Source organism: Centruroides sculpturatus, unplaced genomic scaffold, assembly GCF_000671375.1.
Source record: "Centruroides sculpturatus isolate CEXI.00-Female unplaced genomic scaffold, Cexi_2.0 scaffold152, whole genome shotgun sequence".
Taxonomy (NCBI): domain Eukaryota; kingdom Metazoa; phylum Arthropoda; class Arachnida; order Scorpiones; family Buthidae; genus Centruroides; species Centruroides sculpturatus.
The window spans coordinates 742,743-814,831 of NW_019384348.1; the positions used below are offsets into that span (position 1 = coordinate 742,743).

Consider the following 72,089-nt stretch of genomic DNA (forward strand, 5'->3'; position numbering starts at 1 on the left):
ATGACACACCATCCCTTTTATCTCCCCACCCCGTCGACCTTTAATCACCAAAATTTAATAGCATCAAACACCTAATAAACAACCTCCCTGCAAAATTTCAGGAGTGTTATCTGGGAGGATTTTCTATGAAAAACTACTCCTTATTTAAATGTTAGGCACTCGAAGAATTCCACGTGGCCAACCGTTGGTAAGACGTAAACACGCCACCAACTGTCACTTGTTTTGTGTTTTTATCCATTCGCCTATCGGTGGATCTAAGTGCCGTGAAATTTAGTGCTGAGCAGCGCCGTAACATTTCTTGTGTATATTGTATCAATATTACTGAAAATACTAAAGACGCAACAGCTCTGCATTGATAAAGATGTAGGGGCGCCGCGGGAAAAATGATCAAACTGGTATACCACTATAAGAAAAAGGCTGAAAATACTGACTATAGCATACCAAAAATTATTATTGTTTATTCATTTTTTCCTGTCGGTGTTAGTAATTTTCCGTGTGAGCATATTTATGACGGTGGTGCCCAATTTTCGTGTGGACTTTTTCGGGTAATTTATGAGTCAGGGAAATTTAAATACGGAATGTTTTCTTCTTATAAAAACGCGGTCTTGTAAAATCGAATACAATTCTAAATTGTATTTGATTTTCTTTTTGTTATTATCGAATTGTTCATTTAAAAATTGAATTCGAAATTGTAGACCGATATTTTATTCTATTCTATAGAAATTTTGTACTGCTTTCGGTTGAAAATGTCAATTCCTGGAAAAGTATCGATTGCTAATTTATTAAAAAATGCAGTTGCGATGAGAAGAATTGAAGGATTGAAGGTATAAAAGCATTTCCTATCGAAATTTAAGACTAATTCTTATATTTTAAATTCGGAGATAATTAGAGATGACGAATTTGAAAGAATATAGATCTATATTATGTTAAATAATAAATATTTAATTTCTTGTAGGAAGAAATATTAAGAGATGACGAAAAATATTTCGAAGATCATCCTGAAATTAAATCTATTATTCGAAAATACTTAAGGTATTTTTTTTTAATTTCACTCATCTATTTTTAATATTTCAAACTCTCTTGCTATTTAATATTTTCCAGAAGAAAAATTAACATTTATATATATAATAAATTCTTATATCCTCAAAAATGTCATAGTCTAGAAGTAATAAATTCATTTACCATTTTGAATGCCCAGTGTCCTACATTCAAGATAATTATTATACATTTAATAAAAAGTTACAAATTTAATTACATGGGTTCATACACAGTATAATTTGAAAATTCAATAATGTATATATAAAATAAATAACTTAAGACAATAATGGGTTAATTTTATATCCTACCTATGGTATCCTTATTTTCTCTTAATACTTTATGTATTTTTGTTATTTAACGAGAATAACTCTACTTCAGAAGACAAAATTTTATTATTTCTTAAAATATTGCAGCACAGATTGCTGGAATCTGTAAATAAAAAAAAAACAAAAACTACATTTTATAGACAAAGTTTTGATTTCATAAACGAAAACAAGGTAAAATAATTATAAATAACGAGCAATTATTTATTGTGACATGGTCACAATGCTGGGCTGCAATTTTTAATCATATTTTAAATTAAATTAAAAATATAGGTTCTCCACTTCAAATTAGTGGCTTGCCCCTGTACATCATACTTTTCCTTAGAGTCGTGCCGGTCTTCTGTTAACTGCTTTCAGGGGAAGTTTTGAATTGAAATATCGTGACTTCCCGTTTGTGTCAAAAGTTCGTATGTAGTTAATTGGGGCCTCTTTCCCATAAGGTTCCCATTTCTGGTCTCGTTTTTCATCCATCTAACTCCGTTCTCGTTATTAAGGAAAGACAAACAGACGATAGGGAATTTATAGGTCAAGAATTTTTCAAATTGCAGCCCAATAAAAGATTTTTATTCTTATACATTATAGATTATAAAAAGCTACTTGAAGCAAGAGAGGCAAAAATCTTGGTCATTTAAACTGGCAAAAAACATTATTATTAGGCAGTCTGAAAAGATATTTTTGCATGGAGGCATCCATCTTCTCAGCATAGTGGAGAGATGCTGCCAATGCCCTGACAATAGACTTAGATTGAATGCATGTGCTAAAAGTGCTGCAAGCATACTGAATAAAGGAATGTGCGGAATATAAATCTCCTGAACGATAATTGACCTATGCGTTGGAATATGAAGTTGGCGCTAGATATAGTTTCTGCTTTCACATGTACAAATTTGTGTTTAAGTTAAAGATGGTTTTATTTTCTTAAATTTATATTAGACATACCTGTTTTCAGTGGTTCACGAACACTTATTGGCGTATTAATGCTGCAATGAATACCTTTGTATTGATATATCATCTTTATTTTCTTTCATGGGTGCAGCCATCATTGATCAGTTGCAGCTAATGAAAGGTAGATTAAATGAAATACACTACAAAATCTGACGTCAAAACACCAAATTATTATAATTATCTTTTTAATCTTTAATGCATAAGTAAAATTAGATTATAAAAGTAAGTATACTCTGTCAGAAAATTATTTACTTTGTTATACTGTTATATCTAGAGACTTATTGGAAGTGCAACCTGATGATATTACACAGTGGACTTCAGGTAAAATTACTGAATTAATTAATTATTTTGAAAAATATCCCAATAAAGATAATATTACACAAGTTTAAATGTTAAAATAAAAATGGGTACACAATTTTTTATGTTGTTATAGTTATGTATTGATAGTTTACAATAGTTATTTTACATGTATAGGCTGATTTATAATTTACAATATTTTTCAAATTAAAATAATTATATTACGACATAGTGAAATTAACTGATTAGGTTGCAACATGCAATTTAATTAACTACTAATATAATCACAACAGCACAATTGACTGCATTCTAAACACCCCCTTATATTCTATTACTATAGGTGATAGATATGTTTAATTTACGAGATTAAAAAGTAAACAATAGTGCACAGGATTTTTTCAAATAATTTAAAGGCTAGATAAAATGTGAAATAAGCACAAAGTTGTCTTACAAGTTAGCTGTTTCTCAACATAAGAATAGTGTTCCTCAAGACATTTCTCCCATCTTGTCACCAGTTTATTATACCTTGTTCAAAAACTCTAATTTCTGGGCATGCCCAAGAATTTTTTTCATGGGACCAAACAGATGAAAATCTGAAGGAGCCAAGATCAGACTGTAGGGTAAATTCTGGGTCATCTCCCAGCCAAACTGCACAATTTTTATATTATTAATAATTATAAAATGGCAGAAACTTTGCAAAATTTCATAAATTTTCAATAAAAAGCACAGGAGTTATTAAGCTTCAAAGTGGGAGAACAAAATCATGCCCCCACACAGACTAAAAACATTCACACACAGAAAACCCCCCAATTTTTTAAATTTCTCGACATTTTAAGGTCCCGAGCCCAAAAAATGTAAGTCTTAGGAGGATAAGGGCCCACCAGTGGCCAAGCAGTTTTCGTATTCTGAACACCGGGAGTTAGGGTCACAGGTTAGCACTTCTCTCGGACGGGCTGGCCATGTGGAGTTTTCTGGGTTTTCTCTACATCTATAATGCCTAAATAGGGTCCAGTTTCCCTTAAAAAACCTATCAGAAGGTATCCCCCTAGACAGATTGCCCAAATGTTGCATTGCCTTAACAAACAAACTTAGGAGGATAAGTATGACAATCGGTCATTTTTCGACTGATTGTCATACTTACCTTGTTATATATTATACTTAATATATTAATCTACAACACATCTGTAGGTGACAATGGATGTAATCTAATGTCAAACACAGGAACTTTTTATCCACTAAATAATTGTTCAAAGTGCTTTATCTGTATCCTAATCTGCAAAAAAATATTCATATGTATCTGTTGTTTTGAAATATGCTTGATATAAATTGTAAATGTGTAATATTATCTTTCATTTTTCTTAATACTTTGAAGTCAATTTCATTGAAATTCTTATTTTCAGAATTCTTTTGTCAAAAAGACTTAAGATTTATAATTAAAAGACAAATGACTTTAGATAAAGATGCAAAAATCAGTTCTTTGGCTTCTGACTTAAGAAAAATTCCCGAAATTGGCCCCAAACTCACTCAGGAAGCCAATTTAGCAGGAACAACGATTGATTCGGAGAGTCCCGTATTAGATGAATCTACAAAAACTTCTATTGGATTAGAAAATCAAAGCAGAGAAACAAATTTAGGCAAGTGATATTGTATTTATTAACTCGGTAACATAATTTTACCCGTATGATACATAGGTCGTAATTTATTTTACGAAAAAATTATCTTACAGCCAATATTGATTTCGATTATTAATAAAAGGTGGTTTATTTTGTTATTGCTGTAGAGTCTGGCTTACCTGTTTTCACTAACAATTTAATCAATATCTCATTTTTTTTTCTTGGTACGAAAATCTTTAAGATTCAGACACAGAAGAAGGAATTTGTTTTTTTAATCTTGTACACATCCAAATTCTATTTGGAGTATCACAACATTATGGAAATATGGTTAAATCGGTTGGAATACGTCACAATTCTTAATACTATACATTGTAAATAAGTAGGAATAATGTCAATTGTTTTTATTATTGTGATGTTGCGCCGCATGCTTTAAGTCTGTTTAGATTTCACTGGACTAGCCAGCTGTCTGAGGAAACTTTCTACTCGATAAAAATTCTGAAACGAAAAGAATTTCATAAATAAAGTAATTGTCAATTGATAAAAAATGACAATTTATTAACATAATATATTATTAATTATTTAACATATCATTCCGCACACACACAAACACAAACAACTCCTTGTCCAAATAACAGGACCCACTTTTCAAGTGTTTCCAAAAACTCAATCTGAAAATTGAGTGTTTACCTTATACGTCTTTGAAATTTTCACATCTCTTCAAACAGCGGTAGATGAATGGATAAGCCACTAGGCTCTGGAACTACAGGATATAGGTTCAAACTTTTGCAATTTAGTTCAATTTAGTAATGATTCTATTCACAACATCACTAGAAACCATCTTCAGACAATGGATTCATCATCATCTAAATATTAATTTGTTGGAGCATCTTACATAATGTAGGCTGGAAGGAGACAAGTTTTTGCCACAAATTATGGCTGGTGATGAAACATATGCTATCATTTTGAATGCAAGCACCAGTCTCTAATGGAAACATCCAATATCCTCTCTCCAGAAATCCAAGGTCATTCAAAGCAGCAAGAGAAATATAATGTTGACTGTGTTCTTTGATCAAAATGGGCATTAATATTTAGATATTTTTGCCCATGTACTATGTAACCATAGCAAAAAAAGCTCCAGATGTTACTATGCATGGACAAAAAAGACTAGTCTGATATGAAAATAGTATAGCCATAGTTGCAGTATTTTTTTAATTGTTAATGTTATGAACAATTTCCTCATGTGCTCATATTTGTTACACTTTAAATATAACAATACCACCATATCTGAAAATAAACATTAAAAAAAAAACCAAAAATTTTTATTTAATGATATAAAAGAGTTTAATCTATGGAGACTTCTTTGCTAAACAGGAAATGACTTAATTTTAAAATTGTGTTTTATAGGCTTTAAACGTGAGGAATAACAGTAATAATAATAATGCTAATGATACCGTAAAATAATAAAATAATTGTTACACATTAAAAATAACTTAAAATTGCAAAAGTTCAAACCTATATCCTGTAGTTCCAGTGCCTAGTGGCTTATCCACTCATCTATCACTGTTTTGAAGAGATGGGAAACTTCCAAAGACTTACTCAATTTTCAGAGGTCTGTTTTTCAGAAACATTTGAGAAGTGGTCCTATCATTTGGATAAGGAGCTATTTGTATTTAGGGTTACATCCTCATCAAATTCTGTCCAAATTGGAGACCCAAACATCTGACCCTCTCCTTGTTAGATTCATTCTCTTGTATTTGTATTGTTGGCCATTAGACTATGCTAGTGGATGCGATCTCTTAATTTCTTGCATTATTTTAATATGTATTGTGACTGTCAGTGTATTGTTCTGTGAAGCGATTTTTGTTTAGTTTTCTTTTATCCTTACAAATTAACAATGCTATCTAAACAAAAAACTAGTAACAAAAAGGATTTAAAAAAAAAACTGATTAAAATATCAAAATAAACTTTTTTTTTACAGATATGAAAAATGAAAATTTCTTGAATGAATAATCTATCAGAATTCGTTGATAATCAAAATTTAAATTAACAAATTATAGGTAATATTATATATTGTTTACATATCTAAAATGTATATATATATAAATTTGAATATTCTCTTATTTTCATTGTAGATGATTTTCATAAATAAAGACATTATATTTATTTATTAATTTTGAGATGATATTTAAATTAGTTTTTAATTATGAGGGTCAAAAAATCCATTAATGCAATAAAGTTCAATAATCATGTGAGATCTGACAACACTATGCAAAAGCGAATCATCTACAAAGAATGTTCTCAAACATTCTCAAACATCACACTTATTGATGTGAATAAGAGACCATGAACATTGGATGCGTAACATTTCTGTCCAAGCATAGCAATGAATTTGACAAAGGAAAAATGTAGAGATGCTGTGCATTTTTTGACTGCAGAAGGAGCAGGACCATCTGAAACTCATCTACAAATAATAGCAGTATATGATGGGAATAGCATATCACTGACAATCATTTATTGGAGTAGGTCATTTCAAAAAGGGCATCCTTTGTTGGCAAGCAACATTACTCAGATGGATCATCTGAAAATATCTTTTGGATGAATGATAGACAAACTCATTCACAATAACATGCATCACAGAGGGCAAACTTGCCAATTAATGAATGTTAGTTATGGTTCCATTCACAATATCACTAGAAACCATCTTCAGACAATGGATTCCTCATCACCTGAATATCAATTTGTTGGAGCATCTCACATAATGTAGGCTGGAAGGAGACAAGTTTCTGCCACAAATTATGTTAATGAAACATATGCTATCATTTTGAATGCAAACACAAGTCTCTAATGGAAACATCCAGTATCTTCTCTCCAGAAATCCAAGGTCATTCAAAGCAGTGAGAGAAATATAATGTTGGATGTGTTCTTTGATCAAAATGGGCATTAAAAATATTTAATAATATAATTAAAATGTCGAATATAACTTTATTTATACAATTTTGAATTTATGATAATAATGTAACCCATTATTACTACTTTCTTTATAACAAGTTTTACATCTTTCACTTAATATTATTTCATTACTATTATAAAATTTTAAGTAATTTACAATTGTAATTTACCATTATGATGAAATAAACAATGGATAAATATATTGCAATTGCAACTGCAAGGAAAAGATCAAAAACAGCTGGTTTCACTCTGTAAAGAAAAAGTAGAAAAATTTATATGTAAACTATATTAATTAACAGAAAATATCTGCAAAGAATTATACAGATTATTATGAACAAGATGTGTTCAAGAAGTTCCAGGAATGGATAAAAAAATCAAAATATATTAAATTTATTTATATCTTAGTACTTTTCAAAATAATCACCCTGAGCTTTATCACATTTTCTCTAGCAACTCCTCGTAATTGAGGAAGCATTTAGAAAAATCAGCTTCTTCTGAAATTGCAAAATTTTCTTTGATTTGTCTTGTATGAGTTTTATTGGCTCAATTGTTTACCCCTTAAAGTTTTTCAACTTTCAATAAACAGGTATTAAACCAGAGAACAGTGATTGTGGAAAATTAACAATTCCATGTTTTACTAAATAAGCAATGATTGTAACAGCTGTACGCAGCCTGGCATCATTGTCATTAAATAGCCAATTTTCCAATTTTTCTTTCACAATTTTTTGGGTCATTTCAGGAAAATTATTTTGTGTAATTGTAATTAAAAGGTATCATAAATGTACTGACTGACTGGCCTTCAGAAATAAATTGATTTATTTGTTCTTCTATATTTTCCATGACAAATTTTAAAATAGTTTTGCTACTGAAATCTTTTAAAATAAAAATAAGAAAAATTACATAAACATGAGATATTTCTATGATTACTATCACAAACATATTAAACTGGTCTTGTATAAATTACAAAAAACTGTATTCATATATTTTTTATTTATATGTCCCTTCTTGGAACTTTTGAACACTCCTCTTACAAATTATTAGCATATTTTCATAATTCCTTAAAAATCATAAAATTGAGGCCAATAAATAACTGATGTAATGATGTTTTTCGTATTAAAAAAGTTAGCAATTTTCACTGATTTTATTGCAAACTTCTTTGGATTGAAAAATGTTTATATTTCCTTTCTCTAAACAACATATAAACTATATAAGCTTATTTAAACTTGATGTATTGTTTTTGGTTTGAATAGTATGAATAAGAATCAAAATAAATTTAAATGTTATGTTAAAAAAATGCATTAGATATGAAGTCTGTTTCTAATATTAAATGTTTTAATTAGTTGGGTTTTTATGAATGGGATAAAGTGTGCTATGGGTGACCCCATATAAAACTGATCAAACCCCAATTGGCTCACCAATTGAGTAAATTATTGTAATCTTCATATTAGAAAATTAGAACAAATGAGAGAAAATAAAACTAGCCAAGAAACTCTTTGAAACTTAATAATTCACAAAACATTATAGAAACTAACATAATCAACACTTTATTGTTTAGGGAGGTGCAGTTTTATGTGGGATGTCGTGTTTATATAGCCTGAATATAAAAAAGATAAATTGCAGTTTTTTAAAAAGAATCAATATGTAACAATCTGAAGATAATTAAGAGGCATGATTCTTAAATAGTACTTTTAAATAATGTTGGAATAGCTTGGATAAAATACTGAGAATTTAATAATACTTGATAATAAAGTATTTTGTATTTTATAATTTATAGCTATCATAGAAAAATTCATAAACATTTAAAAAATTGATGACACTAAATTACATAAATGCACAAAGTATTATACAGAATTACAAGATTATTTTATTGCATTAACTTGCAAATCTAGTTATTTATCAATCTTGATAAATATTTAATCATAAACTTTTGATTTAAGATTGTATTTTAGATAAAATATGACAGAGTTAAAAATTATTTAAATTTAAATAAATCTTTTTGAATTTTGTAATGACCATTATCCAAGAACAAAATGAAAAGATCTCATACTTTAAAAATATTTATAATTGTAACAAACAAATGACTACAAATATCAATATCTTAATAATAATGATGCTTAATACATTTGCTGTGCATGCTGATAAAGCACTATCAAGTTATAGGAAAATAGAGTATCAAAATTTCATGAGATTAACCTAAAAGCAAAAATTCATAAATTTATTAAGTATCAATGATTTTGACAATATTAAAAACATGTCATTAGGTATTACATGACTGTAGTCAGATAAGAAATTTAAATTAGGAAATTCAAAGTTACATAAGACAAATATACAACAAGAACTTCATGTAAAAAAGGTGTTATATATTTTTCTGTCGTGATCTCAACATCAAATAAAACAATACATGAAGATGGAAGATTAGAAACAGAATTAGCATGAAATGTGTGATCAGAAAACTAAACATTGTAAGGCTTCAACTCAAATTTTCTGAGATTTCCAAATTTTTCCAAGCAAAGAGAAATCCCAAGAATCACAAACTTTCCAGGCAAATAGACACCCATATATTCATACTTTATTTATAATCATTAGTTATTCATCTTAAATTATAGGTAGACCTTGACTTTTAATTAAACATATAGAAACCCACCAACCGAATGCCGAAAATCAATCGGGCTATTTTTATGCTAATTACTAAATAAATTACGTAATCAATTTGGCACTAGAGGTAAGCGTTAAGCGCCATCTCTTATTAATATTAATAATTATAAATAAATTAATTAATTTAAATAATTTAGAACCGCTGGGAGAAAAAATCGGCCCGGAGCGGGACTCGAACCCACAACTCCTGCTTACCGTGCAGATGCGTTGCCAGTTATGCTATCCGAACCTTCAGTTTGATCTCCTCTTCCAGCGTATAGAAGCTAACATTATAACCATCGATGGTTATTAATCAGACGGAACCTGACTGAGCTTGAAGATGTGAACGGAAGGGTGCATGCTTCCAGGAAACCCTGGCTTGCGACCTGCAGACGAGGTATCGTAAAAATTTGAATTGGATCTTAACAAAACAAAGTCCGCACAAAAAAAAAAGCTTCAATGGCGGCACCATTGATNATAATTATTAATATTAATAAGAGATGGCACTTAACGCTTACCTCTAGTGCCAAATTGATTACGTAATTTATTTAGTAATTAGCATAAAAATAGCCCGATTGATTTTCGGCATTCGGTTGGTGTGTTACTATATTGGATATCAGGTTTGGAGAAGTTTATTTTAATCAAACATTCAGCTTTCAGACAACTAACTCTTTCAAACATAATACTTTGATACTCTAAATTTCCTTTGCATGACAAATTCTGACTCTTGTACATTTTTGGTTAGTAAATAAAAATTTTCAACAATCATGTGGTGATGCTTTCTGCCAGTCTTCATTTTGGTAACAGCAAAATAATTTGTAAAAATTAATTTCTAATTGTCTGTTTTATGCACTATAGCATAATCACTGTAAAAATTAAAACATTTCTACATTAATATTAATTTTTATGTAAGACTTTTAAAACAAAACTCAATTTATAATTTAATTCTATTGTTTGACTTTTTGGCATTCAATTTTCATGCAGTTTTTAAGAAATGTGTTATGTCCAAAAAATCAGGATTCCATATACATATCAATGTTTAATTTTTTAATTTAGTTTTTAAATATACCTGTANACTTTTATTAATATTTACCTTTAATTTAGCAATAATTTTAGAACATAATTTTGTATTATTTTAAATAAGGCTATATATCTAATAAAGAGAAGCAAAAATTCTTTTTCTTTTCTGGTAAATTATTCATTTCAGGTATTAATGGAATCTCAAAAATATTTTTGATTATTCAACTTTGGTAATTATCAGTATTTTCAATTCCAAATCTATTAATGATCTCACTATCTTACAAAATGGATAAATAATTATTAAAAATATTAATAAAATTACGGAAATTAAATTAATAAACTACAAGATCATTTAAAAATCAAATGATAACTCAAATAAATGATTTATTATAAATATATATATTTAAACATATCATTTTTATCATCATTACTAAAACATCAATAATACTTTTACTTATTGGGCAAGACACTACTAATTTGAAGATGGAGAGCATATATTTTAAATTAAATAAATTAAAAATTATGATTAAAAATTGCAGCCCGGCATTTTGACAATGTTTTTCGTTAATTTATTTAATAACTGTCTTCAAATTACAAAAAAACATCAATAATTTTAATCTTACTAGTCTTAAATAATGTAATGAATATGAAAACATCTATAACAAAATTTGATTTACCTCCTGTCTGGTTTAAAAATGGAAGTTCGTACTTCTTTAAGATACCGTGCCATTGTTTGTTCCAGAGTTGTGACTAACGGATGTCTAGGTGATATGGAAGCTAAAAGTTGGGCACTACGTGAATTGGAACTGAGATAGTCAATCCAAGCTGTTAAAAACTGTTTCTGTACAGCCTGTAAAGATAAAAATTCTTAATTTTCAGTTTTTTATTTTTATTTTTATATAGACTACAGATGAATAAACATACAGTTAAGCAAAGCTGCTGCTGCTATTTTGCAAAATGGTAATGACAATCAAATTCATTAGGTGAGAACAAATGATTTTTTGCATTCTGCTTTTACTTCCACTAGTGAATGTCTAACTAAACTAAGCTTTAGAGTTCTTCACAGAAAATAAGAACCAAATAAGTAACTCTTGGAATTGTGTCATAGGATATTAAGTTATTGAGATTTAGGAGGTACCATCCCAATGTTATATTTTTTTAGTTTTGCTTATCTTATAATTTACAGCTACAATGAATTGTAATAGTAAAACATTTTTATGTTTCAGATGGCATCTTCTAAATTAAATATCAGTAAGTGTCATGTTTTCAACAACTGATGCAGAAATGAAGGATATATGAAGTAGATTATGTGAGGGTTTTTATTTCCATTCTATTAATAGCAGTTTTCTGTGGAGTATATACTATTGTAGATTATCCACACAGACTTACAGTAATACAAATAACAACATTGAAAAATAATAATTATTAGTTTTTTATAATAACTATTTATTTTTTGTGTAAAATAACTACATCTCTATTGTTAAGGATATAGATACAAAAATGATTATTAACTATAAAGGAATAAAATTATTTAAAAACTGTAATTTTTCCTAATACTTGGATACATATTCAATATAGTCACTTGTTACACCAATAATAAGAAATAAATTCACAATTAAATGTCTAATCTGAGAAGTTATTTTCAAGAAGTGAAAGAGAACGATGCCAATCGAATTGTTAATTTCTTCCTATCTTGGCCATTCAATTACTCTCCAATATTGGAATATTTTACTTAAATGCAGACAAAACACCTAAACAGTATATATTATTTAATATTAGCACTTTTACAAATGTTTTCATCTGTTTATAACAGATGTCTTCTATATAATGCAGAACTAAACAAACAAATTAAAATTGAATATTCTTTTATGAACAAATTATGCTGATATGACTTGACCAATATCAGATTTTTTTTATCTTATTTTCTAAGTGCATGTTTTTCAAAGTATGGAATAAGCTCCTGGAGGATATGATGCAATAGTAAAAATTAGCAATTTAAAACTTTCAACCAGAAGATAAATCAGAATAAATCAGTGGATATTTTGCTACCATTTATAATATCTTATCATATTTGTGCAAAATGGTTTTTCAACTTTATAACAATTAAAGATGAAATATCAATGTTGACTAAAGTTGAAAAAGAACACTTTTTGGAACTACATTATAATTTTATTCACTCTTATCACTATCATCATTATGTTCATTCATAAGCATGCTATAAAAATTATAACAAATTCTTAAATTTAACTGAAGAAAAAGCCATTATACCAAACACTAATTTAGATTATTTTATGAAAAGATGATTATAAAAAGTTCTGTCAGGAAAGACAAATGCTACCAAAAATAGTTTGAATCACTGGTCTAGTAGGTATTACATTTTTTAAATTATTATTATTTTCACAAAATTTAATCTCTTGTAATACACATGTTTAGTAGTCAGTTTAAATAAACTTTATTTTAATATCTAAATTTTTTAATCTAGTTGATAACTGATTTACAATATAAATTCTTTGTAAAGGGTCTGGGCAGGAAAATAGGAAATTATAAATGGACAATTATTAACTTTTAAATATTTATTAATAAATTTTCATATACAAGATTTCAAACAACACAGTTTATCATTTATGTTTTGAAGATGACATCAAACAAGCAATACTCTTTGTATCTTCAAAGTATGTCATGCATATAGTCTATTGCAAAATTATAATCACACACACATTTTTGTAAATACAATCTATTATCTTATGGTCTTAATAGTATATTTATTAACTTTTATAAAAATCAAATAATTAAAAATAATAATGAATGAGCAATTATTTATTGTGACATCATCACAATGCCAGGCTGCAATTTTTAATTCATTTAATTTAAAATATATACTCTCCACCTCAAAATTTTAATAAAAAATTTTATGTTCTTTTCATGGAACATTTACATTCCATTTTCGTTTTCGACCTGAAGATGGCCTATTAATTGGGCTGAAAACATTTGTTTTTTACAATTATATTTATTTCTCAGCAAAAAAGGTGTTTTGTTTCTCTTTGTTTAATTGCTGAGCGCTTTTGATATTGATAATTTTTAAGTTGAAATAACATGACTTCAGGCTTGCATCGGAAGTTTGTATATAGTTAATCAGGGCCTCCTGCCCCTAAAGTTTCCAGACCCGGTCTCATCTTTCATCTATCTAACTCCATTCTCAAGACTAAGGATAGACAGACAAACAGACAAAAGTAGGAATTTATAGGTCTACAAATTTTTCAAATTGCAGCCCAATTAAAATAAAATCAATTTCTGACAAAAATATAAGTTTAAACTTGGCACGCCATGCCGTCAGTACGCCTATGCTTCACACGTTTGTCTCCTACTTGTGCCAATTCAATGGTGGTAGAAGTATCCTGGCAGAGAGCAAGATTGAAGTGGGCAAAAAATAATATGATGTTATAGACTGATGAATGGAAATAAATTATATTTTCTGGCCAAAAAAAGTGGAATTTAGATGGACCAGGTGAATTTTCCTACTATTTGCATGATTTGAGAAAAAGTGAGAATGAGTGGACACAAGGAAGAAAATCTGTAATGATATGGGCAGGTTTCTGATTGGATGATGCAATGAATTTAGTTTTCATTGATAACAAAATATTCAGAAAAATATCAAGAAATATTACATCAAAATTTAATTACTCTAAACTTGCTGTGGCTTTTCTTAATGACATGTTATTAACAGTTAAAAGTTGAAAAACCTCACTTCATCTGTGGGAGTTAAACTTTTTGTTCTTCCTAGTCTTATGTTTTTGGCATAATTCTCTCTTTGAGCTGAAACATTTCTTACAGCATGTACAGAGCAATTAATAGAAATTGAAATTTGCCTCAAAGATTTATTAGAACCACGCAAAAAGTAATTTCATGAATCTCTGTCTCTGACAATGTTGTTCCACAAGACATTGTTGAAAACTTTATTAAGATTGTTAAAATAGAAATAAGTAAAATAAGTAGGGTGTGTTTATATTTTTGCAACAAAACAAAAATTAAATTTATTATTTTTTTTAATTATTTGATTTTTGTAAAAATTAATAAATATACTATTAAGACCATAAGACAATATCAAATTTTTATATCAAATTTTTTAATTTTAATTTAAGTTTACAAAAATGTGAGTGTGTTTATAATTTTGCAACAGACTATAGAGAAGTGCACAACATATTCTTAGATGTGTTATTAATTGTATGATGAATTTGTCTCAAGAATTTCAATATTTTATGAACAAAAAAATGTGGTATATGAAGTTCATCCAAAAAATATTGAAACTCTTCAAGCAAAAATTCATCACACAATTAATAACACACCTGAAAATATGTTGTGCTCTGCTCCATGCATATTTTGAAGACACAGTGTGTCTGTGTATGAATGAAGGTCACTTCTTGATGTCATCTTCAAAATATATATGGCAAATATGTTGTTTGAAATCTTGTATGTAAAAATTTGTTAATAAATATTTAGAAGTCTAATTATAAACCCTGTTTTCCTTGCTGGACCCTGTATAAATAAATTTTATACAAAAAAAATTAATTTCAATTTCAAAATATGATAAGTAAAGCTAGAACATCTAGGACCTCAAAAACCATATAAGTTACAATTTTTATAAGTATTTATATGATTTTTAGTGCCTAGCTGTCATAACTCTAATGAAAGCATTAATTCTCTTACTAATCCATCTGAGAATATTTCTGCTTTAAATGTTCCAGACAAATTGTACATGTGACGAGCTAAAGCTTCTGCTATGATTTTCACATTCCTTGCAAGTTTATCAACATCAACTTTATCCCTGTAAATAAAAATTTTTTAATTAATGGGGAAATTACTATTATAATTATCATCTAATATTTTTATTGAAATATATCTAAATATCATTAACATTAATTTCAAGTTATCATCATCATAATCAGAAATCATATAATTCTTTCAAATACAATCAGAAATAAAAAGTTTTTCATAAAATTGAATACAAAAAATTTTTTATATATGATTAATTTGATATAATTATCTAATTTCTAATGTTCTCATTTTTACCAGAATTAACAAATGTTATTTGGCGTTAATAACTGATCGTTATTTTTGTTATAAAATTGTAAATAAAAAAATTAAGAACTAATTATTTTGGCTAATTTAAATATTTTGTTCATCAAAATAATTTGGCTTCATTTCTTTATGCAGTGCTGATTGATTACAACACAGCAAAGCATTTCTACATGAAGCACTATAATGTAGTAAATTGTTCTTAAACATTTGTTGAAATGGTGATACTGCAAAAAAAAATACAGCAGCTTTTTTTGTCTGCTACATATACAAAGAAAAATGGATGCTTGTATGTATAATGTGGTATTATGCTGTGGAAATAAAAATGTTGAAGTAACTGTTGATAAAAACATTATAGAAATATTAAAATCAGGTAAATTCACTTTTAAATCAATTGCTTTTGTGTGATTCAATTATATAAATTACATGAAAATGTATATAATATTCTAGCAAACCAGAGATGTCACCACTACTACTATCTCACTGTACATAAATCATAAATATAAACAAGTTTTAAGATAATAAATTTTAAGACAAATATTTATATACTTCATAATTAAGGAAAAATTCATATTTAATTAAATTTATATTTACTTTTAAACTGAAATTTTTTAGTTGAAATTACACTCATTATAAAAAAGGTTAAAGCATCAAGAAAGAAAGCATTAGAATGAAATAAAACAGAGAGTGTGTGTGTGTGTGTGTGTGTATTAATCATAAGTGATCATTAAGTGATGACAAAATGAATACAAATGGTCCATAGAATTTGGAGTAACATCATTCTTTATTGGCATCTTTAGTATGGTGTTGAATTTTCTCTGGCACAGATACAAGTCAATGTTCAGCTTAGAATTGAATCATACAGACACCTAATACTATCTTGTGCCAGATTTGTCCACAATTGTTGTAACTGGTCCTTTAAAGTTTTGCACATTTTGCAATGGTCATAAATGTCTTCAAAGCTGGTTCCATACATGCCGTATTATTAACAAGTCTGGAAATCTGGAAGACCAAGGAAGAACATCAAAACCTCACAAGGACTGCAGTGACACTTTTGCTATATATCTTATTTAAAAATTGTTGCTGTTTGAAGAAGGATAACACATGAAGTCTCAGGAAGACCACTGTGTTGTCAATGTTCTTCAAATCAAGACTAATTGTGATCGAGTATATGAAATAGCCCCCACACTATAATATAAGAAGTAATGTCTGTGTGCCACTCAACAGTAATGTTAAGTGACACACAAATGCAATAAATGAAAGATTAGTCTGATTACGAAATGGACTAATCATCCACCACACTTGCACAATGTGATCATCTGAGCTCAAACAAAAGCACTAAAGATAATTGGACTGTTTATTTTGGAAGTGGTGTAAATCCATTTTTGAAAAAATTGAGAAATTGCATAATTTACATATAATTTAGTGTAAAATTTTTATTTATAAACAATTCACACTTAGTATTTTATAATAACCATATGCTTTGATCAATTAAAAATTTGTCAGTAAATGACATTGTATAACCATTGATTATAAAAGTGGTTTAAGTCCATTTTCTGCAGTCTAATTAAGCACTTATGGGCTGTCCATAAATTACATTTGCATCTTACCAACAAAAGCACAATTTGATAGAATGGAAATAGATGAAAAGAAAAAAAACCATGTAATGAGCCTAAATGAAAAGCAGTGCCTAATGATAAGCTCATAATAATGATAAACTTATCATAAAATACTTTAACAAGTAAATATCTTTATTGTTGAAAATAAACAACACCATTTTATTTCTTGTTATTATTTATAAACAAAATTGGATTAATACAAAATATATTTTAAGTGATATTTAATTTTTCATAATTGAAATTAAATGATTTTTACAATTGACTAATTATGAAAATTGTGTAAGTCCATTTACAACCCATAAATATATATTATTTTAGTTAAATTTGCCTGAAAGAAATTTATATAATCAAATTACATAATGATAAATTAGTAGAAACATTGCCAGACTTGACATAATTAATTTATATTTTTGAATTGACTAATATGCTAACCTATAATTTTCTCGAAACAACAATAAATTGACTTGCACCACTTTTAAAATAAATAGTCCAATTCACTGTCATTGCACATCTGTCCTTGCTTTCCAGTCCTGACACACTGCATTGATTGTACTGGTGTTAGTGGCAGAGAATGTAGGGGACAGTGAGAATGCAGCTCTGCTTATGTCAGTTGCCTTGCAGTTGTTCAGTATGATATAGGTTGCCATATAGAATCCTATACATAATGCTGTATCATGGACAGTGATGTTTTTGATTCTCTCCATATGCAATGGTTTCCCTTGTGGTTGTTTGCTGTAGCAACAAGTGCCTTCCCAATGGTTCAACTGAACACACCATATGTCTGCCAAAGCATGAAATGATCAGTCTGCTTTGTTAACTTTCAAAATCCTCTTTAATAGTCTGTCAGTTGTTGATAGTGATGTTTTACGTGTAAAACATTAATATCAATCTTCCAGGCATCCTTCAACTTTCAGAACTCTTCTTAAAGTGAACACTCACTGTAGTACACAAGAAGTGCATTATGTTGGGCTGTAATCTGTTTTATGAGATAACTGCACCTAAGCCTTCTGGTAAAAATTTTGATGTTCCATTTAACACCAAACTGGCATAATTTGCATACCTGCCTAAGACATATTTACCAACTTTCATTTATTAATAAATTGGATAAGTCTTTCTGGATGCTTAACTTTTTTGACAATGAATATATATATAAATTTTATCATAAATTAAATTTGTACCTTGTGTCCAATATTGACATTCGACTAAGAAGTTTTGGTACATGCAACCGAGAAAGAGTGAAAGCTGGTAGACGTCTAATACTAAATCGTTCATGCTCCCATGCCAAGACTTCTTCAGCTAAATTAATTTTCTTATGAACCATACTAACATTCATTTCGGGATAAAGCCAATTTGCAACATTCTGTAACTCCTAAGTTAAAAAAAGAAAGTTTGAAATCATAAATTCAAGAATTCATTTAAAATTTGTTTCATAAATATTATAAGATTTTAATTTTAGAAATAAAATTAGAACTATACTATTACCTATTGTGAATTTCATTAGCGTGAATTTTAATGAACTCACATGTTTGTGTATTGATATTATCTTGGACATAACATATTAATTCTATAAAATCTTTTATTGTAAATTTAGCAATCTAAACATTAATAGAAAAGCATATATATTAAGCTTAATTTAACACTAATTATGTAAATATCTACAATTAATAGATTACTATGTACTTGAATAAAATGAAGTATATTAATAATAAAAATATACATAAAATTATTTTATATATATTTGTTATATAAATTCTCCATTATACTACATAATCATAAATAATTAGGAAACTAAAATTTATTATCTCATTATTATGTTTATCATAATATTGATAAATATCAGAATAAATCAATCACTCAAGCTTTATTATTTGATATAATGTATGTTATTACAAAGGGGGTTAAATAACATTGTTACATTAAGGTTGATATATGAACAAAAAGTTTATATAATTTATATAATGTTAACATGGCAAAACTGTCACCAAATAAAATTTGATAAATATCAAAATAAAATAATATTTGATTTACATTATATAACTTAATTATATTAACATTATATAACTGATGCAATGATATTATATTTTAAACAGATATTTGTTTTGTTTAAAATATAATATCATTGCATCAGAAAACTATCTAGAGTTTATCACAGAAGCAATTTGATAGCATCATTAGTGATAAATACATAGTATAAACAATAGTTGAGACAGAGCAATATAATGCTATATTCTATTTACAAATTGTCCTATATACTGGAAAAATATAAAATACAAGCTTTCTGAACCAAATTATATATATGCTTAGTATAAAGTTATTTCTTTAATCTGCTTTGGTTCTTAATAGCTAAACATATTATGAATATCTTATGTGGAAAAAAAAAAAAATATAAATCTGACAGTGAATTTCTTTCTTTAAATGAGACTTAAAATTTTATACTTAATTGAGACTTAAGTAATAGTAAGAAATTTAAATAACAACTTGTTTAGATATTTTTTGTATTATCATTGATTACTTATAATTTGAAAAAATTATTTGCAATAACTATATAAATTTTTCTTTTATTTTAAAGTATAAGATATAAAATTTGATTAATAGAACTCCTACCTGAACAAACTATGAAAATGTTAAAGCTTTGACATTTAATCTACTTAAGATAAATATGTGAAAAAATATAAAGTTAAAAAAAGTAATTTTTTAAAAAGTGAATCAATTCAATCACATTGCATATGTAAATGAAATATTAGTTAAGTCTTTTTCTAAGGAAAACCCAGTTTTATTGTATAATGATTTTGGACTAGAAGAAAAGTAATTTCAATGGCCAAACATGGTTTTTGAATCATCGTAGTTGGTGCTACAATCAGTGAAAGTTGTGGGCTTCATTTTTTTCATGGGAAACCCCCCAGTTTTACAGCATAATGTTTCTACATTGAAGGAATGTGTCCCCTTGCCTCTCATTTTCAAAGCGGCAACTGCAGCACTATCTATGATGATTCAAAAACCATCTTTGTCCATCAGAGTTACTTTTCTTTCAGTCTAGAATCATTATGCAATAAAACAGGTTTTTTTAAAAAAAGAACTAATTTTCAGAGATTACGATGCCATCTACTATAATTTGAAAAATTGTCCCAGATAAACCATACATAATTTTTAACATAGAATCCAAATCTGCTATGAAAAATAGGAGTTCCCATTTGAATTTAAAGTTGTCCCCTGCACCACCACCAGGGGTGGCAGGGAGGCTAAATTTTGTGGGGTTGAACTGTCCCCCCACCCAAAATACTGAGAGTTTATTTTAAATATTTTTTTGTACAATGCATATTTCTCAAGATATTTTACAGTATCAAATTAAATAAAACACCCTGTATATATTAAAATGGACTTTTTCTATCATGGCCATCAACCAATCAAGTAAAGCCTGAAAATATATTCAAATAGTGAATGCACTACTCATGACAATTAAATTTTAGAATTCTCCTGCATTGGACTGTTTAAGCTAGTGATCATATTTCTTATTCTTAGTGATAATTTGTTTTATTTGTCAGCTTCTTTTCAGTGTATGCTGTAAATAAAGTCACCTTTCTGTAATATTTCAATTTTCTAATAATGACTTATTTTAATATAAATATCATATTAAATCTTTTAAGTGTTTCCAATAATTTTCTTCAGTACATCCATCTAAACACAACATAATTATTTATTTTATTTTTTGCTATGTTTTAATTTCATATTACAAATTTACAAATAAAAATTTCTAATCTCTCTAATTTTCAAGAATATGATAATACCTCAGATAAAAAAATTAATAAAATAAAAGTTGCAATTTGCAATAAGGAAAATAAGCACACTGCTGTTTTTAATTCATTATCAAATCTTGCTTTTAAATTATTCTTATTGTTATTAAATACAGATTGTGTAATTAATCTATACTTTGTTAAAAGAACAAAACCGCTGATAAAATGTGAATTAGTTTCATCACAGTGTTAAATATTTCTAATATACCTTGTATAAAAATGATCCTGGGCTTCCATCCTTAGGTGGCTTTGATACATGTAAATACAATGAATCATCCGTTCCTATTGTATCTAAACATAATGTATACAGAGAATCTGGTAATAAACTGCCTTCTGCAATAAAAGAACATAAGCATATTTTGAAATAATTGTAATTTTTCCCAAAAACATTAATTTAATAATGAATAAATAGCATTCTAGCAATGTGATTCCAAACAGGTATACAAAATACATTACTTAAGAAATACATTAATGTCTATATTTCTCTACTGATCTAAAGCTATAATTCATCTAAATGATTGCAATAATTTTATAATTATCTAAAATCTATGTAATGGTAATTGTCAGGATCATTAACTAATCAAACAAACAATGTGTAATTTTTAAATATATAATGTTTTGGACCAAACTGCATAAATTTCATGTGGACTTTGGAATGTGCTCTTATAGAGTAGTATGATGAGAAGATTTAAATTGAAGTTCATTTTGAATATTGTAGAAGTTCTAAACTTGGAGGGGAATAATGAAGGATTTGTTATTCAAACTTGTTTTGTGACTCAGGAAAGTCAAATCTGCACTAAAAATAAGAACTATTTATAAGATGTACTCTAGAAATAAAAAGCTAGATTTTTGGAGAAGTTGAAGTTAGTCAACTTCAGATGAAACAAAGAAGTTCAACTAGGCTTAGGATGTAGTGGCTAAATGAAAGTCACAAGTTAGCTGTAACAGTAAAATAGTCAACTTATGTTACCAAGAAAAAATGATTTGAAGGAAATGTGCAACATGAACATAAGAATGTCATATATCCGCACCCTCCAGGAATTGCTACTTCTTCAGTTCTGTATGAGAACAGCATTAATTGTTTGTGACAGCTATATTGTACAGTACATACATTGTGAAACAGATTCTTGTTTTATTGCTTTTATATGCTAACTTGTATGCAATTAAAAAACACTAGGAATGTTTGTAACCAAAAATGAATGAAAATAAAGAATATTAATTATAATGATTTTATGTTTTATATTATTTCTTAAATCATTCTGAAATCACTTTTAATTAAGTATTCTAAACATAATCAATCAAAAATAAAACTATAGAAAATAAAAATATGATACACTAGCTGTGCCTGCATGGAATTCAGTTTGTGACTATAACAGTATCAGTTAGATGATATCTTTTAATTTATATGAATGTTTTAGGAACGCATACGGGACAAAAGATATTCATTATTTTAAGCAACAACAAATAAGCAGATGTTCAGCACAAGTTCGTACACGTGCACTGCGTATCTTGCTGATCACACGACTGCGCCACACAGTTACCTATCTCGTATACGTACGCGTCTTGCCCCTCACCACCTGCTGACACCAAAAATATAACACTTACCTAGATGATATCATTTAATTTATATGAATGTTTAACGGAATAATATACAGCCTATGTCCACCCTGAAAGTCCATTCTAAATATTGGTGAAAGAATTTTTGAAATTGGATGAGTAGTTTCGGAGATTACCTCCTACATCTAAACTTACAAACTTTACCACTTTATAATATTAGTATAGATAATAGAAAAAAACACAACAGTAAAAAACAATCTATCAAATTATAATAAACATAAAATTTTACTGCTATATTTAATATAATTTATTTTATACAATTCAATATTACTTTTCAGTGAGGAATTATATTTCTAAGAATATACTATAATCTTGGCCAATGTATGAATGAGACAAAATACACCAATTAAGTTTACTAATAATGAGATAGAGCAACGGTTCCCAACCTTTTTTCATTAGCGTACCCCATGGCATTTCCAACTTCCCAACAAGCAATGCATGCACAAATCTCGCACTGCCTGTTTGTAGAGTGTGTCGCCATTTTGAATTTTATTTTGACTTGGTTCTCGGTCCCCTTAGTACCTACAAGTCTGGTTTTTTTATGCGTGCATGATTTGGGTACCTAATACTTTGTGCCAAATTGCAACTTTTGACATGTCTCTAAGCCAGTAACACAGCAGGCAGTATGATTTTATAAACAAGACATAGTCTTGTCAATAAAAAATTAATAAAAATACTGAATAAATAACGAAAAAAATTACAGCTTGTAGAGAAAATCTGGAACTAGCTAAGTCTTTTTTCTTGCTAACAATAAAAAATACTTTTTATAAACAAAAGAATACTTTTCAAACAACACGTGGGGATATTGTTGAGAAATAATAATAATAACAGTAACACACCCCACCATCAAAAGTCCATAGCATAATCACACATAATGGTATTGACTACTACCCACTACTATTGACCGAAACATTTATTAATCTGTTGCATTGTACAATTGGCAGCATAAGTTTTTATTTCTATTTTTGCATTTTGAAATGTATAATAAAGTTTGTGATTGTTGCAAGGAACAATTTTTACCTAATAATTTTTTAATACTATTAATTTGTGATACATAATATATTATTTTTTTCTGCCATAATAACTAACTTTTTTCTGTACTCCTAAACAACCTATCGCTTACACAGGGTTGGGAATTGCTGGGATAGAGTATGGTACCTCTAAGTAATATGCATAGTCTGCTGTTCTTTAGCATATTGAAACTTTTTATAATAAAGTTATGTATATATTTATGGTAGTAAATGATAAAATAGATTAATAATACATATATTTTATACATTTCTGACTTACTAAACTTTTTATTATTTTTCTTTACATTTACTAGTTATATGGTTACCGTAATTTTTTGCTGTGTACTGCAAAACTCACAAATAATCAAATCTGCAAAAGTTGAAGTTCAAAACATAAATATCAGCTGAAAAACATTGAATCAACATGTGTGTATGTTTTATGAAGTTTGAGTATTAAAAACCAGAAAACATTATAAAGGAAAATGCTTGTAATAATTATCATGCATGAGTAGCTAATCTTTATTATAAAAATCTGTAAAATGAATAAATCACAAAAAAATTTACCAGAACTATCTATATTATCTTCTATCCATTTCTTACTTCCTTGGTAATTAAATTTTCCACCACCAGACAGAAGAAACAATAAATTAAATCTGAAATAAAATTTACTTAATTTTTAAAAAGTACATAAATACAAATAATTATTTTTTAAATGAAAAATTATTTTATTGTAATAGGAAAAAATATGATTTTTTTTGTCTGTAGATAGTTTTAATTTAAAAATGATCATTTGTTTTCAAACAATTCATCATATAAAATTAGTCTGAATATAAATTAAATTCAGACTAATTTTATATAATAAATTTGTTTGAAAACAAATGATTATATTTTTTAAATTAAAACTATCCACAGACAAAAAATTAATGAAAAGATAAATTAAAAAAATGTTTAAAACAAAATGAAGATAAATCTTCAAAAATCACTAATACTAGCATTTGAACACATTTAAATATATTTGTAGCACAGACCATATATTTTAATTAATGAACTATCTCAATATGTAAAAGTAAAGACGTTCTGTAATTGATAAAAGTTGCAATAATTTTAAAAATTAATTAATTAAAAATAAAATTACAAATATTAGAATTCTTTAAATACAGCAAATTTCTAACATATTATAAATCATTCATTTTTTAAATAAATAATCTTTATAAAATATTTTTACCTTGGATGAGTACGAGAACTAGTATACAAATGTGACAAAAGCCGAGCCAATTCCAACAATGCTGCCACTCCACTACCATTAGAATCAGCACCAAATGATAATGCCTATTTAAAAATAGTTTAATAGTTTATATTATTAACTTTATAAACTGACAAAACAGAAATTATGTACCATATTATTATTATTAACTTAATTAGTTCATAGCATAAATGTAGTATAATTTCCAACTGTTTTGTTTCTATAAAGTTAAGTTTTAAATTTGATCAGCAGAGCCAACTAGAGTTATTTGCCATAGTAAAACCAATGAATTGAATGACTTGTAAAAGGAGTTTGACATACAGTATATTACACTTGTGTGGAAAGGTGATATGACACAAATTTTTATATACTGTTTACTAGTCTTTTTAAACTACATGAATATTTAAAAAAGTGAAGAATGATAGAATAATCCACAAATAAAAGTCAACACTATTAGTTTTAAGTGGTCCTTGTTATAAATATACAGCTGAACCTGTCTATCTCAAATCTCACAGGAATGAGAAGCATTCTAGATATAGATGTTCCTGTAAAGTAAATAGTAATAGGTTTGACTGGAGGTACAGTATTTTGTGAACACAATAGCATGTACAGTACATACCTGTAAAATACTTTTGACATCCCTTAGCACAAATAGTTTGTCAATAGTTTCTGATGCCTGACTTCTTTGAGTGGGCAATTTTTGAAGCTTAACAACAGACATAAATGAATCCTGACTTGGATGCATTTATGGCTGGGACAAAGAACAAGTAAAACTTGTTCTTTGTCCCAGCATTAATTGCAACTACATACAGTATGGCACGAAATATTTTTCAATTGATATTATCAAAATGTAGTTGCTGAGCTTTGAATTTGTAATTGACACTTCAGTCCATAATTTGAGATAAAAGTTTTGGGAGAAAATTATTTCAGATAAACATGTTTGAGATTGATGGGTTCAACTGTGTTTTTAAAAAGAGTCATCTTTACAATTTTTTTTTTTAATTTTAAAAATAGACTAAAATATAAAAGTCATTAGTTTTTATATCAAGAACACACAGTTCAACATTAGATGCATTCTATAAATAAAAAATTCTTAGAAACTACAAATAACAAAACATCAGGACAGAGGAGGGGATCAAAATTTTCAAAATATTGGACTACGTGGTTGATAAATGTTCCCTGTAAGAAATACAAACCATAGTTATAAATTGTACATGTTAAATTATGGTTTGACTTATATAAAATTCAGGTTTTGCTCAGTCTTTATACAGTAATAACAATCATGGCTTACATATCAATATTTTAACTCTTAAAAGTCTAAAATATTAAAATCCGATTTTAAAGCAAAAATGAGCTTTGGAATAATTTTGAAAAAATTAAATTGGGCAAATATTATCAAATTTATTAGGTTGTAATTCAATAATTTTTTTATTCATTATGGAAACTTGGACAAACTGGGAAAAATGGGAAGAGGGAGAGTAAAAATTTCAATAAAAATACAAATGTAATTTGTAGACAGTCCCTTATTGTAATTTGAAACTATTATACTAGAAGTAAACAGCACCATACTACTTCCAAATGACACTAATAAACAGTATACTGTATAAATAAATTAGAAACCAATAAGTCCAGTAGCATTTGGCTTACTATTAATTCTTCAAATTAATAAAATTAATTAAAAGTGCAATCTTATTAATTAAAACATAATCTAAAATAAGTAAAATAGCAATAATTTAAATATTTAGTCTATTTTCTGTTTATTATACATTAAATTATTTTTTGTTACCATTGAACCAACTAAAGAATTAAATACATTGTCCTTACTGGGGCAATTCCAAATGCATCATAATGTGCAACCAATGCTACTGTTGGTAATTGTTCTTCTACGCCAAAACCTGGTAATTTACCCTAATATGAAATATAAAGTGATAATATAATTTTTTCTGAAATTAAGTGACAACATGTAAAAATTAAAATATTAATATAATTATTTTTTACCTGAATACTAGCAATTTGCACATCTGTTTGTGGTTTAGGAGAACTTCCAGTTATAACCATTTGGAAGCCACTTGTTGTAACAGAACCTATAAGTTCTGAATAATAAACTTTCAATTAATAAAATTTTAAAAATTAATATTTTACTTCTTATTACTTAAAATCTATTTAAAATACAACCCTTTATGAAACCATATGTAGATAAATATAAGAAAATATATACAGAAAATCCTTATTAATAGTTTGAAATCCCACTAGTTTGTAACTATACTTTTGTCCCTGCCATGGATATAGACATTTACGTGTTAATGAATTCGATTAGTTTGAAATATGGCTACTTCATAATTCAAAATGAAAATTCTGTCTAATCTGTGATTGATATGTTAAATTGTTCATTTAGATTGAAGTGCCTCCATACTATAAAATAACAATAGACCAAGAGCAACTCTAATCTGGTCAATATGGTTTTGCTTTTACAACAACATATTTTGTCACCTTACATATGGACTATCACTTTTTTCTCTTATTTCATAAAATGTAGATGGGTTTCGGGATTGCAAAATTGGGCTACAAGTATCAGATTGAGATATCTGTAGGGCTCTAGGCTACTACTACTTTTTGGGCCACTTTACTACCCGTGAACCTACCTGTGAGGTTCTCATCAGACATGTGCTGTTTATTTATATTATTATCATTATTATTATACATTATTAATTGGCAAAAATAGCATTCTGTGTAAGTAGCCATATTCCGTTTGCTTAATAAATTACATCAGTTACATGGCATTTGGGATATTGTACAGAAATATGTAAATCTCGGATAATTCTAAATTCAATAATTCGAAGTCACGAATATTTTGTCACCTGAATTTTGAACTAACAAGCATTTCCTGTATATCTTTATTTTATATTCTTTTCAGAAAAAGATAAATATACCCATATGATAACATTACAGTAGTACCTTGTAATTCAATGCTTCAAAGTTTGAATGCTAAATTTCAAAAAAATTTTGCTTCAAAGTGAAAAAATGCACTTGAAGTGTAAACACAATTATTATGCACCTACGCCATCTCTCACTTTTGTTCTTGCATTCAGCTTTTTTCTCTTTATTTTTAGCATGTTTGGTTAAATATATTGTATGTTATTTGTCAATTTTTAACAATTTCTTCCTGTAATTTTCTTCGTCCACAGTTTTTGGGCACCCCATATGTTTTATATCTTTTAGTTCAGAATTTCCAGAACAAAACTTTTTAAACCACACTTGACATGTTCAAGGTTTAGGCGTATCCTCCCCAATGTGTTTTTATTTTTATTGTATTTTATTTTTTTACTCTTTGTATAATGTTAGATTGTTTCTGAAAACCATAATGCATAATATGCCTGATATACTGATTTTATTCAAACAGAATGTACAGTAAAAAAGTTTAGAGCAAGTTAAACAAAAAAATACAATCTTACAAGCTGAAATGTTCATTTTCTAAATAAAGTTGCTGGAAGTACGAAACGTGTCATTGTGTGTGTGTGTGTGTGTGTGTGTGTGTGTGTGTTTATTTTAAATTGCATTAAATTAAATAATATTTTAATCTTTACATTATTATACAGTATTTATTTATTGTTTTCATGCTTTAATTTATTATTTGGGAATTTAATTGTGTTATTTTTACCTTAAATTATGTATATTTGCTGTTTTAAGTTTATTGAAATGGATATTGTTTAAGGTCTGGGAATGGATTAATTCATTTTCCATTATTTCTAATGAAAAAAACCTGATTGAAACTTCAAACAATTCAGAGTTCAAACAGCTTCCTGAAATGAATTAAATTCAAAGTATGAAGCACCATTATATTAGATTTTCTATTTTACAAAGTATTGTTTATACTAGTGATGAACAACCTTTTGTGGATGCAGGCCACAAGTGAACTTTGTAGGCTTCCAGCAAACAACATTACCTTACTCTCATTGTTTTTCACGAATTATATTTGTTGCTTGTTCTAAAGAACTTGATTCTTGAAAAATCATTCAATTCTTGAAAGTTCTCAATAACTAAAAGTATTCAATTTTGCTCCTGGTTAATTCCAACAAAGACTAAAATGAACAAAGATCTTGAGTTCAGAGACTCAAAGGTCTCATGACAAGAATGTCCCTCTTGTCACGATACATCTGAGTCTCTGAAAAGGTTCAAAACCATTTTAAATACATTTCTTGGGCTATGTGATGAGTTATACCTGAATAAAATTTTACTTATTTTCTACAAGCAAAATCTTAATTTTCCACTTTATCCAAGTTATGTTGTTCTTCATATCCAAAAACCTCTTCTGTTTCTGCATTAGATAAGTTTCTGGGTTTTAGTAAAATTTAACTCAGAAAATCACTATTCCAAAGAATTTTTTCTGCTTAGGTAGACTTCTGTTTTATTCAGGTTTGTTTAGATAGGTTTTACTGTATTCATATCAATTCATCAAAATCAAATATCATATAACTCTCAAAAAAATAAAATATCATATACTTTGAAAAAAAATAAAACAGATAGGAATTTTTACTGCTTACTGATGATATTTATAGTCAAGAACAGAGTTTAAGCCAAAAACATATTTCTATATAAAAATTAGTTTTTCTTCTGAAAAATCAGATATTAACAGATTGAAAAGAGAGAAAAATTAACATCTTAATAAGAAAAATTCCATTTCATATCTCCAAAATATACAATATTAAAGGAAAAAAGAAATTTTGTATTACGGGTACTTTGAACATTTAATAAAAAATGATACTTTAAAATAATGAGCAATGTTACATAAGTTTTGAATAATTTTAAATTTGCACCTGATGATAATGTGATGTTAACACATGTCTTCAACAGTCCACTTTTTTCATTACAAATAATTCAAAATATTCTTGATTGTAGTATAGGTACTACATATAAATTTAATTCATTCAAATATTTAAAAATTTCTATTCATCTTCAGAAAATTCTTACTTTAGTTGATTAACCAAATATTAAACATTCTAAATTTTCATTAATAATTTGATTTTGATTATTTTGTTAAAATCAATTATGAATCTCATAAAAATGAATAGAAATACTCAAATCCATTTTAGTAAATATAATTTGCTTAAATATTGCAAATATTAAAATATTTTCTGTTGTCTACTTGCATACATGTTAAGAGATTTGTGCTGAACACATTGTTTGAGTAAAGATGTTTTGGCCCTTCAAGGGCAAAAACATCATTACACAATGTGTTGAGTGCAAATCTACCTTCATCTGGAAATCATTATATATTTCTGCATTAGTACCGTATAACAAACCTACTCTAGAAATCCCAAACATATTGATAACACTGAGCTTTTAAATGATTAGTACTATACCTTGCACCAAATATTGTTCCTATTACATTTTATTCCCAATTTTTCATAATTTACTTTATCATTCTTTTATCCACCTTTGAAATCATTATACATTCAATATATTTCAATTAATATTTACATTCAAATTTTGATATTTACAAATTTAATTGTGTTCTTTTGGCCAATCGAATTTTACAATGGTATTTTTAAAATGTCCTAATTTACCTGAGGAAGACGTCTATGTGACATTGAAAGTACTTGTTTTTTATTATCGCTAAAGTGCATATATGTTAAAGAATAAAAAAAAATCGGAGTAAGTTATGAAACTTCTCATTTGACAAATAATTTTAATTTAAAATAAGTATTATATTTACCTTCAGCTGCAGTGCCAGCTCTTTCATTATTAGGTGATTTTTGAACACTGTTATAAATTTCTTCCATTTCAGGTGTTTCTTGAGTGAAATAAATAGGAATATTCACTTCTTCTTCTAATAATGTTCTTTCTAGTTCCATGATATGCTGTTAAATAATAATATAAATCAGCAATACTTTCTTTTAGTATTATCCATTAATTAGAAGTAATCCAAATAAAAGAAGTTCCCATAAAAGTCATTTTAATAAAAAGTAATTCATAATAAATATATTGAAATATAAAATAAATAGTAAACATAAAGTGCAATTTATCAAAGTTATATCTTTGTGCAATGAAACAAAAAATTACTGAATGTAAACAATGAATAATAAAATGGAATTAAATATTTATGAGATAATTTACAAAATTATTTTCATTCTTCTTATTTTATATTTTTGATAAGAATTTAAGCAACTATTTTTGCCATAGGAAACATTAGATTAATAATTTAAATGCATGTTATTGTATTGTTGGAATTATAAAGTTTAAACATGACCATACAAAGTAGACATTACTATTTATTTATTTTTTTAATGACAAATCTCAAAATTTACCAAATTTAGTGATCAGTGATAATTGTGATGCCTGCTGGACTAATCTTGAGTTGAGGAGATTATATATTTAGTATTATGGTCATCCAGTTCAGACTTTGAAGAATTCTTACTGACTCAGAAAAGTACAGTACTGTACCATCTTATATCAAAATGTTTCATTTTTGTAATTACAAAATTAAAAGTTAATGGACAATGTCAAAGAATATCTCATGCATATATTTTGTATCAACTGTATATACAGATTACAACCAAAAAACAAACCTTTAAAAAATCCAGCAATAAAATTTACAAAATATAAACATTTTCGATCAGTTTAACTGATCATCTTCAATTACGATAAAATAGAATGTGAATACAAAAATTTAAAAATAAATGATAACAAGAATTCTAAAATAAATATATAAATAACAGAAATCATAGTTGAGATTAATAAATAAATAACTACAGAAATAAAATACAATAAAAAGTAAAATAGACAAATAAATGTCCCTTAAATAAATGTCCCATTTTTGTGCACTTTAAAAAATTTCCAATTTTTTCAGATATCTCATAGTATGTATATTAGATGTGAGTCTGATGATGGTTGCCTGCTCCCATTGTACTTGTATGTCCTTATGTTACAAGTAAGCTGCCAGTGTTGTATTAATTGAGATTTTTATCAATTGTGTATTTATCTTCTTTGAGATATTGTAGTGGCACCCATGTTGATTTAAAACGTTGGTCAATTAACGGGATGGAGTAAATGCCCACAGTCGAATTACAGCTATATGGTTTCTTATCGACCAGGAGAGTGAAAGAATGGTAAACTTTTTGGACATTTCCATCTCTTGCAAATATGGCAAAATTTGGACCAAGGTATACAGGAAACCATGTTTTCAACCTATTTTAATTCCACATAACTCTGTTGATCCTCTTCACATCAAATTCACAGCCTTTAGATCCTTGATAAGAACACACCCACATTGTACCATGATACAGGACACCATAATGGAGCTGAATTACATCTTAAAGATTGCAGAACAACAGGGTTATCCAAAAGAAATGATTCAGAAATTGATCGCAACCATTCAAACATCAAAACGTCAGCATACATTGGCAGATCAGTAACAAAAAGTAGTTTTAAATTATATCCCAACTTTAAGAAGAATACATAAGAAAGTGGCCAGAGCTAATAATGTGGGGTTGTATATCGACACTGGAATACTGAGTTGTAACACATCCAGTTCAACAACAGAATGATAAAATAGATTAATAATACATATATTTTATACATTTCTGACTTACTAAACTTTTTATTATTTTTCTTTACATTTACTAGTTATATGGTTACCGTAATTTTTTGCTGTGTACTGCAAAACTCACAAATAATCAAATCTGCAAAAGTTGAAGTTCAAAACATAAATATCAGCTGAAAAACATTGAATCAACATGTGTGTATGTTTTATGAAGTTTGAGTATTAAAAACCAGAAAACATTATAAAGGAAAATGCTTGTAATAATTATCATGCATGAGTAGTTAATCTTTATTATAAAAATCTGTAAAATGAATAAATCACAAAAAAATTTACCAGAACTATCTATATTATCTTCTATCCATTTCTTACTTCCTTGGTAATTAAATTTTCCACCACCAGACAGAAGAAACAATAAATTAAATCTGAAATAAAATTTACTTAATTTTTAAAAAGTACATAAATACAAATAATTATTTTTTAAATGAAAAATTATTTTATTNGATAACGTGTTTGTCCTCTGGAAAAATGAGCCGAACGTTAACAATTTTTTAAACTGCATGAATGATAACACATATGGGCTGACCCTTAAACTTGATCAATAATCTACCACTAGCACACACTTCTTAGACATCAGCATTTATCTCAACAGGGGCCTGGTAGAAACGGGTTTATATTACAAACCCTGCTTCTTGCCATTGTTCATACCAACAAACTCAGCTGATCCTTACTCATACAAAATTGCAGCCTTCTGTGAATTAACCAGAGAGGTGTTTACGCACCATTCCAAATGGGAGGACACAGTGAGGGAGCAAGAACATCTCAAGAACATTGAGAAAAGGTACGGATACAAAAGGGACCTAATTTCTGGTTTAGCATGTGCCTTCTCCAACCAACAGGCCAGACACAGCACCCCTACTACCCAAAGGAATACCAACGGAACTTGGAATCTGGACCCTAACTCTATATGCACTGTAATAGAATACAGCCAACACTTACATACCTTATATAAGGAAATAGCGGGCAGAACAGGTATCAAACTGGCTTACAAAAGGTCCCAATCAATATTGTATTAAATGCTATGTTATTAAGAAATGTGAAGGACAAACCTGGTGATCTCAGAACCCCTGGTATGTACAGTGTTCCAGTGAGGGATTGACAGACTCCACAGGGATTCAATGTAAGAGGTTCCACCAAATGTTCCATTCAAAAAAGGGGCAAGGAAACACAAGTGAGATATCAACAACAAAAGGCACACCACTGCCCTAGCCATCTATGCCACATACCCGGAAGTACACATGGACATACCTAACACCAAGTTAATAAAACGGTCCTTTCATATTGACCACATTAGGACCCTGGAGGCCTAGAAATATACAAGGCCTGTCTGACAGGCAAGTGTGTCAATTTTAACCTGTCCTACATTGTTCTTGAAAATATTTGTGTTGACCTCATTGACTTGTGTGGGCGATCCCAAATATCTTCGTGTTTACATCGGAACGTTTTTGATACTAGATGTCGCTATGCGTCACAATTTTTATATTAAAACAAACTTTTAAAATATAATTTTTTGTTTCTATATTATTCAATATATTTATTTTGTTTGTGCAACATAAAAAAAATAATTTTTAACGATACAGTAAAAACAATTATTATTTAAAAAAAAAATTTTTTTTAGGCTTTACATTGACGAAAATTCAACATGGCGTCACAGGCAACAAATAAAAATTTCAACATCGAATAGGTTACGGACAATAATATGATATTGTACGCCTGATGGTACTTATGTAAGGATCATGGCAACAGTAACAATTAAACAACTCACATTATTTATGATTACGCAGGATCCTCAAATAATAAGAACATATGAGTGGCCTTACATGTATATATTGAATTCACATAAATGCTACCGTTAGGTTTAATTTTGATTTATGATCCAAAATTTTTAAATTTTAATGCATTTATAATTTGGTTCCATGCATTCCGTTTTTGGAATACAATTTGTTTAAGAACCTGAAGCAGATCTTGGGTAAGATCGAAAGCGTTAGTTCGATATTGTATTAAATGCTATGCTACCGGAATTAAATGTTTAGTAATGGTGTTCATTTATTATTGTTATTTGATAAATAAAACAGAAATTAAACAATAAAAAAAAAATGTCATTCACATCCATTTTGTATTTTAAGCAATTCTGTTTAAAATAACTGTTTTGTTTTGTTTATTTTATATGTATAACTACTATACAATAAACTTAACAAAAATAAAACAAAAGAAATGAGGAATAAATGAATGTTTAAGATGATATTTTCTAAACCTCAATATGGTGTCATGTCAATGCTCACTTGGAGATCAGAGTATATAGTAGTGTAGGTTATGCAAAACACTTCATTTCCATTCTAAATATTTTTTTTACATGATAAATGCCAATACAGGTTATACATAAAAAAATACAATAATAAGTACATATAAACATACAAAACAATTGTAATAAATGTACTTGTTTACAATGTTATAAAAATATACATAAACAAACCACAGTCCAACATATTCAAAGATTTAAGCAGTTACATAATTAAATAATCTAAAGCAGTCATTCCCAACTGGGGTACACAAAACAAATTAATAATGATGGATGCATTGTACTATTATTAGAATATTCAGATTCTGCATTGAGGACTTTGGCATGTCAACATTATGGTACTCGATCCTTAGTTTTTAGTAAAAATATAACTATATTTGTATTATATTTATCTGTCCTTCCTCCCATGCTTTTTGATTTAAAAAAAAAACTTTTTCTTACACATAATTATACAGAACTGTATAATTGACCAAGATGCCATTGTTTGAAGAACACATGAAATAATAATAATTATTATAATTATAATTATAATAATTATTACCTAAAGTTTGGCAATTAAGCTGCCATCTTATGATGATGATGATGATGATGATGATTATAATAATAATCATCATCATCATCATCATCATGATTATAATAATCATCATCATCATAAGATGGCAGCTTAATTGCCAAACTTTAGGTAAAATTACATAATTCTACCTGATTAATAGTACTTTTATAGTTAATATTTCAGATATCTAAATCTTTGGTTGACTTTTAAATAAATTTACAAGGTTCACAATGTATATAAATTTTTTTGATGATAATTTATTTACAAAGGATAGAAAATTTAAAGTAACTTACTTGCTGTTGTTCTGCAGACAAAGAACTTATATTGGAAGGCAACAGTATCAGTAATCCTGCAGCTCCTTGTTGAATAACTTCTTGGTAATGTGTCTGACTAAGTTCAGATAAACGAGCTACAATACATTTTCTGTTGTAAGTGGCAGTATTCAGAGTTCTTGCTTCAACATTAATTATAGAATTCCGACAACCTGAAAATAATTTTAAATTGTTAACAAATATCTTATTGACAGAAAAAAAAATGAACTATTAAAATAAGACTGTCTTTCACAGAACAATCATCAATAACTCCAAAAATACAAAGATATTCATTTCTAAACTTTTGATTAAACTTTTTAATTATTGAAAAATGTAGTCAAACTTAGCTTTTCGGTAATGAAACAATGTGAATTTTACTATTAAGTAAATAATGTGTTTAAGGATAATGCTACTAATTAATATCAATAAAATTAAATTAGGTGTTAAAGTAGTAATATTTATTAGTTGAGAAATATCATATTAATGCAAAAATTTGATCATCAATATCATGAATTTTGTTAGAATATGGGAGGAAAAATAGATTTTAAAAAAATATATATAAAAATATCATAAATAAGTCAGAGAATTATAAAAGTCTATTGTTTTTTTTAAAATGATACTTTTTCCCAACATTTTTGTTTTTCATTATAAATGTTTAAAAATATACTGACAGCAAAATATAACATTAAATCTCTTTAAATATGTAATGAATTCATGCCTGACTTTATCAATATATTCTACTATGGATATATTTTATTGTTCATAAAATGTGAATAATAAAATACACACAATAAAAATTTATTGAATGTATTTTATTAATTTTCTCTAATTATGACTACATATCTGGTAGCTACTGGATGCACTATACTACAGAGAATTAAGAAACACAAATACACTGTTGAAAAATCTCAACACCATGATCTTAGTGGCTTATGCTTCCTAGCAGGACATACAGATAAAATGGGACAAGGCTAAGATCATTAGGCCTACCAGGAGAGCTAATTCTATCATGTTCTTGGAGTTATTAGAAATTTTTAAAACTAATAAAAAACACTTTTGTATCAATCATAGGTGACACTTTATCAATGTGTGGAAATTTATATGAGCTTTAACTTGAGCTTGTTCCCCAATAATTGTTTATTGTTTATTTTTATTGCTATTTTTTATTTTATTTTTGTACTTTTATTTTTTATGTTTGCTTATATTTATGTTTTTAAGTTTTAATTATAATATGTATTTATTTACTTCTTATATCCCTTACAAACATACTTCCAATTCTTTTTTTAATTTAAATTATTTCCATTGTATTTAATATGTTTTTCGAATGTTCTTTTTTTTGTTTAAGTTTAATGTTCCAACTGAAAAAGGCCTATGAAGTAGGTTGAAAACATTTTTTGTTAATTAAATATATTACTGGAATTACAGAAGGTATACTGCTTAGTTACTTCTCCAGTTTTGTTAAATTATTTAATTATAAATATTTCTTAAGAGCTATTATAATTTAACATAAACACATCTCAGCTATCAATGGGTGAATCCAATCTCTATAAGCATCATGTCTCTTCCAGACACCTGAGATGTTTAGATATTTACACAATGTATATACTGTTCTTAGTGAAGTATTCTATAGCATATGGATATTGATTCTATTAAGCTCTAAATTCCTCAGGTATTGCTCTAGATCTCTTGAAATGGCTCCTAGTGCTTCAACTACAATTGGAGCCATAACTGTCATCATCTAGTTGTCCCATTGTATTAGCAATTGCACTTTAGTTGTGTTATCAGGAACTTCTCTGCAAAGTAATTTTTGTACCACACAAATCAATTGTCTGTTTATTCTATTTTCTCTTCCCCCTGAAACTTATGGCTTCTTACTTCCCACATTTCCTTTTATACTATCTATTTCACTCAACATAAAGAGAGTTTGTCACAAAAATACAATAAACTCAATAGTTATCGATACTTTAAAATAACAACGAAAGTAAAACATGATAGGAAAATCTCCACGTACTGTACCACATTAAAGCTGTTGTCATCGGCTGGTTGGACATACTAAAAACAAATCTGAGGAATGGAAAACTCACTATTTGATTGAATCCTTCATTTTGTACATTTATTTTTAATGGCATTTAAAATGAGATATATTTTTTGTGATGTATGTACTATAAATCACATAGTACAGCAATTTCCAACCAAGATTAGGGGTATGTGAAAAAAGTTAATAATGGTGGATGTACTGTAAAAATATTCGGATTCCATGTTCAGGTCTTTGGCAATATCACAGCACTAGATGCTTAGTTTTACAATAAAAATATATTTACATATTTATTTATTTATCTGTATCCTTCCTGCAATGCTTTTCGATTTAAAAAACTTTTACATCTAATTATACAGCACTGTATAATTGACCAAAGTATCACTGTTTGATGAACATGCAAAATAAAATTTAGCAAAAATGGGCTGCCAAGGGGTACAAAAATCAAAAAAGGTTGGGACTTAGTAGTACACTATACAGTACTTAACTCAGATTTGATTTTTCTTTGATAAAATTTTGAATGTTTACTCCAGATATGTATTTAAAATACCATAATTTCCTACACACAGTCTGCATATTATCTATGTTATTTTATTTCAAGTTAGATACAGGTATCCCTCATACAACACAGTTTTGTTTTAACATGGTTTTGCTCTAACATAGTTTGAGAATTGGTGACATCTCTGTACAAAAAGTCACAATTTTTAAGTGCAAACACTGTCATTTGATATTTTTTTATTCAAGAAAGCATGCATGTTATCTCATATCATCCACAGATTTTAAAATATTAAAATTTTCAATATTTCATGCCTTTTGCCCAGTTTTCTTTAATGAGAAATGATTATACAATTTTTCTTCTTGTCCTAGCTTTTGATTAAAGCTTTCCTATAAACCAGGTATCACTATCATTGGTGCTAGTGTTCTAAATGAACCTGAAAGACTGTCATTGTGTTTTGTTTTTGTAGATTAAATTAAAAGTTTATACATAAAAATATTAAATTTTTAAAAATCTCTTATGCAAATGAAAATATCAAATTTCATTAAAAAAGTACAGAAAAATCAAGATGTTGCTGATAATTCAGATTAAGGTTAACACAAAAGCCCAGGAAGATGACCATATTTTGCCAAAAAAAAAAAAAATATTCTCATTTAATATTGTTTAGCAGTGAAGAAAATATTAATATTAATGTGCAATACTTTGATTGAGATTGTTAGTTAATTGTTTTAATAACCATATTTCTCTTAATTATGGTATGAAAAAGAATAGTATATGTTTGCTAATCCATGTTTTGTACTAGTCCTTTGTTTCATAAAAGTGCCATGTTATGTAAATCCATGCTGGATTTACATAACATGGCACTTTTTTTGGAACCTAACTATTGTGTTATATGGAGGATATCTGTATTTATTCATTGTGAGAAAACTAAATGTTGATTCTGAAGAATTATCAATGTTTTTTATATAGACTTAATAATTACCTTAATATCTTAAATCCTTAGAAAAGCATGAATTAAAAAAATTAATTTGGACTTCAATATTACCAAAATTTGTATTCTCTGACTAGTACTTATACAGAAATGTTTCATGATGTAACATGAAACATTTTATTTTATATTTTATACGAAATATATAGTTAATTCTTACTTTTCAGATATAGTTCCTATTGCATATTCAATGGTATTAAATTAATTAATAATAATATTATTTTATAATTTGATTTGAATAAATTTATTAATTCTTCTTAATTCCATCTTCAGATTCACTAAAATTATTATACAGAAAAACATTAAAAAATGAACATTTTCATTGTAAAANATTAAGAAATTTATATTGTTTGTAAAGCAATTAAACCTGCAAGAAAAAATAATAAAATATCTACTACATAGTTACTGAAGACAGATTGAGAGAGCAGCTGAGACCACAAAAAGAAAAGGTCTCTTCATACTCCCAAAAACTATGCAAACTATTGGACAAAAATTTATAATGTATTTATAGTATAGAAATTGGAATATCATACAGTTATATATGTAAAAGGTTAAAAATTCTTAAAATGCAATTGAAAAGAATTATAAAAATACAAACTTTATCACTATATATGTGAATCCTAATATCTAACCTAAATGTTAATACACATCGACTAAATATCTACATCCTCACTTTATGAAGTAACTGCTTCATTAGTAAATCACTCAATTATCTACACAACCTTGTGCACAGCAGAAAGGTTTATTGGTTATAGTTTACAATCCAATTACCTATCCTATGTCACAAGCAACTTCCAGTCTATGCACAAGACTTTTCTTTTGGGTTTTCTCCATGAGATCACATGATGGTGAGATGTGAACTCAATGATGGGTTTCCCACTCCCCCAGAATTTTAGACTCCTCTAATCCTTTTTGTACAAGCAAAAAAGTCAAAAACAAACCATAATTGTATATACAATTATGGTTTGTTTTTGACTTTTTTGTATATACAATTATGATTTGTTTTTGACTTTTTCGCTTCATGAGATATTTGCATCCAGTTTTTCCCAGGTACCAGTACTACTCTCTATTTGCCATGATCCACATTGTAAGGCTCACATCTAGTTGTGAGCTTTGGTGCTCACTATTGCTCGCACCTCAGCGCCCAAGATACTCCACATCCCCTAAAACTATATAACAAAGTACTCCACAAACAGCCAAGTGGGCTACTTGAAGCCAGCACAGTCACATGAGCTAAACTTAAACTACAAATAAGTAAAGAAAAGTCAAATAGCGAGGTTGAGGCCGAAGTTTTAAACGCAAAAATGTGTACTTCAGACGTTCAGCACCGTTTTCCCGTAAGTCTAGAAGTTCAACAATGGTGTTTGGATAGTCAGTGGAATCATGCTCAACATTCCAAACACCATTGTCAAACTTTTAGGCTTAAAGGAAAGCAGTGCTGAACATCCGATGTACACGTTTTCATGTTTAAAACTTCGGCCTCAACTTCACTAATAAAGCTCTACTTGTGGCTTAAAGGATCACTTCTGATTACACTACTCACAAATACTACCAGAAGGTAAAAGACCAATTTTCACATCCAAAGATATCTTCTCATCCAAGCCTAATTCCTTTATTCACCATACAACAGCATAACAAAGTCTAAAGTTGTACAAATATGTGACCGGAGGGTCGGCACTTCCTTGGCACCTTGTCCGGAATGACACCACCGGGTCCCAATTGACCCAGAAGCCATGACAGCTGTTTGATTTAGAAGTAGGTCATGTGAATGGTCGCATGAATGAGCAAATGGATTTGGGATGGAGACTGTAAGGCAGCAAGTGGGAAGGGAAGCACGCAGAGACTAGGTTACTTAACAATCATTTATTATAAAAGAAAATTATATAATTATATACATTTTATACATGTTGTATCGTTAATGAATTCGAATCAAGGAAAATGCGTCTAAATATGCCCAGGGTAGAGAGAGAGAGTTTACATGAGGGTTGCGTGGTGATAAATACCTTTTGTAGTGGATATCCCATTTAGTCTCATTTAGGATCATTGGAAAAGGGTTGAAGCTCCAATAGTTTGTCTAAGTTCGTTAAAGGCTTTATAGTAGGCAATGTCCAAGGGCGAAATATCCAGTCAGGTAGCTAACACTAACACAATTCTAACTAACAATCGTGCACTAACACAATTAAAAATTTGGAGAAAGTTTGTGCTGACTTTACTCCTGAAGGAATGAGCAACGACTTCTCTTCAGCCGACAACATTGGTATCCGTTCTATATCGCCCAGCCAAAAGGTCAGCAGATCACGGGAATGTGTCACTTTCGNCCTACATGTTGTATCGTTAACGAATTCGAATCAAGGAAAATGCGTCTAAATATGCCCGGGGTAGAGAGAGAGAGTTTACATGAGGGTTGCATGGTGATAAATACCTTTTGTAGTGGATATCCCATTTAGTCTCATTTAGGATCATTGGAAAAGGGTTGAAGCTCCAATAGTTTGTCTAAGTTTGTTAAAGGCTTTATAGTAGGCAATGTCCAAGGGCAAAATATCCAGTCAGGTAACTAACACTAACACAATTCTAACTAACACAATCGTGCACTAACACAATTAAAAATTTGGAGAAAGTTTGTGCTGACTTTACTCCTGAAGGAATGAGCAACGACTTCTCTTCAGCCGACAACATTGGTATCCGTTCTATATCGCCCAGCCAAAAGGTCAGCAGATCACGGGAATGTGTCACTTTCGTCATCAGGAAAGTGTAAGTGGAGATTTTCTCAGGTAGCTGAGGACAACAATTATACAAGTATGGTGTCATTGACAATTAATTTTTTGTTGATGTTCAGATTCTCATAAATATGCCAACAAATATCCATAACTATAATTTACTTTAAAAAAAAATCACGAATAAAAACTTCAATTTCACATGTGCAAACTCTACAGAAAAATAAATTAAAACACAATCAAATTATACTGCCAGTAATGTGCAGTGACAAACTCCATACAATCAGTCTTTCAACATGCAAATTTAAAAAACAAGAAATAACATTCGCAAACAAGATCTTGTACGTGGGGAAGGACCCAAAAAAAATCCAGATTTTTTGTATAAAAACTTTATTTATTAACGTTTTTACAAAATTTCTTCAGTTACCTTCAAAGTACTCTCCATTAGATGCAATGCAATTGGGAAGTCTTTTTCCCCACTGTTTGAAGCATCTCTGGAACTCTTCAACCTTGATATTGTCCAGTGCTCTTAGCAAAGCTGTTTTTACCGCCTCCAACATCATCAAAACACTTCCCTTTTAGATTTTTCTTCATTCTCGGATACAGAAAAAAGTCGCACGGGGCTAGGTCTGGTGAATACGGAGGATGGAGAATGACAGGCCATCCCTGAGAGGCCAAATAGTGGGTCACTCGTAAGGCCATGTGTGCAGGGGCATTGTTGTGATGAAGGAACCAGTCATCTGCTTGCCAAAGTTCCGGACGTTTCCTTCGCACATCCTCTTGCAGACGTCTTAACACTTTTTTGGCAGATTTTTTCAACGTTTTCATTGTTTCGAGATGTTGAAGGACGCCCAGAACTTCACAGGTGGAACAAAATAACAGTAAGAGAAACACAACACTACACTCAAATGTAAACCTGTTTGACATTCCAAAAACTGAACATTTTCAAATACTAATGGAAATAGAACAAAAATATGCAAATTCCAAACACAGTTTAAATATAAAAAATTCTACAGTCTGCTATATTGCTGTGATATGCAATAAAAAAAAAATAATAACAACACTAAAAAATAGTAACCAAACTACATGTTGCATTATGTTGTGTAGACCTCAAACTAGGATTTCCACAAATAAACTCACTATTTATCACACCGGAAATACTAAAAAATTTACACACCTGAACCATTTACGGTGTGATCACCTGAAGCAGAGCCCAGAAGGGGTTCGAAAACATTCGTTTACCGATTTTTTGCGTGATCACACTGTAAATGGTTCAGGTGTGTAAATTTTTTAGGATTTCCACATACTCAAAATATTTTTTTAATATTTAAACTGTTTGGTGTATGCATATTTTTGTTCTATTTCTGTTAGTATCCAAAAATGTTCAATTGTTGGAATATCAACCTGAAGATGGTCATTAAATACAACTGAAAATGTTAGTTTTATTAGTTTAATAAATCTTTTTGCTGTTGCACAATGTTATGTATAGATGATGGAGTGATTTACATTTTGACTTTGCATAAGAGTATTTTGTTAACATATTTTATGTATTTGACATTTGCTTTTTTGTTTGTATGTTTTCTATATCTATAACTTCTAAAAAATGAAATGTCATAAAGTTTCAAATGAAAAAAAAATTGGGCCACATAATGGAAAAATCGGTATCTTTATCCAATTTAACGCAAATTTAACAAGCCTAGCATGTATAAATCATTAAAAATAGTCAAAAATACACATACGCAATACAGAATAGCAAAATATGACTACTGTATTACAGTAATTTTATTGGGATTTGAACAATGTTTTTGTGTATTTTTATTAACAGCTGTTTTTACTTAACATAAATATGTAATGAAATTATAAGCTGTGAAATTTAACACATTATTCCTGATGTGAGATTGTATTCTTTGTTTTAAACCTTATTTTAAACATTTTTACATCACATTTCATTTGAATAAAATCAAGTCGAAATGTCTGCAGATAAAATGCACATAGGGCACATTATGCATGTTTTTTGAATTTTGTAAAGGATATCATGTTATACAAATAGTAAAAAATACTCATACTGTGTATGGAGAAAATACTTCTAAATTCCGAATGTGTCAAATGTGGTTTTGAAAGTTTCATTTTGTATCCTTTAGTTCAAAATTTGAAGTAAAAGGATACAAAATGTATGGGCCCCAAAACCTGTTGAAGAGAAATTGTGGGAAGAAATTGTTAAAGATCGACAAATTTGCAATAAATCTTAGTGTGTCACAGACACGTATTGTTGAAACCAGGGCTGTGGAGTCGGAGTCGTGGAGTTTTGATGTTTTAGCCGGAGTCGGAGTCGGATGGTAAGGAAAAGTCGGAGTCAGAGTCAGCCGGTAAGNCTCTTCAACCTTGATATTGTCCAGTGCTCTTAGCAAAGCTGTTTTTACCGCCTCCAACATCATCAAAACACTTCCCTTTTAGATTTTTCTTCATTCTCGGATACAGAAAAAAGTCGCACGGGGCTAGGTCTGGTGAATACGGAGAATGACAGGCCATCCTTGAGAGGCCAAATAGTGGGTCACTCGTAAGGCCATGTGTGCAGGGGCATTGTTGTGATGAAGGAACCAGTCATCTGCTTGCCAAAGTTCCGGACGTTTCCTTCACACATCCTCTTGCAGACGTCTTAACACTTTTTTGGCAGTTTTTTTCAACGTTTTCATTGTTTCGAGATGTTGAAGGACGCCCAGAACTTCACAGGTGGAACAAAATAACAGTAAGAGAAACACAACACTACACTCAAATGTAAACCTGTTTGACGTTCCAAAAACTGAACATTTTCAAATACTAATGGAAATAGAACAAAAATATGCAAATTCCAAACACAGTTTAAATATAAAAAATTCTACAGTCTGCTATATTGCTGTGATATGCAATAAAAAAAAAATAATAACAACACTAAAAAATAGTAACCAAACTACATGTTGCATTATGTTGTGTAGACCTCAAACTAGGATTTCCACAAATAAACTCACTATTTATCACACCGGAAATACTAAAAAATTTACACACCTGAACCATTTACGGTGTGATCACCTGAAGCAGAGCCCAGAAGGGGTTCGAAAACATTCGTTTACCGATTTTTTGCGTGATCACACTGTAAATGGTTCAGGTGTGTAAATTTTTTAGGATTTCCACATACTCAAAATATTTTTTTAATATTTAAACTGTTTGGTGTATGCATATTTTTGTTCTATTTCTGTTAGTATCCAAAAATGTTCAATTGTTGGAATATCAACCTGAAGATGGTCATTAAATACAACTGAAAATGTTAGTTTTATTAGTTTAATAAATCTTTTTGCTGTTGCACAATGTTATGTATAGATGATGGAGTGATTTACATTTTGACTTTGCATAAGAGTATTTTGTTAACATATTTTATGTATTTGACATTTGCTTTTTTGTTTGTATGTTTTCTATATCTATAACTTCTAAAAAATGAAATGTCATAAAGTTTCAAATGAAAAAAAAATTGGGCCACATAATGGAAAAATCGGTATCTTTATCCAATTTAACGCAAATTTAACAAGCCTAGCATGTATAAATCATTAAAAATAGTCAAAAATACACATACGCAATACAGAATAGCAAAATATGACTACTGTATTACAGTAATTTTATTGGGATTTGAACAATGTTTTTGTGTATTTTTATTAACAGCTGTTTTTACTTAACATAAATATGTAATGAAATTATAAGCTGTGAAATTTAACACATTATTCCTGATGTGAGATTGTATTCTTTGTTTTAAACCTTATTTTAAACATTTTTACATCACATTTCATTTGAATAAAATCAAGTCGAAATGTCTGCAGATAAAATGCACATAGGGCACATTATGCATGTTTTTTGAATTTTGTAAAGGATATCATGTTATACAAATAGTAAAAAATACTCATACTGTGTATGGAGAAAATACTTCTAAATTCCGAATGTGTCAAATGTGGTTTTGAAAGTTTCATTTTGTATCCTTTAGTTCAAAATTTGAAGTAAAAGGATACAAAATGTATGGGCCCCAAAACCTGTTGAAGAGAAATTGTGGGAAGAAATTGTTAAAGATCGACAAATTTGCAATAAATCTTAGTGTGTCACAGACACGTATTGTTGAAACCAGGGCTGTGGAGTCGGAGTCGTGGAGTTTTGATGTTTTAGCCGGAGTCGGAGTCGGATGGTAAGGAAAAGTCGGAGTCAGAGTCGGTAGATTTTTATGCAACTTCCACAGCCCTGGCAGGGCTGTTGAGTCGGAGTTGGAGCCGGAGTCGTGGAGTTTTGGTGTTGGAGTCAGAGTCAGTAGATTTTTACGTGACTCCACAGCCCTGGTTGAAACATTACATCCACTTGAAACGGTTGTAAAACATGTCAATGATTGTGTTCTGCATGCAGTTTGTTTTTTTTCATTTATGAAAAAAACAAACTGAATTGAGTATAATTTTGTCAGACAAAGGTAAACAGCTGTAAGATTTTATTTTATTTTTAAATTGGTTACTTGTTTTTATCTTAGAGAACTTTTTTACAGATGAATGAAAAAATTAAAGTTAAAATAAAAATTTGTTATTAACTGAAAATTTGTTCTAACGGGTGTTCTAATTTGTTCTAATTGTTCAGTCAAGTACCAAGATACCACTGTATTTGATATATGCAATAACATTGAGAAATTTATTAATCGCATTAATCAAGGGATGGTACGTGGCCTATGGTAGGTAACCCGTATATAGAGGAAACCTATCTACTACATTTGTTTGGTCCATAGGGTTCTGTTATAGACATGTTTGACTGTATATTAGTGTTGCCACCTTTTCAAAATCGCTGACCCGGATGGAGGTCAGGTTTGTTCAAACAGAAGTTCCTGACACATGCACAATGTCATTTTACAATGCAAATAATAACGTGTTAGATAACTTAGCCCATAGACATATAAGATAGTACTTGCAAAAAAAAAAAAAAAAAGGCAGGTTGCACGCCACACGGCGTAAACAGACGAACATGGCAGAATTGCAGATGAGATTCAGTGGGTGCGAGTTCTTTCACTGTTAAAATAATGTAAATTTGTAAAAATATTTGCAAAAACTTGGTTTCATTGTAATTTGACAATTTCTATGAAATTCCCAGACAAAATTAATAATTCACCTGGACAGTGAGTCAATTCCCGGACTTCCAGGTGAAAACTGGACGAGTGGTAACACTACTGTATATATAAATGTATAATAGTTTATATTTTGTATTTTTTTGCAATTATCTCATAAGAGTACCAAAAAAATGGCAATGTATTTACTACAATGAATCAGATTAATTTAAGGCATTTAAACAAATATCACAGCTGAGTTTATAATTTCAATTTTATCAATAAGCCTTTAAGTTTATTTAATAAACAAATATTCTCACCATGAGGAGCTCCTTGCAGATCAAACTGCTGCATTCGATACACAGTGAATTCATGTGCTCCTAATACCGGAGTTACTGACACCATAATTATAATTGGGACAACTGCAATTGTATAATACGGCAATGTCCCGCGCAAAAATTCAAATATGCCATCCGCTTCGTCAAATATCATTATTGTTATTTCTAATTTATATTAACACAGCACAATATTACAAATTAACACTACAATATATATATTACGACACTCTACCACGAAATATCGTCTATTGCCGGTTCACAATATACCGCTCCCTCTGACGGCTTAAAATTTTTGATTTGTTACCAATTATTCATAAAATATAAACACAGTATATAATATTTGCGTGTGTTTTTATTAAAATATAAAAATAACATTTATCTATTCGATTATAAAAATAAAATAATTTTACTACAATTTGTAACTAATTTTGTTTTTTAACTCGGTCACATGTACTGTACTGTACGTTGCCAACTTACCCCGTTTTTTCGGACATCTTTTTTTTTAAGGAGATAAAAGGTGGAAGATCTTTAGGATGGATAAAACGGATGTTTTTTTTTCAAGCGAAACTTCAGGAAAATTTAAAAATAAATATTTTTATATGTTTTTTCAAAATTTTATTTTGTGCAAAGTAGAAATTTGATGTAACAGTTTCTTTTATTCAGTGACTCAAAAAAGACTACGTACGGCAGTTATTAAAGTCCTGTAAAATGTAAAAACTTCATGTTTCAAAACACTGTGTATATTTAATTGTCTATATATATACACTACGTATGTAATAAGAAATTAAAAAGTAATCAACGCTATACGTAAGATAATGAAAAACAATTTAACAAGATACAAAAATTTAATTATAAATATAAACGTAACCAAATTCATGCTAGTATTTTGTAGTAAATCCTTTTATTTAATAGCTTTCCACTGATTAAACTAGTTTCTTCTACTTTATATCATTCTTCTTGTAAGGCAGCATTTAATGTATTTATAGATGTAATATTTATGATTACGTATTAGTCGTCCTAATAAATCCGAAAATGATCTATGAGGTTAAGCTCGGATGATTATGGAAGTGTACGCAATTGTCCTTGAGCATTACACAATAACCATTCTTGCACAATATGTGAAGAATACTTGGAATCATTGTCCTCTTAAAATATGAAGTTATTCTTTAATCCCATTTTCTGTTCGCTTCTTTTTAAATTTCCTTTAAAATACTTAAATAATTATATTTGTTCATTGTGCTATCAATGAATTTTAATGTTCCAATTCTACCAACTGCCATAAACCCCACGCCGTCACATTACCATCCTCATATTTAATAGTGGTATTTGTATTCTTTGCTTAAAATTCTGTATTGGACTTTCGCCACACGTTCTCTTCCGTCAGCGCCAAATACCTGTATATTAAATATACTTTTGTTACTAAATAACACGCGCTCACTAATGGCCGAGTGACTATTGAAAACTACTGAAAACTGTTAGGGTCGTGGATTCGCGGCTCGCCAAAGAACTGGCCACGTGGAGTTTTCCGAATTTTCTTCACGTCAGTAATGCATAAATAGGGGCATTTTCCCATAAAAGACCTGCCAAGAAGCATTTCACTCCTCGGCAAATCTCCTATGTGTCGCGTTGCTTTAAACTAGTTGCTTGGGTTTGGCCACCATTAAGTGGTTAATCGGCCCGTTGCCTACATGTGATGGAATGCAACTTTTCAGGTATTTTTAAAAATTCATTGTTCATTTAAAGAGTTTTGAACAATTTATGTAATGTAGACAAGTGTATAATGTTTTGTAACAGTTTGTGAACAGGACATTGCAAACTTTATGTTTTATAGAGCAGTTGTTTAGTTTTTATTATAGATACGTATCAATACAGTAATATCTTGTACAGTACTTCGAACGCTAAATTCGACAAAAATTTGCTTCGGAGTTCGAACGATGCTCAAACTCCGAACTGCGCGCGTAGTGAAAAAATGCGTATAAAGAGTAAGATACGCTTCCAAACAAACAATACAATCTAAAATTAGCAAGAATACATTTGCACAACTGTTATAATTAAATCACGCATTTTTATTAAGTAACGTAAAAATACGCATAAACTTTTAATTTAATCCAATAAATATAACTTTTACTTATTCTCCATGACATACCAGAAATGTGTGAAGGAAACGAAGTCTAATAAGTAAGAGGAAGGATGTAAGATCGACGATTGAGACGAAAAAGGAACTTATCGCGAAGCTTGAAAATGGTGCCCCTGTGGCGGATCTGGCGGCCATGCTTACGATGGCGAAGTCGACGGTGTGCACACAGTAGGTAAATATAATTTTCATTTTATAACAGTATTTATGTATTTTATTTATTGTTTTCGCGTTTCAATTTATTATTAGTGCATTTAATGGTGTTATTTTTACCTTAAATTACTTGTGTTTGTTGTTTTAAGTTTATCGAAATGAGTTTTATTTAGGGTCTGGGAATGGATTAATTCACTTTTCATTACTTCTAGTGGGAAAAATTGCTTGAGACCTCGAACGATTCGGAGTTTAAACGGCCTTCTGGAATGAATTAAATTCGAAGTATGAGGCACTACTGTACTTATGTAAAAGCTTTAGATGGGACAACATATTTAAACTCGGCACCCTCGAAAACTACTTAAATCATATTTTGTACAGGCTGGTAACCTTGTATTTTGAATTTTCCAATTCCAATGCCACCATACCGTTGGTCCGATAGAAATTCGGGACCATTGCGGAAGGGAGTTGAGGTAATTCGAGAAAAAGTAGTCGTTGATTTTCTCCCGGTAGAGAGAATGGCCAACCACTACTAATTAATACTGGTATACTATTAATATTTGAAAAGTAATCTATGTTAGACAGGTTGTGATTCTCTGCGTGTGATCGAAGTTGCTAACCTTAACGTCCGAAAGACTTCGTATGACTTGTTTAAATAAAAAAATCTTGTAAAAATGTGAGAATAATTGCTTTTATGTTATATCTATGCAAAACAGCTTATCTCACTGAAAATTATTTATTAACCGTAACGAACATTTTAAACCTTTAACCAACGTTTTGTTATCTATTTTATTATCTTGTTATTTTAAATTCTATATATATTACTATAATTTATTCTTTGGATTCAAATAGCTCAATATTCCAAAGAATTTTGTACTTTATGTGTGTTTTTAACTGTTCTATACGAAAAGGAACAGTTATCAATACTCCAAAATTTTAAAAAAAAGCTGAAGATGGCCTGTATAACAGGTTGGAAACGTTCGTTACGGTTAATAAATAATTCTCAACGAGATAAGGCGTTTTTCTGTAGGTTAAGAAGCATCTAGCTGAAGTACTAATTATTTTATGTTAAAAAAAGTGTTTATATTTCTGAGACAATTTGTATAAACTGTGAGAAGTATGTTCTCCTAAATATCGCGTTTATAGAAAAATTATTGAACCTCAGTTTGAAAAACTTGTAGACCTTAAATTTCGACTGTTGTTTGTCTGTCTGTCCTTCCTCAATCTCGAGAAAGGAGTAAGGTACATGAAAGTCGAGACCAAATATAGAAAGCTTAAGGACAGTAGATCCGGATTAACTATATAATAACCTGTAAACACATTATTTCAATTTAAACATTTTTTCCTGAAAGCAGTTAATGGCCGGCACGACTCTATTGTTAAAGGAAAAGTATGATGTACAGGAGCAAATTACTAGTAATTGTGATAGAGAGCACATATTTTAAATTAAATTAATTAAAATTGAAGCCTGGCATTGTGACGATGCCACAATAACTAATTGTTCGTTATTTAATACAAATGTATTCTAATTTAATAAAAATAAAGTAACATATTAGTTTCATTGAAGTATTTGCCTTTTATTCTGTTCTCACATAAATTGTTTTACATTAAAATATTTTGGAATTCTGTCTTTAATATGATATGGTCTTTAGAGTATTTTATATATTTTGTTACTGTTGGTAATCCTATAATCTGTAGTAGTACCACACTGTTTAGTTTGAAATTTGCCTCATTATGGCGAATTGTAGTCACTTGTCGCCACTGTCTTGTTAATGCAGATTAAAATATAATAACTTCAATCGTGCCTTTTCATTGATTTTAATGCATATTACAAGACGATACATGTTTCATGAATCACCCTGTAGTAACCATTACAAAAATGAATTAAATCCGAAAAAAATCAAAAGTCATTCATTAGACGTCAAAAATATTAATTTAAATCTTAAAAAAAAATTGCTACAAAAATTATTGAATATTATAATTTTTCACTTTATTTATTTACAATTTCTATCTTCAGACTTCTTCTTTAATTTAAACTTATACCTGTACATGTTCGAAAGGCCGATAGTAAATACTTTTAACATTAATAATGTTTCTCCAACTGTAAAACTAGATTTGAGTTCACTATGACTTGGGTAACCTAAATAATTAAAATTAGGCAAAAGCATTTAAGGAAACTTATCTCTAACCAGTTTCCAATGTCAGATGTATAGATAATAGGAAAATGATCTCTCAATACAGGAAAATTGGGATGAAAAATTTAAAAAAATCAAATGAATACTAATCTATTAAGATTATAGATCATGATAAGATAATTGATCATAAATTAATACTATATTTGTAATTCATATTTAGAGATAATTGTTTAAAAAATAATACAATATATGAATAATTTGAATTAACATATGTATAAAATGTACATAGATTAGTTCAAACGTCATAAAATAGTTTAAAGACATTCATTTTATATAGCATTTTAATTAATCATGCTGTAGGTCAGTTCATTTTCCTTTTCTAATTTTATTTGAGGAAAAACTATTTTCCTTTATTAAAAACGCTTGACACGCACTTTTAAGTCATTTTTAGAATATATATATTTTTTTTATTTTTTATTTTTTTGGTATTANGGAGAAGAATAATTAAATATATTAATTTATAATGCATCTGTAGGTGACAATTAATTGATGTAATCTAATGTCAAACATAGGTAGTTAAACAGGTAGATTGTTAAGTCTTTTCTAATTTTATTTGAGGAAAAACTATTTTCCTTTATTAAAAACGCTTGACACGCACTTTTAAGTCATTTTTAGAATATATATATTTTTTTTATTTTTTATTTTTTTGGTATTAAATACAAGTAATTCACAATATAATTTTATTTATTACTGAAAAAAAATACAGTATATAATTAACTTTGTAAAATAAACTGTACAATGATTTTGGACTTTGAAACGTGCAAAACAATCAGTTTTACAAATCATAATTATTTTTATTATCACGATAATTAATGTGATTACATTTTTAAAAATAGTTTCCCATGCTGACTATTATCAGATGAGAAAACATCTAAAAAACACTTATACTTCTACTCTAGCCGTAAATTATTACGATTAACGCAATTGGAGTGTTTTCTTTCTACGATAAAGAAACCGAGCTTACGATTGGTTAGTATTAGTTCTCGTAATGAAATCGTTTGGCTCATGAGATAATCACGTGAGTCAATCAAAAGCGCCTTCTAGCGAAAGTAATAAGTTGTTAATCGTAAACAGACGATAGGAATAATTTGATCAAGAAAAATATCTAATTAAACTTTATGATTTTCTAGAAAAAAACAAAAGTATTTAAAAGTAAAGGAAAAGGTAATAAATTTGTTTATATTTTACACAAATATTTCTATTATTTTTATTTGAATTGTATATATTTCATAATGCCTACTAACCTAGTCATCTGGATCGGATTTCTGTGCAAATTTCTATCGTTAATTTACGTTAATTGATAGAATTTAATTAAATTCTAACGTTAGAATGTTAGAAATTATTTAATACTTATCAAAGAACGAAGTTAATCCAGCGCAATATGGTAAAATTATCAAATGGAATGATGTAAACTTTTGAGTTTGCAATATTTTATGAACTTTACGTCATCATTTTACTTGATATATGATAAACATTGAAGTCGTGTTGAAATTGCAAATTCGGTATATACTATTTCGTTTTATAGTGGACATTGTATAACATGTGAAGAGATTAGGTAGAAGTACATAATCTAGGTAGCCCAATGGCCTGAATTCCAAGACTGTGGCATTTAATTATTTGGCTTGCATGACTATGCTGGCTTCGAGTAGCCACTTGACTGTTCATGGAGTACTTGATGTTATATAGTTTTAGGGGGGTATGGGGATTTGCCTCCACCCGGGCACTGAGGTGCGAACGATAGCCAGCACCGAGGCGCATGTCTACGTGTGAGGACGTAGAATAGGCGGTAGACTGATACGTGTTAAAAACTGACCTTCGCACCCTAGGGACTATCTAAGTGCAATTTTACGTATTATTATTATTATTATTATTTTATTTATTCCATTAGACAAGAAAAACTCTTGAAAAGTGATACAATTATGAATGTTAATAAAATTGCGATAATAAAGTTTTCTCATGTCGGGTCAGGAGTGATGTTTTTGAATCCGCTCTTAATTGCAAAAGCCGTCTTCCATCTAAAAAACTTATCTACATTTTAGACGGAAGACAGCTTTATCGATTGGGAGCGGGCTTGAAAACACTGCTCCTAGCTCGACATGGGCTTCCGTAATAGCCGGTGAGAGAGTGCTTACAAGAAATAATTAGTTTTTTCATTAAAATATTTACTTGTTGGATTTTCTGGTTTTGTCTGTGTATGTATTTTCTTGATATTTGCATCCAGGTTTGTGATTGGTGTATAATTATAATTGTTTACAAATAGTCCATAGTTACAATGAAAAGGAAAATGAAATAATTATCAAAATTGAATGTTTTTGATCTCTTAAGATCTGGTTTAGATGTAATACAAATTTGAAAAAGGAGTATTCAAAAGAACAGTGTTATCAGTATCACATTGTTCCTTTGGCATTTGAATAAGTTCTATCTTCCTATAGAGTTTAACTAGCATGGCTGTTTCAAGTTGCAAAGTTATCTCAATAGAACTAGACAGGACACTAAAAATTTAAATACTAATAACCTTCATTCGGTCCAGCAACTATGTATAATATATATGAATATACAGATCGTAGGAGAAAACAAAAACAAATGTTTTTGTTTTCTCCTAAGATCTGCTTCAGGTATAATACACATTCAACACAAACTTCACTTCTTATTCGAATGCTGAAGGAGCTAATGATGCTGTTCTTTCAAATACTTCTTTTTCGAATGTGCATTACACCTGAAGCAGATTTTAGTAGAAGGTTGAAAATATATATTTTTGATGAATTACATCTGGTTGCTGGACTGAATCAAAGTTGTTGGTGTCTACACTTTAGTGTCCTGTTCAGTTTTGGTGAGATAATTGCTTCAAAAAAGAAATAATTAGGTATAAAGTTTAACAATCTTTTTTGTAAATAATATATAACTTGTAAACAAAACTAGTTGACAATTCATTTGTAAACATTGTATGTAAAGGAGCAGACCTAGCCGACTCCTTTCTAATATTTATACCCAAACCTTTCTCAATTAATTGAAAACTTTGCAACTAAATAAAATATGAGAAAGGTAAAATATCTAATTGGCAATATACTTATCACTCATACAACACGACACTTCTATAACATGGTTTCATTCTAACATGGTTTGAAAATTGGGTAAATCCCCTGTATAACATGGTTTCTGATTTTGCTCTAACACGATTTGAGAATTTGGGAAATTCTCCGTACAAAGTTTAATAACTTTTAAGTGCAAATGTCTTTATTCAATATTTTTTATTTAAGTAAGCATGCATGTTATCTCAAATTTGCCCATTGATTTTAGAATATTAAAATTTTCAATTTGTTTTGTGCCTTTTGTCAGGATTAATAAAAACTGATAGTGCAGTTTTTTCTTTCTTGCTCTACCTTTCCTATCAACCAGGTGTCATTGTCAATGCTTTCAGATTTTAGCCTTTAAGACTGTCACTGTGTTTTGTTTTTATAGATTAACCCAATTACATACCAAAACATGAAACTCATCTCAACATCAAAGACAGCCAACATAAATAGCTGTTGCCCTGCCATCTAATGGCATGGAGTAGCATAGTGGTTTTTACCTTCTCAACATGTTAATGTTAAAGTATTCGATTTTCAACAGCCAGCTCAATATATATCAAAAAAGCCTGATGAAGAGCCCAGAAGGGGCGTCGAAAATGTTAGCTGAAATATTATACATACGCTCCTGTTACGAGGTTGAAAGTAAGTTATTTTTAGTACATTCCGGTGTGAGGAGAAGAATAATTAAATATATTAATTTATAATGCATCTGTAGGTGACAATTAATTGATGTAATCTAATGTCAAACATAGGTAGTTAAACAGGTAGATTGTTAAGTGACGAGTGACAGTATAAGTTTGAACAATAGTATAAAGAATAAAAATATTGAGTATAAGAGATTTAAACATTTTATAACTTTCTATGCTGTCTAATNTTAAATTGAACGTTATTGAAGTAAGTTAATAAATAATGCTGTCTAATCAATTGTCGTTGATTTCTATATATGCAATTGTTTACAAGATGTTTGAAGATGACTGGGTTAACCAAGTTTCCCTTATCCTAACATTACTGGTTTAAAGTATCCTTATGTTTTTCTTTATGGCCCTGTACAAATGATGAGAAATGAGTAAACACTCATGAAGTTACTAGCTGTTACCCGCGACTTCGCCTGTGCAGATTTTGCAAGCAAACACCATTTATATTTAGTATTTCAACAACCATAGTAATTGTTATATAACACCTATCACTGAGAATGATGAGAATTGCTTAGAATCAAATGAACTGTTTTCAACTTGATCAATTTTCTGGAACATTTACAATTGTTCTATAATCGAACCAATATGCCAGACATGGGCAAATGCAGCTTCGAGAGCTGCATGTGGTTCTTGCTGAAAGTGTTCATTTCTGCTTTTTATTATTATTTTTACAATTTTATTTCCGCAATTTTGTGAAAATATGTTTATTTAAAAAATTCAATATTTGTTGTATATTATATTTATACAGTCAACCCCCCTATAATGCGGTAGATACTTTCCACTTTATAAGAATTTCGCGTTGTAGGAATCCTTAAATACATGAGCCAATCACAGCATGGCACTTGTGCAGTTTACGGACTATGGCTGTTTGAAAGGTTTTCTTCCATAAAATTAATCGATTCTACACTAATTTGACTCAACATTTCCAAAATACGTATAATTTTTTGGGAATAATCCATATAAACTATGCTATAAACAAAAAATTGTAGGATTACTTACCGAGTATGCACCGTTCAACGACGCCATTGCTTAACCCTTTTAAGCCTGTATCCCGAGATAACTCGGGATACAGACTTATTTTCGTCGCAGAGCAGCACACCAAATAGCAGGCACGTTTTCTAATAAGTTATTTTTTTGCAAAAAGTTTGTTGAACTTTGGAGACATCATTAATAGAAATAATTTTTATGACTGTTGAATAAGAAATGTTTTTTCACAAGAAATGTATAAAATTACAGTACTGTATTAGACTTACAGTACCTAATTTATATACTGTACAGACTATAGTAAACTCAACTTACCCGCCTAAACTCTCCATAGCATGTAAGTAGTTCGGCTGCTCATCATCCCTATTGGTCCAGATTTGACCAATCCTGTCTCGACACGAGTTGGCGATGATGTTTTACTGCATTTTACGAGTCTCTTTTAGCGTCTTTATACGAATATGGTCGCAATTTTTTTGCTGCAATATACGAATCTGCATTATATAAACCCATGTTATAGGGGGGTTGACTGTATTATATAATAAAATTGCACTATAGAACTGCGGTACAGTAGAAAAAAGTACAGAACTGCGGCTCCCATGCATTTTGCAAAACCTACATTTTGGCTCCCACTGAACTCTTGCTTGCCCACCCCTGCAATATGCAATAACAAATTCAAATTTAAAACGGTTTGAACATTTGGTTAAAAAATTGAAATATATTAAAATATTTATAACAATGTCTGAAATGTTATCAATTTAAGACACCTAAGTACTCAACGAAGACTAAACATAGTTGAAAAGAAAAAACCGCATCTAAAATAGTACAGTAGAAGCCATTCTTCAGGTTAAGCCTTAATGCTTTCTCCCCTCCATGGGGGGATTTTGAAAAATCCCTTCTTGGTGTGCATTTTCATGATGTACCCTGTGTACCAAATTTTACCTCTTTAGATTCAGTGGTTTGCTCTGGATGATGATGAATCAGTCAGTCAGTCGGTCAGGACAAGTAATTTTATATATTTAGATAACTACGTATAGATTTAGTTTTGTAGTTGATGGTAATGTTTCATTTCCAACTAATATTATAAACTCTATTAAAGTTAGTTTCAGTTCAACTAGAATGTATTTGTGATCAGTTACTATTTTGTCTCATTTTAATGCAATATAAATAACATCTTTAACTATCCAGCAATAAACATTTAATCTGATAAAAATGTTTTTAACCGTTTCAAGTCTTTATATCAGCACAATATAAAGCATTAAAATGCTTTATATTGTGCTGATATAAAGACTTGAAAACGGTTGAAGACATTTCAGTACGCTAAGACACTTGAAACTGATTTTAGCAGGAAATGATTTATGGCATACATTGCTTTGTTATATACAATACAGTACAGTAACTCTAGATAAGCATATATAAGCATAATTGCAGTGGCATGTAGTGCCTCTTGCAATACCAGAGGGGCACCACTTGAATCAGAATCAATTTCCTTTGGGTATATAATAAGTGACGTCAGAACTTGCATTGTTTTTTTTTGTTTCTTGTCTTGACTCCTGTGTTTATCCTCACACCTGTATGGACTGTCCAATGTGTTATGCTTCAGATCCTATATAAAATACATATAAAATAAAAGAAATGTAACCGTACACAATTGCTCAAGCATTTCTCGCATAACCCTAGCAGCTGCACAATAAAGAATTTTTCCATCTGTTTTAAATGGCAAAATCCTGTACGTATTTTCTTAACAATTCAGCACTAGTTTTTGTTCTTTTACCTATATTGTTGGTTGAATCAAACTCAATATAACAATCATTTCTGTTTATGCTCCAAAAGCAGAAGTTTGACTGCTTTAATCACAAGAAATTCTCTCTCTCATATTTTATTAACCCTTAACTGGTTTCTTGGGGGCCGCGCGGCCCCCACGCGTCATATTTTTACGAATTTCTAATTATCTAAATATCGTGCGCAGCTGCTATTTTATGTAATCTCATTACGTCGCGACTCTTAGCGAGTGCCAAATGTTCGGCCCTGTAGCACTNTTAATCACAAGAAATTCTCTCTCTCATATTTTATTAAATATATTTACATATTTTTTGAAAGATTTAAATTGAACGTTATTGAAGTAAGTTAATAAATATAACATTTACAATATTTTAATCAAATTAATTCAAAGGATTTTGAGAATTATTTTGTTGAGCAGTACATTTTGAAATTGAAATTTTAGTATCATCTAACTGTATTCAAACTATGATCTACAGATTAGTGCTAGTCTGCAAACAGTTTATTACTGACCACAACAAGATTTCCTTAAAATCTCATAAATTTATATATTGCCTTAGTAAAACAATTTAAAATGTCTTTATTAAACATGTTATTTTATTACTTCTGTTTTTATTTATAATTTGAATACTTAATCCATAGGTAGACTGGCAACAAAATAGGCCCAGGAAATCATCTCATTGAACAAAATCTCATTGTAGTTTTCTTACTAATTCAGTCTAAAAATTAAAAAATATCAATTGAACACTATTTTCCATATTTACAGTTTAGTTAATTTTACAAAAATACTGGTCCACAAGGGATTAAAATGAAAAAAATAAAAATAAAACTGATCCATAAATACAAGTTTGGAAACCACTGATCTAACTGAATGTCAGTTTTCAAGTGTGATCAAATGTTATGTTATGACTTTAAATATAAATTGCCATTTTTATTTAATTTGTTAATCTCTTAATTAAGGATGCCAAAAATTTGGTAACTCAAGAAAGTAATTGTAGGAAAAAGATAATAGTATATATATTTAAAATATTAACAGATCACTTTAGTTAGTGTCATTAGAATATAATATGAAAAGAATCATCTGTCAAGTGCTTAACCTTAAGACAGTGTTTTTCAATCTTTTTCTTTAAATATTATATATAGACCAGTAATTATATGCACTATGAATTATGTTTTTACATGCTTATCTAGAGTTACTGTACTGTATTGTATATAACAAAGTATATACAGTAACTCTAGATTACTATTTAAATGTCATTAAATTATATTAAATAAAGATATTTTGTGTAAGCAGCATGCAATTTATATAAAGCATTTTTCATATATTGTGTGTCTATATTTTTAAATTTATTTTAAATATAATGCTCATGCTTGTTTGATATGATTGCATCTACTGTAGTTTTTATATAAAGTTAACTTTTTAAGCTCTAAAAATTTCTTCTTTTTACATACCTGGAGATGAAATTGTTTTTATTCTTCAGGCTACTAGGGGAATTTGTGTAGTAAAGCTTGTCAAACAACTTGTCTTTTGGCTGATTTTGTCTTGAAAGGATTAAGCTGATTTTGGCCAATTTTGTTTTTAAATAGTTAAATGCAGTTGTATCAAATAAGCCTTATTAGGATATTACTAAGTTTAGCATATTAAAATTACATTATACAAATGTAATTGTAGACTTTAGACTATCCTAAATTATATTTTATTTGTTGTTATTTATGTTATTTAAAGTCTGTTTTTATTTAGGTTATCTATTTTTAAATCATCTGTTCATTGTTTGCTCAGTGTCTGTGTAGTTTATATGATTCTGGTTCATTTATGTTGTTAAACTTTAATATTTTGCAGTTTGACAAATATGGTAAATTACTGTATCCTAGTGGTATCAACATACAGAAAATAATAAAAGTAATATTGATATAAATAATGTTAAAGTTATTCATATGGAAAAAACATGTATAAAAGAAAATTTAAAGAACATATAGAAATAATAACAAGTGAAAATAATGTTAATTGTAATATTGGTATGTAAATTGAAAACTGTTGGCATGATATCATTATGCCAGAATTTAAGTTGGATGCAAACATTGCAACAACCAATTATAGATTGGAGAGTGTCAATGGAGAAATTTCACTTGTCTTATAACAGTTGGGGCCAAAGTACAAATTTGTGCATAGGAAGAATCCCATGGATTATGTAATCATATATTTTGGGTTTAAGTTATATATTTTTTATTATTTTATGATTTATTTTTTTTTTTGAAATTTAAAACACTGTATGGCACTGAAGATGGATAATTACTTGAAATGTATTTGTCAGTTTAATAAAATATTTTAGTAAAGGTTTGTCAGTTGTCTCATCTATTAGACACTTAATCACCGGAAAAGAATAAGAGTACTGCTGGATATAAGTATTTATAAAAAAGTATATTTAAAGTTAAATATTAAACTCTCAAATCCAGTTTCCTATATAGTTTTATTGAATGGTTTTATACTTTTTTGAAATGATTTGTATAATCAAATACAATTGCTGTTTACAGAATATTTAATCCATCAACAACCACTTTCATTAGCAGTAGTTTTATTTTCGATATTTATTATAGAATATCTTTTAATTATATGCTCTAATTGTTGACTTAACTCTGTACATAGTTTTATTACTTAACTTAATTGTAATTTATTTAAATAAAAAATACAAATCTTTAAGTACATTAATTTACTATTAGAATTCTTACAAATTATTTTTATAGCATGATTTGTTTATACAAAAACTTATGTATTAAATTGACACATGTAATCTTATGATTAATTTAAATTTATTATAGTTATTGTTGACAAGATAGGTTAAACAAACCTATTGTATAAAATTATTTAAAGAGAATTTAATCTTCTAAAATTTTTTTTATAATATAATGTTTGTAAATTATTGAATCTTAAATGTTAGTTGTTATGGTAACAGAATGCTTCTTGTTTGGAATTTAAAAAAATTTCATATGAATGTTACTGATGATGAAACATTGGTCACAAAAACACATTCTAAATATATGTTAGTTGACTTAAAAATATTTGTAAGTTGTTAATATTAAAAAGTTTGTTAAGTTATGGCAATGCAACACTTGGGCAATCTGCCTAGGGGGAATGCTTTCCAGGAGGTCTTTTTAAGGGTAACCTATTCAGGTGTTACAGACATGGAGAAAACCCAGAAAACTCCACTTGGCCAACTTATCCTGGCAAGGCGCAACCCATGACTGAACTCCCAGAGTTCAGGGAACAGAACTGCTTGGCCACTGGTGGACCAAATATTATAAAGAGAATTTATTATTGTGTTGGATATATTTTGCAAATTAAGTAGAAAAATTTTTGTTCATTCAACGTAAACTTTTTTCAATATCTTTAATAATTAACTAAACATGTATAAAAAAATCAAAATATTGCTAGATAGATGATGATCTGCTATCAGTCATCAAGGTTATTTTTGTAGTTTTGTACTTTGTAAAAAAAAAAAAAAATTATTTTTAATGATAGCATGTTATCATATCTAAATATTGTATGTGATCCATAAGTTAAAGTGCATAAAACTTTCAAGGTCATTTTACAGTATTGCACACGCTTTAAAATATCATGCAGAATATAATTTTTAATATAAATTTCTAAAACTGTGGTGATGCATTTCTGTTTTGCATTAAATTATTATTGATTTAAATTACATAACATGTAAATATAAAAAATCTTAATTTGGAAAAAAACATAAAAATAGAAATTACTATAATTTATCTTTTTGCTTCTATTCCATTTTTTTAATATCGATATGAAACTAGTTCAAACACCATTATTCTGTAGGAATTAACACATCCACAGACTCAAAAAATATCAGCCAATTATCAACTTTATTTTACCCACATTTGGTGAAATAAAGTTGTTGATTAATTAGTATTTTTGGAGTCTGCAATTATTCCTAGAGAATAATGGTGTTTGAACCAGTTACATATTGATAGAAATTACTGTTCTAATATTGTTTACTATTTCAGTTCATAGATATATTTTTAGCCTTGTATTACAATTAAAAATTTCCAAGAAGTTTGATGATAAACAGTTATTCCTTTATTGAGAGGAATCAAGTAATTGCTTGCTAAAACACTTATTTTTAAGTCATGCAAACAGATTGGAAAAATTTCTCTTTAAGTTAACATAAATCTGTTATATATTAGTATTCTTTTAAACAAAACTGATTATATTTTTTATTGATTATAAAGATTTTTTATTACTCCATAATCACTATTTTTATTTATTTCATATTTTGGAGTTTTTATGTTTTTAAATCTTAGAACAAGATGTATTCTTATGCAGTTTTATTTTAACAGTGTTAGACATTCAGCAGTGGGAACTTTAATAATACTGTTAATTCTATGTAGTAGCATTGACGATGATACAAAATGCATATTCTGTATAGAAAATGACTGTATTGCGATGTTTCCTTGATGATGGTGCCTTTGTGTGGTGCATGCCCTGCACTCCCACTTGTAACATATCTGCAGATATGTTTCATACAGGAAGGATGTGGATTTGTTAGAACAAGCCTCTGATCCAAAATAGGTCTTCATATAGAAGTCATTATTAATAACCAAACACAATCCTATCAACCTTTAAACATTTTATCTTCTAGATTAGTTGATAATTATATAAATCTATATGTATAAAACATCATAATTGTAATTTTGTGTTAATGTTTTTAACTATTGTGGTTTGCTTATTGTCATAAATTGTATTTAAGTGATTTTCCAATGTGACCGCAGGGTCAGCACCTCTTTAGCACCCTGTCAGGATAACACCACTGTGTCTTGTGAACAGACACAGGAAAAGAATATTGGCTGTTAATTTACTTTTCACGAACAGTCGCACGTGCGGACTTTTGGTCCCGGGATGGAGGCGGTAGGAGAGAATCAGAGGAATTACACTCTACAGAATTTCTTTATATACATAATACCCGTTTATTATTCTACTTTAAAGCTATATACAATTCATGTTGGATTACAATTAACATAGCTATTATTTTCCTGATAACAAGTACGACAGAGAGAGTTCACAATTACTTCACGCGAGGATAAATACCTTGATATAAGTTGTGAGGGTTGGAAATTTAGTCCTTGGAACTCAAGAGAGCGCGCAGTTCTTTCGAACGATGAGGTTTCGTAGTGATGGTTTTCCCACATGGCGGTGATTAGAACAGTCACTGGCAGCAGCTAATCCACACACGTAATCCTACAGTTCTCTTAACTCTGGAAACTGTCTTTGATGCATCGACCCCTCCTTTTTATAAAGGGGGCCATTGTCGGGTTTTTCCACTGCCTTATTAGGATTATTTGTTCACCACTAACCAATAGTGTTTTCTTTCTTCTTTTCGTAGATTCCGGGTGACACATTCGATGTATCATCTTCAACCAGGAAATAAGTCCATGGGAAAACAATTTTATTATTCTTTAAAATGTCGGTTTGTTGTTTATCTCTCTAAACTAAAAAAAAAATATTTTTTTTTCAACTAAAAAAAAATTTTAACANATAGTGTTTTCTTTCTTCTTTTCGTAGATTCCGGGTGACACATTCGATGTATCATCTTCAACCAGGAAATAAGTCCATGGGAAAACAATTTTATTATTCTTTAAAATGTCGGTTTGTTGTTTATCTCTCTAAACTAAAAAAAAAATATTTTTTTTTCAACTAAAAAAAAAATTTAAACAAACCATTTCACCAAGATTGGCTCTCACACCAATTTTTTTATTTTGTATTTGGGCTGCAGTTTTCAAATTGCAGACATATAGATTTCCACTGTTGTTTGTCTGTCTGTCCTTTAATCTTGAGAACAGGGTTAGATAGATGAAAATTGAGACCAGATATGGAAAGCCAGAAGCCCCAATTAACTGTATACAATCTATTCAATAGTTTACCTTAAAGCATATAAATACCTGGCTGTCATAGTATAGGCTTATTGAAAACTGGCATAGGTTAATAAACACAAGTATACTTTTAAATGCTATTTAAATAAATAGCATTTAAAAGTACTAATAAGTGTGTTGCATTCTATTAACATCCTCTTTATTTTAAAAATTTTGGCTTCTCTTACTTTTAGTGCTAAAAAGTATCAAGACAACCAAGTATACCAAATACTTTTAAATGTAGTTGTAACCATTCTAAAAGATATGTAAGCAAAATCAAATGAAAACCTATGAAGAGAATAGATGAATATATATATGCTATAAAGAAAGATGTATGTTCTTCTGTGGTTGCAGAGCATTGTAATAATATGGGTTGCAAAATAAAATAAGAAATACCATCAAGATTCTTAAAAAAAAGAAAGAAATAGTATTAAAAAGGAGGCTTTGCAAACAAATTATTAAAATAAATTAATGTGATCTTATTAATAATAATTTAGGTTAAATTTGCATGAAAGTTGGCATATATTGTTAAAACAATAGAGTGCATTTAAATGCATGGCAAAGGTTATAAAAAGGAAATATGCAGATGGTTAAATGATTAAATAATTACCACAAATACTAATGTTTGGAAATATTTGTTGCTTTTAATAATGCAAAAACAATTGGTAATGTAAATTGAAACACTTGATGTGAGTAACATTGAAATGTAAATATACATTGTATACACCCATACCTTGCTTTATGGCCTAGATACGTTCCACGAAACTTGGCCGCAAAGCGAAAAGCCGTATAAGGAATCAATTATTCTAATACAAATTCATACAAATTCAATGGGATCAGTTCCAAATTTATTAAATATGTAACATGGTTTATCATTCAAAATGCATTTTATCTTTTTATTTCATTTAAATCAAAAATACATACATAAGAAGTACATACATTTGTACATATAACAATAACAGACTCCAAAAACCAACAATAATCTATAAACAAAAATGAAACAACTTCATGTTACATAAAATATGTGTATGTTTACATACATAATTTTTTTTAATGGCTTTAATCTGAAGACGATGAAGAAATGGTAACCTGCAGATCACTGTCGTCGTCATTTCTTGCTGGTAAGGATGGGCCTGGCTTAAAAAAATTGTCCACCATTGTTTGTCTTGCCTTCTTGTCTATTTCGTTCTTCAGTAATAAATATGTACATAAAACACTCACAGACAAGTCTAAACCAGCCACTTTATGAGCACACACTGAATAACGCTCGTAAACAAGAAAAAATAGAAAAGTGTGTGCATCAAGATTGCGCTTGCGCAAGATTGGCAACATGTAGATATATCGACATCAAAAAAAGTTTTTTTGCCGTTATAGTGAAACATTTTAGGCTGTAAATCGAAAACGTGCCTTAATCGAAGAGGGCCGTTATAGCAAAATGCCATATAAAGAGCGGCCGTATAGCGAGGTATGGGTGTATTACAGATTTAAAGGCTAATTTTTTCCTTTTCTTTTTTATAGAAATAGAAAAATAAAGGGGGAAAAGTATTATTTGCTAAAAATTAGCATAAAAATAGCAGAAAATGTAGTGTAAAAATATAATGATTCAGAAACTAAATCATTATGGCAGACTTTTATATCATATATATGCAGAAAAACCCATAGATGTTCCAGTCACTTTAAAATAAAGATATAGAAGTAGATGGCATTCAGTAAGATCTGCCACTTAACTATATGAAAGCACAATTGAAAGGAAGTTAATTGTACTTATCAGAAGTTTTTGTTAACATCTTTAGGATTATTAGCCCCTTTCTATGCTTGGATCTTTCTTTCTTTCTTACTTCTCTTCCTATTTCATCTAACTTGACTTGTTCTCTTTTGTTTTCCTATTGACCTCTTTGATCTTCTAGATTTACTGAGTTTTCCAAGTGTTACGAATAGTGTCTGTAGAGACTGGCTCATCCTGTTCGGATAATTCTGAGCATTTACAAGAATATTCTTTCACTCAATTTCTGATTCAGAGGACTCGTCTTCCAAAGGATATGATTTATGTGTGTGGGGAGATTGTGACTTTGCTTCCTTTTTTTGTTAACTGGAGAATTCTTCATGATGATCTTTTTCAGAACTTGGGATTAAAACATTCCCTCTTCAGGCTACAAATACATAAAATATATCCAACATTAGTAATTTTATAATGACAACATAAAAAATTAAAATTAAAACTACCAACTGAGAAAACTCCAGTTTTACATAAACACTTCTTAGTAACATCACAATATGCTTCTTAAAGTATTTTTTGGAAATTCCTTGTTAAATATTCAGGAATGTAAACAAAATAAAATAAATTGAAGAATAAAATTAAGGAATTAAAAAAAATTGTTAAAAAAGGTAAATTGACACATAAAACTGTTGAGAAAATACATACAATTTTGACTACTAATAAATGTTATAATCTCTCTTGTGGTGATAATCCTAAAGAATTATTCATGAGGATCTTCAGAATTATTGTTCAGAACAAAAGAAGCTAAACTATCAATTCACCTTCTTAACAATTTTTTAATTCCTTAATTTTATTCTTTAATTTATTTTATTTTGTTTACATTCCTGAATGTTCAAAACAAGAAATTTTCCAAAAATATGCTTTGAGGAACATATTGTGATGTTACTGAGAAGTGTTTATGTAAAACTGGAGTTTTTCCAATTGATAATTTTTATTTTTATTTTTTACATTGTCATTATAAAATTACTAATGTTGGATATATTTTATATATTTGTAGCCTGAAGAGGAAATGTTTTAATCCCAAAGTAGTGAATAAAAATTTCTTTTGTCAACTGAACTTTGTCTCTTGATTAAACAGACTTGTTTATAAGACAAACTTGAGTTACGGTTTGATAGTCTTAATTGGAACACATGGGTTTTTTTTGCATTTCTATGTAGTTAAAAATATAGCAAAATTTATAACATTGAATATATAGTTAAGTAAGTAAAGTATTTATTTACTTTTTTTGACTTTATATAAAAGAGGTTGAGATGGTTATTTTGATATTTTCTAACACTTTGACATTGAATTATGAATAGAATAGAATTAGAATGAATTATGAATGAAACATGATGAAAAATATGCTGTTTTAGTACAGAGTAGAATTTATGTAATATTTGTAATAATTTTTTCAGGTTTGCAATTTTTTTATATACTTACTTTTATTAATATAAAAATGACTGTGGTATCTTACTACCAAATTAATATATTTAACAATCTGCTTATAGTGTATTTAATGCATTTAACTAATGATCATTATAGAAAAGTGTATCTTCTAAGAAAAAGTCTCTTCCATTATCATAAACAATTTTTTTGGAATAGACTATACTTGTGTATTTAAAGTTCTCTTTTATAAAACATAATATAAACAATATGTTTATATATGGATAATTTCTTCTGACAAGTTAATATTTTCTGTAATTTATTTTAGAAGTGTTTGTTTAAAATATTAAAGAATGCTTTTACAATATATTTCACATAGACTAAATTTTTCTAATAACATTGGGCCTGGCTTAAAAAAATTTTCCACCATTGTTTGTCTTGCCTTCTTGTCTATTTCGTTCTTCAGTACAGTAATAAATATGTACATAAAACACTCACAGACAAGTCTAAACCAGCCACTTTATGAGCACACACTGAATAACGCTCGTAAACAAGAAAAAATAGAAAAGTGTGTGCATCAAGATTGCGCTTGCGCAAGATTGGCAACATGTAGATATATCGACATCAAAAAAAGTTTTTTTGCCGTTATAGTGAAACATTTTAGGCTGTAAATCGAAAACGTGCCTTAATCGAAGAGGGCCGTTATAGCAAAATGCCATATAAAGAGCGGCCGTATAGCGAGGTATGGGTGTATTACAGATTTAAAGGCTAATTTTTTCCTTTTCTTTTTTATAGAAATAGAAAAATAAAGGGGGAAAAGTATTATTTGCTAAAAATTAGCATAAAAATAGCAGAAAATGTAGTGTAAAAATATAATGATTCAGAAACTAAATCATTATGGCAGACTTTTATATCATATATATGCAGAAAAACCCATAGATGTTCCAGTCACTTTAAAATAAAGATATAGAAGTAGATGGCATTCAGTAAGATCTGCCACTTAACTATATGAAAGCACAATTGAAAGGAAGTTAATTGTACTTATCAGAAGTTTTTGTTAACATCTTTAGGATTATTAGCCCCTTTCTATGCTTGGATCTTTCTTTCTTTCTTACTTCTCTTCCTATTTCATCTAACTTGACTTGTTCTCTTTTGTTTTCCTATTGACCTCTTTGATCTTCTAGATTTACTGAGTTTTCCAAGTGTTACGAATAGTGTCTGTAGAGACTGGCTCATCCTGTTCGGATAATTCTGAGCATTTACAANAAAATTTAAATTTGCCGACTGAAATTCTTTCGGATGATTGACGTTTTGGATGATTGACTTTTGGAAAATCGACACTCTACTGTATATAAATTTTTGATATTAGGAAATATTTTCCTAATTTTTCATTTAGAATTTATGTTAATATATTATAATCAACTTAAAATACAGCCAAATCCAGTAACAAAAATTCAAATTTAATAACTATGAAATGATGATGATTTTTAAATAACATCAAAAACAATCTTATGTAAAGATCATCATCAGGTTCTTATGTTATAACAGAAAACATCTTCAAAAATACAAACAATTGAATGGTTTGAATTGTATTACATATCACATGCACAAGGGTTATAACTAGTACAAGTAGTAATTAATGTGAAAACAACTCAAAGTTCTTTAAAAATAACAAAAAACAATTAGCATTTCTGGAGTTCACCTTTATTTACAGATTATTGCCTAGCACTTTCAGACAACTAAGTCCATTGTCAGTAAATGAATTGAATTAATTTAATTTATTTATTATAGCCAAATTACTTAATAATTAATTAGTCTTAATCAGCTGAATAATGAATCCAGCTGTTCATTTGATATTTAAATTAATTATCGGGTTAGTTGTATGTTTTTATATTTCTTTTCTGGTTATAAATGTTTTTAACTAAAATCTTTCAGTTGAAGAAAATAATCTCTTAACAATATTTAAAAAATTGGAAGCCTACTAAATTTCAATGTTGTAAAATAATAAATATTTCACCATCCTATGCTAAAAGAGTGGANCTAGCCAAATTACTTAATAATTAATTAGTCTTAATCAGCTGAATAATGAATCCAGCTGTTCATTTGATATTTAAATTAATTATCAAGTTGATTTCATATGTTATATATAACAACAATACATACCTAAGAATAAACAATATATAAGTTGAAAAAAGGAAAAAGGCAACAGCTCATCACAGCTGATCAGTGTCAGGTTAAATCCAATGATGACAGGATCCAAGATGCTACTTTAGTAGAATAAAGTGGCATAATGCCCTCTAAAACTAAAATATAAAAATCTTGACTTATAAAAAATTAGAAATAAATTTGATAAGGGGCTGTCCATAAATGACATCCACATTTTTCTTGAAAATTTCACTCCCCTTTCACCTCTTGTCCCAGTTTGTCCAAGTTTCATAACTCTGCTCCCCTCTTTGGATGTCCAACAAAACTCGACTCCCTTAAAACTTTTATTAATTTATAAATGCTAGATATCCTAAATAGGAATGAAACATACAAGAAATGTTGAAATAACTTTAATAAAATGCATAAACTGTATAAAATTTAATGAAAAATGGATGTCCATTCCTCCTCAATTCCTTCCTTCTCTCTTGTCTGGCTTTTGCCCAATTTGTTTTTACTCCTTGTCATTTATGGACAGCCCCTAAACTAGCTGTTGAATATGAAATTAACTTCTTCAAATTCTTTTATTACAGATGAGTTTACTAAAATAATTCCTTCATAAATCAATAAACATAGAACAACAAATGATATGAAAAGAATTTTAATAACCAATTCATTGCAAAAGAAATACTGATTACTAATAAATCTCTTGAGGTAAAACATAAAATTGCATGCAATCTACAAAAAATTCTTTATTATACCAAACTTTGAAATTAGAGTTTAAATAACTTTCTGATATAAAATTATTTTTCAAATTTTGCCACCAAAACAAATTATAATTAGTACCAACTTTCTCTCTAAATTCCCAATAATAAGTATTGGATAAATACAACAAAAATTCAACATGTTCAAGTCACTGTTCAGTCCCTGAAAATAAGAACCGTAATAGGGTAGTAATCAACAATTTTTTAAATTTAAGGCAACACATTTCATGCATTTTCTATAGAGATTTTTTTACTATTATATTTATTTTTTATTATGTTATGTTTTTATATTTCTTTTCTGGTTATAAATGTTTTTAACTAAAATCTTTCAGTTGAAGAAAATAATCTCTTAACAATATTTAAAAAATTGGAAGCCTACTAAATTTCAATGTTGTAAAATAATAAATATTTCACCATCCTATGCTAAAAGAGTGGCTGATAAAATTTCAATGAATGCTTTTAAATTTAGTAGCTCAATTAAAGAACCAGACTTCAGTTCCATATAAAACTATCATTTGCTCTTGAGATTCATATAATCCAACTTTCTGCATTTAACCAATTTATGTTTATCATGTTTTACTACAAATATTATTACATTATATTTCCTTCATATATCTACAAAGTAAATGGTACAGTTATTGGCTCCAGTCAGTAATTGCTGTCATTTTTGTCATTGTATATGGCCAATAATTATACAATTTTGCATTTTCATAAAACAGAATATATTGTGGATTGGTGTTTATAATTTCTAAACATTAAATGGCTACAAAAACAGAATTCTTCAGTAAGTATAATATTTTTCAATTTAATCTATCTGTTATGTCATAGAATTTTTAGAATAAAAATTTCCTTAGGTGGCCAATAACTGTACAGTTTACCTTATACTGTAATTTTAGTAAGATTTTGAATATGATTTTTATATATTAATTATTATTGATGATGATATTTTTTAATAATTTTTACAGGCTTTATAAAAGCAGTACTAAAATCTGAATCAAATAAAAATATTCGTTTTTATGTTATAAGAGGATTAGTTACTACTTCTCCAGCACTCAGAATAGTAATTGGTCCACCAACTGATAAGGGAGATTCTGGTGTTCGAGGAAGTAATGGTGGAAAATCATCAAATTCTTCGGGTAGAGGTACAGGAGACGGAAATAGATTATGTTGTCCAAAATGTGGAAATCCTTGCTCTCATGTAGAAACTTTTGTTTGTAAGTCTGCATTAGGATTTTATTTTATTATATATATATATTTCATAATTTTATATTTTTGAAGAAGTTAATAGTTAATCTTATATATATATATATATAATCTTAATATAATCTTATACTTCAAAAATNATATATATATATAAGATTAACTTCTTCAAAAATATTCTAAGCTAAAATATTACTATTTGAAAGTTATAAATTTAAAATATGACAAGAAAAGTAAAAATAATAATAAGACTAAACTTAAAATTATAATTGTTATTTAGTGTTTAGCCTTACTTATAAATTTTTTGATTAAATTGTTTTTTTA

The 72,089-nt window shown here is 28.8% G+C and overlaps 3 protein-coding genes and 1 long non-coding RNA gene across 6 annotated transcripts in view; 2 read left to right on the forward strand and 2 right to left on the reverse strand.

The window, feature by feature from the left end:
• The first annotated feature begins 431 nt into the window (after positions 1-431).
• Positions 432-7,142, forward strand: LOC111636861. 3 transcript variants are annotated; one of them, XM_023382266.1, is made up of 6 exons: positions 432-545; positions 721-824; positions 956-1,032; positions 2,578-2,624; positions 4,001-4,234; positions 6,192-7,142. In XM_023382266.1, exons 2-6 carry the CDS (start codon positions 747-749, stop codon positions 6,221-6,223), a joined length of 468 nt encoding a protein of 155 aa, XP_023238034.1. In that variant the 5' UTR covers positions 432-545; positions 721-746; the 3' UTR covers positions 6,224-7,142. The 3 variants fall into 3 exon arrangements, with proteins under 3 accessions (XP_023238034.1, XP_023238029.1, XP_023238021.1); XM_023382261.1 differs by lacking the exon at positions 432-545 and having other exon boundaries at positions 632-824; positions 6,192-6,270; positions 6,346-6,366; XM_023382253.1 differs by lacking the exon at positions 432-545 and having other exon boundaries at positions 632-824.
• On the reverse strand, positions 4,342-7,436 carry LOC111636879. Its single transcript, XR_002758608.1, has 2 exons — positions 7,333-7,436; positions 4,342-4,708 (listed from the first exon to the last, which is right to left on the reverse strand). It is a non-coding gene; the product is annotated as an uncharacterized LOC111636879 (long non-coding RNA).
• Positions 7,437-11,472: 4,036 nt separating this feature from the next.
• On the reverse strand, positions 11,473-47,860 carry LOC111636853 (nicalin-1-like). The gene is made up of 11 exons (XM_023382244.1): positions 47,575-47,860; positions 35,912-36,102; positions 30,883-31,027; positions 27,168-27,262; positions 26,994-27,077; positions 25,152-25,255; positions 24,491-24,579; positions 21,508-21,632; positions 18,687-18,877; positions 15,521-15,638; positions 11,473-11,666 (listed from the first exon to the last, which is right to left on the reverse strand). The coding sequence occupies exons 1-11, from the start codon at positions 47,744-47,746 to the stop codon at positions 11,490-11,492; spliced, it is 1,491 nt and encodes a 496-aa protein (XP_023238012.1). The 5' UTR covers positions 47,747-47,860; the 3' UTR covers positions 11,473-11,489.
• A 23,657-nt stretch (positions 47,861-71,517) lies between these two features.
• LOC111636885 (ATP-dependent Clp protease ATP-binding subunit clpX-like, mitochondrial) overlaps positions 71,518-72,089 on the forward strand; it is a gene marked incomplete at its 5' end in the record, with an annotated part of 35,474 nt that continues 34,902 nt past the window's right edge. Inside the window, one exon of the mRNA XM_023382280.1 lies at positions 71,518-71,779. Within this exon, the coding sequence (XP_023238048.1) occupies positions 71,518-71,779 (262 nt within the window). The remainder of the gene's footprint in view (positions 71,780-72,089) is intronic.

Excerpts from the sequence above, each read along its gene's own strand:
- LOC111636861 (XM_023382266.1), top strand. The coding sequence starts at position 747 with ATGTCAATTCCTGGAAAAGTATCGATTGCTAATTTATTAAAAAATGCA. Across the intron at positions 1,033-2,577 it reads ATTATTCGAAAATACTTAAG|AGACTTATTGGAAGTGCAAC; the intron begins GTATTTTTTTTT and ends TGTTATATCTAG. Across the intron at positions 2,625-4,000 it reads TATTACACAGTGGACTTCAG|AATTCTTTTGTCAAAAAGAC; the intron begins GTAAAATTACTG and ends TCTTATTTTCAG.
- LOC111636853 (XM_023382244.1), bottom strand. The coding sequence starts at position 47,746 with ATGATATTTGACGAAGCGGATGGCATATTTGAATTTTTGCGCGGGACA. Across the intron at positions 27,263-30,882 it reads AGCTGGCACTGCAGCTGAAG|AACTTATAGGTTCTGTTACA; the intron begins GTAAATATAATA and ends TTTATTATTCAG. Across the intron at positions 15,639-18,686 it reads ATGTCAATATTGGACACAAG|GGATAAAGTTGATGTTGATA; the intron begins GTACAAATTTAA and ends TTTTATTTACAG.